At 45.4% G+C, this 72,089-nt stretch overlaps 1 long non-coding RNA gene across 5 annotated transcripts; it reads right to left on the reverse strand.

Moving 5' to 3' along the window:
- Positions 1–1,518: 1,518 nt before the first annotated feature.
- On the reverse strand, positions 1,519–43,374 carry LOC137332312 (uncharacterized). 5 transcript variants are annotated; one of them, XR_010965626.1, is made up of 5 exons: positions 42,988–43,374; positions 20,396–20,511; positions 14,295–14,951; positions 8,087–8,231; positions 1,519–2,082 (listed from the first exon to the last, which is right to left on the reverse strand). It is a non-coding gene; the product is annotated as an uncharacterized lncRNA (long non-coding RNA). The 5 variants fall into 5 exon arrangements; XR_010965629.1 differs by lacking the exon at positions 14,295–14,951 and adding an exon at positions 6,516–6,634 and having other exon boundaries at positions 42,988–43,367; XR_010965628.1 differs by lacking the exon at positions 14,295–14,951 and having other exon boundaries at positions 8,074–8,231; positions 42,988–43,363.
- Between the last annotated feature and the right edge of the window lie 28,715 nt (positions 43,375–72,089).

The raw sequence follows: 72,089 nt of genomic DNA on the forward strand, positions 1-72,089 counted from the left end.
GACTAGAGAGACCTATAGGCTCAGACTAGGTAAGGACAGCAGGTTTCCTTCTAAAAGACATTAGTGAATCTGCTGGGTTTTTATGACAAGGCAACAACTTCATGGTCACATTTACTGATGCCAGATTTCCAGATTTCTTAAACTGAATTCAAATTCTCAAACTCACGTTCTCTGGATTATTAGTCCAGGCCTCTGGATTACTAGTCCAGTAACATAACCACTACACTACTGTACCCACATCTTTGGACGACTGCACCTGCAAACACTATACAGTGTTTGATCCAAAACACTTCATATTAGAAGCATAACTAGCCTATAAATAGCATTAGGTCCTGTCCTGTTATGAATCTCTCAACATGCAATATACCTTGCATCATGGAAGATGGAAGGGCAGAAAAGTCAGAGGATAGGAATGAGAGATGACCATTTATCCTATTCTTTCCTTTTAATTACTCGTTGAATGCCCTCTCTCACCATTTTCATCTCCATCCCTGCCCTGACTGCAGGCTTGACTTTCTGTATTGCTTGTGTGCATCATTTATCAAGACGTGAAATCCCACTGTCATAGCTTGCTGTGCAGGCTGTAGATTTGTCACACTCATAATTCTTATCAGAGCTATCTTGCAGTGAATAGGACTGTAGCAGCAAAATTTCACTGTTTATCTAGAGCAAATTATTGCAGGCCAGGCAGCCATGAATCTTTTAACATTTTCTTTTGTCCCTCTGATTTTCTCTCCTCCTCTCCTGAAGTAGCTAGCCCCTGCTGGAGTATGATCTCATGGAGGCTGGTAGTCCTTCAGCATCTCCTCTTCCCCCCACCCCCCCAACCTCCCCACCCCACCCCATTCTTTACGCACAAGCCTGGGAAGTCAGAGTGAGCAGCCTTTTTGATGGCGGAATATGTCTCAGCTGAGGCCGAGCCTGTCCTCATCTGAGAACTCTGCGCTCCTCCAACTCTTGTGCACGCCCTACTCCCTCCGCCCCCACCATTGGTGGCCGTGCCTTCAGCTGCCTAGACCCTAAGCTCTGGAATTCCCTCCCCAAACCTCTCTGCCTCTCTACCTCTCTCTCCTCCTTTGAGACGCTCCTTAACACCTAACTCTTTGACCAAGCTTTTGGGCACCTGTCCTAATGTCCCCTTCTTTGGTTCGGTGTCAGTTTTTGTCTGATTGTGAATCTCCTTGGGACGTTTTACTACGTTAAAGGCGGTGTATAAATGCAAGTTGTTGTTTTTGTTCTTGACACTCATGCTTTGCAGCACAGACCACTAGATAGTGATCAGAAGTAGGAACCCTGGCTTGTTGTTTCTTCTCCCTTATCCTAAGTGTGCTGAGGCCAATCGCAGCACCCCTACTGAGATCAGCTCACTCGGCATGGAACATGGAACCTTGTTGCCTTGTGTGACTCAGTACTAACCGGGCACTGCAGTTACTCACTGAACCACTGGGGGAGCTCGAGCGCTATTTCATTAATACAACTCAACAGAGCAGGTTCATACAATAGCAAGTGACACAGCAATTTGTTTAGGCCTTTCAATTTTATTGCAAAGAACTTATGAATTTCATTCATAATTGCAAAGAACATTGTATTGACATGAACACTAGTGGAAGCAGATTCAAAAATAACTTTCAAAAGGGAATTGGGTAAATACACGTAGGGGAGAAAATTGCACGGCTATGGGATAACAGCTGGGGGTGGGGGAGAGGGATGGGACTAATTGGACAGCTCTTTCAAAGAGCCGACACAAGCATGATGGGCCGAATGGCCTCCTTCTGTGCTGTAAGGTTGTATGATTCTATGATTCTAAGGCAACGAATGCAGGGGAACTTCCTGTCCACTGTAGGAAATGATGCAATCTTAACTTCTAAATCACAGTGTTGAAGAAGTTGAATGGAAACCCATCTCTTCGTTTGTAAAAGGGACTGAGCTACGGACGATTGTTTGAACCAGCAGTTGTGCTCAGTTGCATCCAAACCAATGCCGGCTATAATGGGAAGCGACCTTTCAGCTTATCCAAGATTATAATAGGGGAGGATTTGTCCTTTGAAAAAGGTTGTTCCAATGATCAGATTCTTATTGTCTCTGGAAAAAAAAACAGCTTACATTAGGACAAACAAATTCAGCTGCTGTCTTCTTAAATTTGTATTTAACTGCCAAAGAGCGGCAGTAAAAAGGTGATTTGTATGCAAAGAATGGACGTTCTCTACACAAACTTAATGGGATCACATCCAACAGACTCAAGCCGTTTTATGTTCGTGCACTGGTTGAATAAAGCGTAAAGCAAATACTCAGGATGCTAATGCCTTGTAGCCTGTGAACAAGTTAATTACTTGATAATGAATGGAGCTGGACCATTCCATTGTGAAGCGTAATGCAGGCGGGTGCAGGAGATACTGTCCAAAGGCCCAGGGAAATATTTGTGGAGTTGCTTGCCGTAATCATCAAAACATCCCAAAGCACTTCACACCGTCTGTACTTTGTGTAGTGGTGCAGCGACTGTTGTTATATTGACAGACATGACAGCACCACTAACCACAGTGTGATGAATGAAAGGACTTGCCTTTATAGTAACTTATTACATCCTTGGAACATCTCAAAGCGCTTCCGAACCAAGGGCTTTCGAAGCATGATCACTGTTGTTTTAAAGGCAAACACGGCAGCCAATTGAACACGTCCAGGTACCACTAACCGAGAGTGAGATGAATGGCCAGTTAATTTGTATTTCTTTTGCTGATGTTGATTGAGAGAGGAAAGATGGCCAGGACACAAGTGTAATTACCTGTTCTTCTACTAATTGTGGTACCTACATCAGCAGCCAGACGGTACCTTACTGGCATTTCCAACAATACTGCACCAGAGTGTCAGTCTACTTTATATGCTCAAATGCTGATGTGGGTCTTGAACTGATAACCTTCTGACCTCTAGGGTTGAGTGCCATCAACTACATCAAACTGGCACTGCTTGTGACAGTAATCATGCGCTTTAATATAGTTACTCAGTCAAGAGACGAACAGCAATGGAAAATAATATATTCAGTCTGGAATGGATTCGCATTCATTAATTTACCCGAAGGAGCCAAGATTCTCATTTCTAGTGCATCAAGCAATGAATTGTGCTGTCTTCGAAGTGTGATTAACCAAAGTACTAGATTATAAGCAACCAGTAAAGAGGGGCAACTTGTCCAGAGTTCGCTACATCCCTGCTCTCAGAAGGACTTCTAAGCATACTCAGCACAGTTACAAATCAGGTCTCATTTGCATGAACTGCGTCAACACTCTGCACTAGTTATCCAGTAATTATTAGGCAGGGGTATGTTTTATCTAAAACTGCGTTAATCAGACATGACTGCAGAGGCGATGTTAGAATATTGTGTTGACACAACAAAAAAGCTATCCTATAATCACTGCCTCAGCAATGTATAGATCCAAAGCGATGTTTTTCCATATTAACATACAATGAGGCAAATTTACAGTATTGGTACCACTTTGCTGCAGGAAATATGCGCTTTACTGTTCTCTGATACCCTTAAGGGTTTTTTCTATAATGGGTTGGGTTTGAAAGGGTGGCCTAAGAGTCCGCTCCTCCCAAGTTACTTTTAGATTGTGCTGTTGGACTTACTCTGATCCAGTAGTCAAGATGACACATATAGTCACTGCAATTATGTCATGATATCATCAATTAGTGACATCATGCACTAAAGCATATAAAAGCTGATGGCATTGTGGCGTTGCACAATGGAGGCATGCCAAGGTGTCAGCCTCGGCTTACTGGTAGCACTCTCAGCCCACTCTCACCTCTGAGTCAGAAGGTTGTAGGTTCAAGTTCTACTCTAGAGACTTGAGCACATAATCGAGGCTGACACTTCAGGGCAGTACTCAGGGTGAGGTGCACTGTCGGAGGTGTCGTCTTTTGGATAAGACGTAAAACAAAGGCCCTGTCTGCCCTCTCAGGTGGACGTAAAAGATCCCATGACACTGAAGAAAAGCAGGGGAGTTCTCCCTGGTGTCCTGGCCAATGTTTTTTCCCTCAACCCACGTGACTAAAACAGATTATCTGGTCATTATCATATTGCTGTTTGTGGGACTTTGCTGTGAGCAAATTCGCTGCCATGTTTCCTACATGATGTGGAGATGCCGGTGATGGACTGGGGTGGACAAATGTAAGGAATCTTACAACACCAGGTTATAGTCCAACAATTTTATTTTAAAATCACAAGCTTTCGGAGATTATCTCCTTCGTCAGGTGAGTGAATAAGGTTCTCAAATCGCATATCTTATATTAGGCTGGGACACCATCACACCAATCAAAGGTGTCGTTGGTGTTCAGACAGGTTAGCCACGGAAAACAGTAGGTCCCAGTATGCTGAATACACATTGTGTCAAATTACACAGACAGAGAGAAAGAGACCCGAAAGGCAGAGAGAGAGCGAGAGAATATTAAAAACAGATAACTTTTTTTTCCCCCTTGCTGGTGGGGTTACGTGTAGCGTGACATGAACCCAAGATCCCGGTTGAGGCCGTCCTCATGGGTGCGGAACTTGGCTATCAATTTCTGGCCCGATATAAAAGCAGTTTCAATTCATCGCCACAGATTGCTCCCACCAGAAACAGACAGGTAAATACAGGTTCTTCGCCTTAGTGTTAAGCAACTCTCCAGGTGTAACCCGTGTTTGGAAGGATGAAACCTGTCATTGTATTGGTATGTGTAGATTGTGTGTCAATCTCACATGACCATTTTACTGAAATCCCAGTGACAACACTGAAATGGTATTTAAGATTAATTTAAAATTGGGTAAGTTCGCAAAACTTCAAATTCTCGGTCAACAGACAATTTGGGCAAACTGTATATAGTTGAATTAATATATGTCATAATGATGTGCTCTGCCTTGGATTACATGTTTGCGAAATGTTTCTCAGTTGCTCTGCCACACCTGGTCCTTAGTGCATTGTCTTCCATGAGTGAGACTAGCTTATTCAAGGCTTCTTCGAAATCCTAAGACTTACTTAATTCATGAAAGTTGTTGGTAGGCATTGAAAATACATGGACAGCTGTGATAAAACCTAGAATTCCGTTAGCTTTTTTTAACAGCCTTTTCAACCTGAGATGCCGTCTTTGATGTCCTGTGAACCTGTACTCCCAAATTCCTCTGTTCTTTCACAGCACCGAGCTTACATCCATACAGAGCCGAATTACTGCTTTCCTTTTTACCAAAATGCATCATTTCACACTTACTGACATTGAATTCCATCTGCTACTTTTTAACCCGTTCCATATGAATATATGAACAGGAGGAGGCCATTCAGCCCCTCGCGCCTGTTCCCCCATTCAATGAGATCATGGCTGATCTGCTCCTCAACTCCATGTATTCGCCTTGGCTCCATATCCCTTAACACTCCTTGGCTAGCAAAAATCTATCAATCTCAGATTTAAAATTATTAATTGAGCTAGCATCTACTGCTTTTTGTGGGAGAGGCTTCTGCACGTCATAGAATCACAGAATGGTTACAGCAAAGAAGGAGGCCATTTGGCCCAATGAGCCCATGCTGGCTCTTTGTAAGAGCAATCCAATTAGTCCCATTCCCCTGCTCTTTCCCCATAGCCCTGCAAATGTTTTCCCTTCAAGTATTTATCCAATTCCTTTTTGAAAGCCACGTGTGAATCTGTTTCCACCACCCTTTCAGGCAGCGCGTTCCGGATCATAACTACTCACTGCATAAAACAGAATTTCCTCATGTTGCCTTTGGTTCTTCTGCCAATCACCTTAAATGTGTGTCCTCTGGTTTTCAGCCCTTCCGCCAATGGGAACAGTTTCACATACCCTTTGTGTGAAGAAGTGTTTCCTAACTTCTTTCCTGAATAGCCTGGCTCTGATTTTAATGTTATGTCTCCCTGCCATAGACTCCCCAACCTTTTTGAGCTTCCTTTGGTCTTCTAAAGAATTATACCTCCAATTGGTATCACCTGCATATTCCAACATCACTCCTTCTTGGCCTATATCGTACAGTGAACAGAAGTGGCCTCAGAACAGAACTCTGTGGGACACTGCTACCCACATCCAACCACTCTGAAAAACTGCCCTTAACTCTTATTTTCTGTTTTCTCCATTCAAACAAATTTTAATCTGGGTTGCTATCCTCTCCCGAATTCTATATACCCCTTAAACTTTTCTAGTAATCTCCCATGTGGTACCCTTTCAAAGGCTTTCCTAAAGTCCATGTACATCCACTGCACTTCCTCCATCTACCATGTCTGTTACCCCCAAAAAGTACTATATGAGGTTAGTCAAGCACGATCGTCCCTTTTGAAATCCGTGCTGGCTACGTTCTAACTATTTTCTCTTTATCTCGATACGTGGCAATTCCATCCTTAATTAAAGACTCAAAAATTTCCCCCACCACAGATGCTTAAGCTAACTGACCTGTATTTACCCAGATTAGCTCTACCTCCCTTTTACAAAATGGGTACCACATTGGTCACTCTGCAGTCCTCCGGCTCACATCCACACTCGGTAGTACCTTTCAAAGCTGCGTGTTGCTGCAATTTTGTTGGTAATTCCTTCATTAATGAGAAAAAACACAGGCACTCTTCTGTTTTTCAAGATGGCTGGCAGTACCCAGGAAAGAGGTATGGTCACCTAGAGTCATAGAGTTAGAGTCATAGAGTCATAGAGTTATACAGCACGGATAGAGGCCCTTCGGCCCATCGTGTCCGCGCCGGCCATCAAGCCCTGTCTACTCTAATCCCATATTCCAGCATTTGGTCCGTAGCCTTGTATGCTATGGCATTTTAAGTGCTCATCCAAATGCTTCTTGAATGTTGTGAGGGTTCCTGCCTCCACAACCCTTTCAGGCAGTGAGTTCCAGACTCCAACCACCCTCTGGGTGAAAAAGTTCTTTCTCAAATCCCCTCTAAACCTCCCGCCTTTTACCTTGAATCTATGTCCCCTTGTTATAGAACCCTCAACGAAGGGAAAAAGCTCCTTAGTATCCATCCTATCTGTGCCCCTCATAATTTTGTACACCTCAATCATGTCCCCCCTCAGCCTCCTCTGCTCCAAGGAAAACAAACCCAATCTTCCCAGTCTCTCTTCATAGCTGAAGCGCTCCAGCCCTGGTAACATCCTGGTGAATCTCCTCTGCACCCTCTCCAAAGCGATCACATCCTTCCTGTAGTGTGGCGACCAGAACTGCACACAGTACTCCAGCTGTGGCCTAACCAGTGTTTTATACAGCTCCATCATAACCTCCTTGCTCTTATATTCTATGCCTCGGCTAATAAAGGCAAGTATCCCATATGCCTTCTTTACCACCTTATCTACCTGTTCCGCCGCCTTCAGGGATCTGTGAACTTGCACACCAAGATCCCTCTGACCCTCTGTCTTGCCTAGGGTCCTCCCATTCATTGTGTATTCCCTTGCCTTGTTAGTCCCTCCAAAGTGCATCACCTCGCACTTTTCCGGGTTAAATTCCATTTGCCACTGTTCCGCCCATCTGACCAACCCATCTATATCGTCCTGCAGACTGAGGCTATCCTCCTCGCTATTTACCACCCTACCAATTTTTGTATCATCAGCGAACTTACTGATCATACCTTTTACATTCATATCCAAGTCATTAATGTAGACCACAAACAGCAAGGGACCCAGCACCGATCCCTGTGGTACCCCACTGGCCACAGGCTTCCAGTCACAAAAACAACCTTCGACCATCACCCTCTGCCTTCTGCCTCTAAGCCAGTTTTGTATCCAAAGTGCCAAGGCACCCTGGATTCCATGGGCTCTCTTTGTTTTGGCTGTACGAATCCTATGCAACTGGACGCTACCAATTTGCCGACCTCACGGAGTAAGTTGGTTGGTCTGAGGAGCAGGCTGATTCACGCTGGGTCAGTGGAGGGTGCTCGTCTGTAGGCTGGGATGAAGGCTGTCTCTTGGAGCACAGTAGATGGAGGCTGCTTTATGTTACATACGGCTGAGCTCTACCTCACCTGGGACTGCCTTGTCCTCGACACATTGGCCCAGAGATTGCACGGAGTGGCGAACCAGCACTGCTCGCCGCTCCATAGATTTATACTCACCCCACTAACTTACCGCAGTCTTTACTTGCTCTAATACGAAGCGGAGAAGAGCCCTGCGTTAGCTCCAGCGAAGCTAGGACCCATGGGATAGGCCAGAGGACCACGGTCTCCCCTCGACCAATCAGATTGCAGCATTTTTGACAAGCTGCGAACAGTTTCTGCAAATTGAATGTAAAATCCAGGAAGTGAAAGGTACAACACTAAAATCATTTGTAAAATTATACAAATTGTTATAGATGGCAAAAAAAGACAGGGTAAGAAATAATTGAATGAAATAAAAAGAGACAGAAGGGAAAAGTAAAAAAAAATGTTCTTAATTTTTATAAAAGCTTTTTTGTGACCAAAAACTATTAAAATAAGGAGTAATAAGACTTCACATTTTTAAAAGTTAATGATTGCCAAACAACTAAAAATTAAGACTTACTGTGCTATTAAAACTTAATTTAGACCTGGTATTTTTAAGCGTACCTGTTTTGTGGTGATAATACTTACTTTCCTGCTGGGCAGATGAACAAGTTGACACCGGTCCAATGATTTATCTGATTGCAGCCGGCGATATACCTTTAACCCGATGCTGTCATATCGCCGGCCAGGAGGAGCAAGTTCCGGATTTCCGCGTTTCATTGCACATGTGCGAACCCCGGAACTTGCTCTTCCATTTTGCCACTAACAACGGTGAGCGCTGTTGTGCTCTCCGTTCATTTCCAAGCAATTTCTGCCCCATTGTTCAACGTGAAAAAACTGTTCCTTTTAGCGCACTGCCACATCTCAACCAAAAAGAAAATTAGCCCATTGCATATGTCTAGCATTGTAATTTTGGACAACTCACAATACTGCAAGTTATAAACCATCCTATTAAAATTGTTCCCTGCACTATGGGTAGAAGCTGAGCACAATTTGTATAGTGTAGTGGTTATGGTACTGGACTTATGCTAGTAGGTCGTGAGTTCAAATCCCAATCATGGTAAGTTGCGAAATTGAATTCAGTAAATCTGATAATTTGTGGGCTAGAACTAGGAGAGGAAATGACTGTAAAAGCTGTTGTCAAAACTCAACCAGTTCATAAATATTCTTCAGGGAAGTCCTGTTCTCCCATCACCCCTGTGGTCGCTGACCTACATTGGTTCCTGGTCCGGGAACACCTCGATTTTAAAATTCTCATCCTTGTTTTCAAATCCCTCCATGACCTCGCCCCTCCCTATCTCTGTAACCTCCTCCAGCCCTACAACCCTCCGAGATCTCTGCGCTCCTCCAATTCTTGCCTCTTGCGCATCCCCAATTTTAATCGCTCCACCATTGGCCCTAAGCTCTGAAATTCCCTCCCACCTCTCCACTTCTCTATCTCTCCCTCCTCCTTTAAGACCCACCTTAAAACCTACCTCTTTGACCGAGCTTTTGATCACCTGTCCTAATTTCTGCTTATGTGGCTCGGTGTCAAATTTTCTTTGATAACATTCCTGTGAAGCACCTTGGGACGTTTTACTACGTTAAAGGCGCTATATAAATGCAAGTTATTGTTGTTGTTGGAGGGAACCTGCCAACTCTGTTTGTTTTTGCATACATGTGACTCCAGTCAACGCTATTTGGTTGACTGTTAATGCCCTCAGAGCTACTAGGAATGATCAATAAATACTGGACTGCCTATAGTGACACCACTATTCCCGGCCAGAATGGAGATGATTGGTTAATTTCCCTTTCAATCACGCCTGCTGTAAGTCCCGCCCCGCTTCCAATTCATTGGCTGACACAGTGGCGTCAATAGAGACTCTGTAAATATTACCTTACCATCATCCCAAGATCAAAAAATTGCCTTACTATTGCAATATGGCACTTGATACATTGATGTTCTGAAAATTAAAGTACTCCACTCATCAAATGGAATTGATTGTTAATGGGAGACTAAGAGCCATAAAGGAAATTTGTTATGCAAATTACACAGGCTGTATGCACGGGCAGTTATTAAAATCAGTCAACCAGATTTAATCTGGTTAATAAAATAAGCCATTGATATTGTAACCCATTTGCACTTAATTTATATTTTGTTGTCTAAATTTCTCTCATCAAGAGATTCCTCAACAGATCTCAGACAATCAGCTGGTTTCCTAAGATCGATGGACACGGAAGCTGAAAAGCTTGTGACTAATGTCTGTCATAAAACCTGTAGATTAGCTTATTGACTATTGATGCTTTGTTGAGTCTATGCAAATGAGAGCAGCCATTTTGTACACATATTTTAACAACTTGCAGCCATGTTTCCTGTTGCCAGCACCCGTGGCGATACCAATAAAATTGGATGGAAAACCGGGAAACGATGTCATAGCAGTGACCTCTGCATGATTCATAATTTTCCATCTTGTGAAAAGAGTATCAATTTGCACTAATGTTCTTTAACTTGCAGTCACTACTAATTGAGGGCTATCAAATGGACAGCAGCAGGCGAGAAGTTATCCTTTCATCAGAACAGCTCTCATCTGAGATGTAACAACAACAACTTGCATTTATGTTGCGCCTTTAATATAGTAAAACATCCCAAGGCACTTCACAGGAACGTTATCAAACAAAATTTGACACCAAGCCACATAAGGAGATATTAGGACAGGTGACCAGGTCAAAGAGGTAGGTTTTAAGGAGCATCTTAAAGGAGGAGAGAGAGAGAGGTGGAGAGGTTTAGGGAGGGATTTCTAGAGCTAAGGGCCGAGGCACCTGAAGGCACGGCCGCCAATGGTGAGCGATTAAAATCGGGGATGTACAAGAGGCCAGAATTGGAGCAGCGCAGAGATCTTAGAGAGTTGTAGGGCTGGAGGAGGTTACAGAGACAACTAAGGCAACAAGTAACTGATTGGGAGGAGATGTGAGACGTGTCCAACACAAGGGAGTCGGAAAAGCAGAACAGCAATAGCTAATATTTAAAAAGTACCATTGTCGGCAAATGACAGGCAGGCAATGCTCTCCGCAAACTTCCCCCAAAATCTGCCGTTGGTGGGGATTTAAATACCCCTCCCCCACCCATCCCAGAAAGCTCATCTTTTTCTATAGTGGGGCCCTACAGGACATCCAAATGCTGGCTCGCTTGGGTTTGTAACTGATTTCGACCAGCAATAACACTAACTTTCTGTTTTCCATGCTCAGGCGAGGGGCAGATGCGAGGTTAAACGCGGAAATCGAAAATTTACTGTCTGAGATGCGCCCACTCCGCCGTTAGCTTCGCGGAAACGGCATCTCGCTGCCTTGACTCACCGTTCATATGCATTAAACGGCGTGAAGTTGCTGTATTTGCGCGGTAGATACGAACTGGCAACAGAAAGTTAGGTCTTGTCCATTCCAATCTGAGTATCCATTTAACGGCCTAGTGTAATCCTTTGCTGTTCCTTTTCTAATTCTCTATTGTATATTATATGCTTTTTATCTCTCACCATTTTGTCAATGCTACTATGGTCAGTACGTCTCCTCTTGTTGCTTTTATGCTCAAAATACATCGTCCCACGTGTTCTTCCTCCTTCCTGCACTCTCACTGTTTTTAAATCAAAACTCACCTCATCATCTCCTACTCCAACTCATGGCGTCAAAAATTTGAAGGATTTGATCGGGTAGATAGAGAGAAAGTATTTCCCCAGTTGGGGGAGTCCATAAGAAGGGGGCATAATCTTAAAATTAGAGCTAGGCTGTTCAGGGGTGATGTCAGGAAGCACTTCTTTACAGAAAGGGTAGTGGAAATCTGGAACTCTCTCTCCCACAAAAAGCTTTTGAGGCTGGGGGTCAATTGAAAATTTCAAAACTGAGATCGATACATTTTTGTTAGTTAAAGGTATTAAGAGTTATAGAACCAAGGCGGGTAGATGGAGTAGAGATACAGATCAGCAGTGATGTAATTGAATGGTGGAACAGGCTCGAGGGGCTCGATGGCCTGTGTTGCTTCCTATGTTCTCACCTCCCTCAACCTTGTAGAAGGAGCGTCCTGTGATGTGGTCCTTGACCTATGGGGTCAGTTTCCTCAGCGGTTCGGATTTCCGCTGAGCTTCCACCAAAGTTACGATGGCGGAGTGGGAGAGGCTCTGAGGAAATTCACCTCCCTAGTGTCTTGTGCTCTGGGCCTTGGCCTAGATATCTTAAATCAATTTTTTTTAAAAACACAGTCAATTAACAAAATGAGTGTGCGTTTGGTTGTTCTAATGCACTGACGTCTCACAGTGCAGTTCTTTCACAAGACATTTTTTTGTGGCTAATATCGTGATGTCCGCTGTGATAAATTATAAGAGGTCAGGCTAGGGAAAGCTGGGCGATTATTAGTCTTGGCGTCAGATCTCTTCAGGTGTGTCCTGCCAGCAATAGATCCATAGAATGGAATGTAAAAGGTGTGTCAGTTCCTGGCTGGGAACGGGAACATTTTATCAGATGACTCAGTATTACATGTACTGCTCGAAATCTCGACAGCAAAAGAATATTATCGCCTACTGTGGATATAGAACAGAGACTCAAGCGTATTGGATATAATTTGCTATTTGTCAATTTTGATTCAGAGCTAATCAGTGTTAGGAACTAGAACATATTTCCAATTTTGCCCAGTACTTCCAGGTCAGGTACAGCACAGGTTATATGAAGGCTGAGGATCTCTCTGTTTCTCCACACTGCAACCAACAACGTGCTGTAATATTAGCCCCAGGAGAGCACCTATTTCTACACTAATATGACATTTCTATTTTCCACACCAGCATTCCTCCTGCCCTCTTCATGAGACTGTCATTTTAGATGCTGAATTACGGGCAGTTTTTGAGCTGAGGGATCAGAACCCGATTGAGACCTGCCCAAAGCCATTCCACTCAGGACCCTTACAGCCTGTCGAGTGAGAAGACAATCGATCCGCCAACCTGTGCTAAAAAGGATGGCGTCCGAATTCAATAAGCCACTCAGTTTCCTTAATAAGCAGCCCTCCTGACGGGTGTTCCAGGTGGAATTCATGCAGAAACTTGAACGCAGGCTGGCAGGTCTTTACTGAGGAAGGAGCCGGGATTGCAGTTATTGGTGAGTGGTCACCAACACCAAAGCCATTACTGGAAGACGTGGTTCACAGTGGCGTACCGGCATGGCCACGTTGGACCAATCCTAGTATTAGTGGAAAAGGATGCCTTCTGGAGGTCCAAGCTATTCATTCCCAATCTCGGCCAACCTCTCGGTGGAGGGGAGGAAGGAAGGGAAGGAGGAAGAGGGGGACGGCAGGGTGGAAGGAAAAAAGGAGGCAAATGAGGAAGCAAGGGGAGGAAAAAAGAGAGGGAAGGGCGAAAGGAAGGGAAGGAATAAAGGGAGTGAAGGAGAAAGGAAGGAAATGAGAAAGGGAGGGAAGGAGAAAGAGGGAGGAGGGAAAGGGCAAGGAGAAAAGGAGGGAAGGAGAAAGGGTGGAAGGAAGGAAGGACTTAAATGACAGCTTTCACACCCTCAGCATGCCCCAAAGCACTTTACAGGGATATGGTCAGTTTTGAAGTGTAGTCACTGTTGTTTCGTAGGCCATCGCAACAGTTAATTTGCACACAAGATCCCATACATCAAATGAGACTTTTTATCAGTCCTGGGAATTGGGAGAAAAGCAAGTCCTTTAATAGGGACAAGCAAAGTGAAGAGTGGGGAGGAAAGAGAACAGTAGGTAAAAGTCAGGAGTCAGGAATGCTGACTTCTATCACAAACAGGGGCTAATGGATTAAACACTAAGCAGACAAGTGATGCGAAAATCTGGAAGAGCTGAAAACTGGTGGATGACATAGGAACATTATCTCAGTGAGATAACAAAAAGGTATTGGAATAAAAGGGAGTGAAAATAGCTGAGTAAGGTCATGAAAAGCACAGAAAAGAAGCACAATCCACCTACTGTAGACTTCATGCCTGTATCCGTTATTCTCATTTGTTACTCAATGTATAATTTGGCCACTTAATGATAAAGAGAGAATAGGAAGAAAAAGGGACAACTGGGCCTGTGCAATAAAACATTCAATTATCTTTTGTTTTCTGTGTAGAATTGTATTTTCAAATATTTGTTAAATACTTGAGAATTAATATTAAAGTTCACCCTGGTGTTCCAATCGCTTTATTACTGTAATCACAGGATCTCCGGGTAGATTCCATAAAGAAACCCTTTCATCTCATCCTTCTAGAACACCACCTCCCCCCTCCCACACCTCCCCCCACCCCCGTCCTCCCATCATATTATTGAAAGAAGAAAATGAAGAACTTACATTTATATAGCGCCTTTCACAACCTCAGGACATCCCAAAGCGCTTTACAGCCAACGAAGTACTTTTGAAGTGTAGACACTGTTGTAATGTAGGAAACGCAACAACCAATTTGCACACAGCAAGCTCCCACAAACAGCAAGGAGATAATGATCAGATAATCTGTTTCTGGTGATGTTGGTTAAGTGATAAATATTGGCCAGGACACAGGGGAGTACTCCCTTGCTCTTCTTCGAAATAGTCAAATAGGATCCTTTACGTTCACCTGAGAGGGCAGACGGGGCCTCGGTTTAACATCTCTTCTTAAAGATGGCCCCTCCGACAGTGCAGCACTCTCACAGTACAACACTGGATTATGCGCTCAAGTCTCTGGAGTGGGGCTTGAACGCACAACCTTCTGACTCAAAGGCAAGAGCTATTTCTTCAATCGGTCCAGTGTCCTGGCCTTAAGAACCCTTCCAAGTAGCCAGTTCCTGCTATTAGTCGCTCTGTGAAGCCTGATCTAAATGTATCCTTCACAACTGTGAACCTGTGCCTTTTTGTCCAGTTCTCCTGGTCTTTAGTGTTAATTTCCGCACCATAGTGCATGACTTCAAAACAAGCAAGCCAATCGTTGAAGGACACTGGAGTTTCCCGGATCCCTGTCAATTCTACTCAAGCCTGCGTGAGAGGATAGTTCTGTTAGTTAGTTCACTACACCAATATTTCTGTGCCAAATAATCTAGCAGGTTTAAACAGTCATAGTTTCAGCATTGGGAACTGGGCTGTGTAGTGCAGTCTTTACAACGCATTTCAGTTGCCTTACTTATTTCTAATGCAGTCCTTTCAGCTAGTTCGAAAGTTTTCTTTCTGTAATAAGTTGTAAAAGCTCCAAGTAAAGAAATAGTTTGAAAAGTCTCAGTCCAGTTCCCATAGCACAAAATTACCCTCATAATTCACCACTGGCACAGCAACTAAATAAAATAAAATGATCAAAATGTAATTCCTATTCTCAGCAGTGCAACTAGAAAGTTGCGGTATAATATCCTTCTATTAGTTACATTATTGATTATGTACACATGCTTATGTCAAAACATGCAGCGTGATTGATAACTTTCATTTGCTTACATCACAAAGACTGCTAAATAGCCCCGGGGTGAGCTGTGTTCACTAGGTAAGCAATAGTTTTCATAAAAGTTTACTTTGGAATCACTAATGGTGCATATGGCAACCAATAGATGCAGTGCAGTTGAAAAATCTGAGATTTAATTCTGCAATCGGGTGCTCTTACATAGGAACAGGAGTAGGCCATTCAGCCCCTCGAGCCTGTTCCACCATTCAATGAGGTCATGGCTGATTTGTATCAGCTCCATGATGAAAGAGTGGCAATGTTGGTTGAAGGACAAATATTGGCCAGGCCACCGGGGAGAATTCCCATGCTCTTCTTTGAAATAGCACTGTGGGATCTTTTACATCCAGCTAGGAGGGCAGAGGGGACCTCAGTCTTATCCAAAAGGCAACACCTTTGACAGTGCAGCATTCCCTCAGTACTGTACTGGAGTGTCAGCCTAGATTTTGTGCTCAAGGCTCTAGAGTGGGTCGACACCAGAGCCTGCTAGCTCGTAAGTTCCTGATCTGTGCTCCCTGTCAGTACATAGTCAGAGTCAAAGGCTTCAAGGCGATTTAGACAAGTTGAGTGAGTGGACAAATACATGGCAGATGCAGTATAACGTGGATAAATGTGTAGTTATCCACTTCGGAAGGAAAAACAGAAAGGCAGAGTATTATTTAAATGGTGATAGATTGGGAAATGTTGATGGACAAAGGGACCTGGGTGTCCTTGTACGCCAGTCACTGAAAGCAAACATGCAGGTGCAGCAAACAGTTAGGAAGGCAAATGGTATGTTGGCCTTCATTGAAAGAGGATTTGAGTACAGGAGCAAGGATGTCTTACTGCAGTTATACAGGGCCTTGGTGAGACCATACCTGGAGTATTGTGTGCAGTTTTGGTCTCCTTACTCCAGTTAAAAGTTTCTGGTTAATGGTGGCCCCCAGGATGTTGATGATGGGGGATTCGGTGATGGTAATGCAGTTGAATGTCAAGGGGAGGTGGTTAGACGATCTCTTGTTGGAGATGATCATTACCTGGCACTTGCCTGGCACAAATGTTACTTGCCACTTATCAGCCCAAGCCTGGATGTTGTCCCAGTCTTGCTGCATGCGGGCATGGACTGCTTCATTATCTGATGGGTTGCGAATGGAACGGAACATCATCAGCGAGCATCCCCATTTCTGACCTTATGATGGAGGAAGATCATTGATGAGGCAGCTGAAGATGGTTGGGCCTCGGACACTGCCCTGAGGAACTCCTGCAGCAATGTCCTGGGCTGAGATTATTGGCCTCCAACAACCACTACCATGTGCTAGGTATGACTCCAGCCAATGGAGAGTTTTCCCCCTGATTCCCATTGACTTCAATTTTACCAGGGCTCCTTGGTGCCACACTCAGTCAAATGCTGCCTTGATGTCAAGGGCAGTGACTCTCACCTCACCTCTGGAATTCAGCTCTTTCGTTCATGTTTGGACCAAGACTGTAATGAGGTTTGGGGCGAAATGGTCCTGGCGGAACCCAAACTAAGCATTGGTGAGCAGGTTATTGGTGAGTAAGTGCTGCTTGATAGCACTGTCGACGACACCTTCCATCACTTTGCTGATGATTGAGAGTAGACTGATGGGGCGGTAATTGGCCGGATTGGATTTGTCCTGCTTTTTGTGGACAGGACATACCTGGGCAATTTTCCACATTGTCGGGTGGATGCCAGTGTTGTAGCTGTACTGGAGCAGCTTGACTATAGGCATAGCTAGTTCTGGAGCACAAGTCTTCAGTACTACAGCCGGGATGTTGTCGGGCCCCATAGCTTTTGCTGTATCCAGCACACTCAGTCATTTCATGATATCACATGGAGTGAATCGAATTGCTTGAAGACTGGCTTCTGTGATGGTGGGGATCTTGGGTAGAGGCCGAGATGGATCATCCACTCGGCACCTCTAGCTGAAGATGGTTTCAAACGCTTCAAGCCTTGTCTTGTGGCACTCACATGCGAGGCTCTGCCATCATTGGGGATGGGGATGTTTACAGAGCCTCCTCCTCCCGTTAGTTGTTTAATTGTCCAGGCACTATTCTCAACTGGATGTGTCAGGACTGCAGAGCTTTGATCTGATCCATTGGTTATGTAATATCTCTGTCTATAGCATGCTGCTTCCAATGTTTAGCGTGCATGTCGTCCTGTGTTGTAGCTTCACCAGGTTGGCACCTCATTTTTAGATACATCTGGTGCTGCTCCTGGCATGCTCTTCTACACTCCTCGTTGAGCCAAGGTTGCTCCCCTGGCTTGTTGGTATTGGTAGAGTGAAGGATATGCCAGGCTATGAGGTTACAGATTGTTGTAGAATACAATTCTGCTGCTATTCATGGATATCCAGTTTTGAGCTGCTTGATCTGTTCTGAATCTATCCCATTTAGCATGGCGGTAGTGCCACACAACACGTTGGATGGTGTCCTCAGTGTGAAGACAGCACTTCATCTCCATAAGGACTGTGCAGTGGTCACTCCTACCAATACTGTCATAAACATATGCATCTATGACAGGTAGATTGGTGAGCACGAGGTCAAGTAGGTTTTTCCCTCATGTTGGTTCTTTCACCAACTGCCGCAGGCCCATTCTGGCAATTATATCCTTCATGACTTGGCCAACTCGGTCAGTAGTGGTGCTACCGAGCCACTCTTAGTGATGGACATTGAAGTCGCCCACCCAGAATATATTCTGTGCCCTTTGCTACCCAGGTAAGGACAGCAGGTTTCCTTCCCTCAAGGGCATTAGTGAACCAGATGGGGTTTTACGACAATCCAGTAGTTTCATGGTCACCATTGCTGATTCTAACTTTTTATTCCAGAATTTATTTAATTAACTGAATTTAAATTCCACAGCTAACGTGGCAGGATTTGAACTCATATCTCCTGATTATTAGTCCAGTAACATAACTACTATGCTACCACATATAGAATGTACAGCACAGAAGCAGGCCATTCAGCCCAACAGGTCCATGCTGGTGTTTATGTTCCATCGAGCCTCCTCTCACCCTTCTTTATCTGACCCATCAAGATATCCTTCTATTCCTTTCTCCCTCATGTTTTTATCTAGCTTCCCCTTAAATGCAACTATGCTATTCGCCTCAACTGCTCCTTGTGGTAGTGAGTTCCACATTTTATCCACTCTCTGAGTGAAGAAGTTTCTCTTGAATTCCTTATTGGATTTATTGGTGACTATCTTACATTTAAGGCCCCTAGTTTTTGTCTTATCATGGGTGGAAACATCTTCCCTATGTCTACCCTATCAAACTCTTTCATAATTTTGAAGACCTCTGTCAGGTCACCCCTCAGTCTTCTCTTTTCTAGAGAAAAGAGCCCCAGCCTGCTCAATCTTTCTTGATAGGTATAATCTCTCAGTTCTGGTATCATCGAATCATAGAATTATAGAAAGGTTACAGCATGGAAGGAGGCCATTCGGCCCTTTGAGTTCGTGCCGGCTCTATGCAAGAGCAATCCAGCTAGTTCAACTCCCCTGCCCTATCCCTGTAGCTCTGCATTTTTTTTCCTTTCAAGTATTTATCCAGTTCCCTTTTGAAGGCCATGATTGAATCTGCCTCCACCACCCCCTCTGGCAGTGCATTCCTACTCGCTGTGTAAAAAAGTTTTTCCTCATGTCACCTTTGGTTCTATTGCCAACCACCTTAAATCTATGTCCTCTGGTTCTTGACCCTTCCACCAATGGGAGCAGTTTCTCTCTCTCTACTCTGTCCAGACCCTTCATGATTTTGAATACCTCTATCAAATCTCCTCTCAACCATCTCCGTTCCAAGGAAAACAACCCCAGCTTCTCCAATCTATCCACGTAACTAAAGTCCCTCATCCCCGGAATCATTCTAGTAAATCTCTTCTGCACCCTTTCTAAGCCTTCACATCCTTCCTAAAATGCGGTTCCCAGAACTGGACACTATACTCCAGTTGTGGCCGAACCAGTGTTTTATAAAGGTTCATCATGACTTCCTTTTATAAAGGTTCATCATGACTTCCTTGTAAATCTTTTTTGCACCTTCTCCAGCACCTCTGAATCCTTTTTTATAATATGGAGACCAAAGGTGGTCTAACCAAGTTCAACTACGTTGCAGTCCGTTCCTTGTTATGGTAATACTGTTTTTGTTCCAGCATAACATCAATATTTAGAACAAAAGCAAAATGCTGCGGATGCTTGAAATCTGAAATAAAAACAGAAAATGCTGGAAATACTCAACAAGTCAGGCAGCATCAACCTTCTGTTTCTTTCTCCACAGAATCAACATTTAGAAGATAGTCACAAACTGAAACAGATGATGTTTATTTGCAGCTTGCTGTTACTGTAACAATTAGTTGTCTGAACAGCATGATACATATCTTGAAGGTAAATGAACAATGTTATTTAACAGGTAGGTATACCACAATATCATATTAATGAAAACCATTGCCATTGACAACAGAAAGAAGAATTTGATTTAATATTGCACCTTATCACAGTCTCAGGATGTCCCAAAGTGCTTCATACGTGATGAAGTATAGTCACTGTCATCGTGTATGCATCATATTACGTGCTATATGGCCATATGACATACTTAGCTGCTCCCTCAATTGGTGTAGTTCTCTTGTTGAGCATTGAATCTGCTCACATGTTCACCTTTTGTCAATGCCACTAAGCCAATTTCACAGTCTTAGCAACAACAACGTTCTGTTTCAGAATACCATCACCGAGTGTAATTCCACCTCTATATGCTAAAAAATACTCCTGGAACAAACCACAGCATTGCGCATCCTGTTCATACCGCAACGAGACAGGAAGTCAATTATTATGTATGTACTGCCCAGGGATACAGGCATCAGTGAATGTGCTTAGCACATTCGGAAATAACACCTGAGAAGTGTAATGTTGTTGGAAAAGTAAAGCCATCTGTTCTCAGGTTGACAATCTTAGTAAGAACATTGATAGATGTGCAACATTACCATTTTAATAGGACCATGGACCAAAAATACGTACCACAATTCTGCACCCTCAGTTCAAGGACTCCATTTTATCAGAAGAATTCTTTGTATGTTAACTAGTTGGGAATAGCAGATGCACCAAAGAACAATTGGACTTCATGGATCAAATAACTGCAAGATAGAATAGATTTTTTTCCTTTGTAAGAACATAAGGCATTCCAGCAGTTTTAACTAGCCATAACATTCAGTATTCTAGTAGACATTAAATCAAGGAATGGATCATCCAACACCATCGGGCATTTTCAGTAACATGCACAGAAAAAGAACATTATCATTCTTTAGCAAGCAGCAAGGTAGGCAAAGTTGTAGCAGACTGCCTGCTTGAAGTCAAAAGACATCAAAGATTTTTATTTGACAGGTGGATGATCCAGTTCAAAGATAATTATTCTACCTAATCTTTTACTAAATGTGTGGCTAGGGGGCTACTTTAAAGATCAATTCCTGACTTTTTTTCAGGATCCTGAAAAATGGCAAGAAGTTGCATGGAGCAGTTATTTGCTAAGGGGAATTGTGTGTACTACTCAATTGCCTGATGCTAAATGATATTAATGAAAGTATCAATCCAATTATCATGTCTCTTAATTGTCCGTGGTTACTCCCAGGTTACTTCTAATGTCCAATTTTAGTACCTAGTGGAACTCTTGTTGACCATACTTTTCTTCAAGTAGTGAAATGGGATTTTTAACATCTACCTGAACAGGCAGACCAGACTCGGCTTAACATCTCAGCCAAAGGATGTCATTCTTTATAATGCAGCACTAACAGATGAGACTATTTTGTATTCTCGGTATGTGGGCGGTGCTGGAATTTGACATTTATTGTCCATCTCTCGTTGCCTTGAGCTGGGGGTAGGGTGGGGAAATTCTTTTTTTATAGCGGTGTGGCTAGCTAGGTCACTTCAAAGAGAAATAAGAGTCAACCACATAGTATGGGTCTAAAAGTCCCATACAGGCCAGATATCAGTAAACCATTTGGGGAACCAAGTGGGATTTCTCCATCAAGGAACATTTTTCTGGTGCAGACCCAAAAATTCACGTTGTAGGATTTTCATTCCACTACACTACCATAACCTTTATCTTTCAAATCAGCTTAGACTATGTGCTCAAGTCCTAAAGTCTAACCCACAGATGAAAATGCTACCAATTGAGCCAAGTTGACACTCAGACCTTGATGGTCGTACTTGTGGAATTCAGAACTTCTGGTTCTAGTTTGTAAAATTCTTTTGATTATTTGGGGAGAAGGAGGGACATTGCTCCAATAGTTTTAGCTTAGCTCAGTGGTAGCACTCTTGCTACTAAGTCAGAAGGTTGGGGATTCAAGTTTTACTCCAGGGCACAAGAAAATTATCTAGGCTGACACTTGAATACTATGCTGAAGAAGTGCTGCAATGTGGGAGGGAATGTCTTTCAAGTGAGAATTTTGGGGACCCCATCTGCCTATTCAAGTGGACATTAAAGATCCATTGGTCTTTTTTTGAAGAAGAGCAGGGAGTTCTCCTGGTGTCCTGGCCCAACATTCCTTCCTCAACCAATGCATCCAAAGCTGATTAAGTAGTCATTTCACCTCATTAATATTTATGAGCCCTTGCTGTGCACAAATTGGCTGACACGGTTGCATCCATTGCAACAGCGACAATGCTGTCAAACATAATTCATTGGCTCTTGAGACATGCTGAGTCTTCCCTTCATTGAATAAGAGCAAGAAAAAGATGGCCACACCAGCCAAAAAATATGCCTACCACTAGTTCGACTGTCTGTGGGAATGTGTGAAATTTCAGCACACAAGTGACTATAATACTGCTAATTCCAAGCTATCTACTCTAATTTCACATCCCCATTCTTTAACCCTAACATTTAATCTTTTTCCTCCTCAAGACTTTGTATTGATTTACTTGGCGTAAGAACATAAGAACATAAGAAATAGGAGCAGGAGTAGGCCATCTGACCGCTCGAGCCTGCTCCGCCATTCAACAAGATTATGGCTGATCTTCTACCTCAACGCCATTTTCCTGCACCATCCCCATATCCCTTGATGCCTTTAATATCCAGAAATCTATCGATCTCTGCTTTGAATGTACTCAATGACTGAGCCTCCACAGCCCTTTGGGGTAGAGAATTTCAAAGATTCACCACCCTCTGAGGGAAGAAATTTCTCCTCATCTCAGTCCTAAATGGCCTACCCCTTATTCTGAGACTCTGACCCCTCGTTCTAGACTCCCCAGCCAGGGGAAACATCCTCCCTGCATCTACCCTATCCAGCCCTATAAGAATTTTGTATTTTTCAATGAGATCACATCTCATTCGTCTAAACTCTAGAGAATACAGGTCTAGTCTACTCAATCTCTCCTCATACGACAATCCCGCCATCCCAGGAATCAGTCTGGTGAACCTTTGTTGCACTCCCTCCAAGGCAAGTATATCCTTTCTTAGGTAAGGAGGTCAAAATTGTACACAATACTCCAGGTGCGGTCTCACCAAGGCCCTATATAATTGTAGTAAGACATCTTTATCCCTGTACTCAAATCCTCTTGTAATAAAGGCCAACATACCATTTGCCTTCCTAATTGCTTGCTGCACCTGCATGTTAGCTTTCAGTGAATCATATACAATGACACCCAGGTCCCTTTGAACATCAACATTTCCCAATCTCTCACCATTTTAAAAAATACTCTGCATTTCTGTTCTTCCTACCAAAGTGGATAACTTCACATTTTTCCACATTATATTCCATTTGCCATGTTCTTGCCCACTCACTTAGCCTGTCTATATCCCCCTGAAGCCTCTTCGCATCCTCCTCATAACTCACATTCCCACCTCAGCAAACTTGGAAATATTACATTTGGTCCCCTCATCCAAATCATTGATTTGGATTGTGAGTAGTTGAGGCCCATGTACCGATCCCTGCGGTACCCCACTAGTCACAGTCTGCCAACCTGAAAAAGACCCGTTTATCCATTAATGCCATTTATGATAATAACCCTTCAACTGAAAAAAAATCTTCTAGTACTAGCCCCCTTGTTGCCGTTCACCAACCACTGGAAATAATCTTTCATTATTTACCGTCTAAAACCCTTTTATAATGTTAATCACTTCTGTTAGATTTCCCTTGACATTCACTGCTCCAGTGAATGCAGTGCTAATTGTTCAAGCTTCCCATCATAACAATATCCTGTCATCCCCTGGAATTATCCTATTGAACCTAACTTGCACCCTTTCCATTGCTCTAATATCCTTTCTCACATTGACTCCATGGCTTCTTGTTTGAGCCACAGTCAAAGTGATTTTACACAACCTGACTCTGGTTGTGTAAAATCACATGTTCATGGAAAATGGTTCTCTTGAAAATATTAAGAAGCCTGTCTGTTTTTTTTCCCCTTCTGCACTCCAATAGCTCCGAAGCAGGTTAAAAAAACACTTGCATTTCTATAGCGCCTTTCACGACTTCAGGATGTCCCAAAGTGCTTTACAGTCAATGAAGCACTTTCGAAGTCTAGTCACTGTTGTAATGTAAGAAATGCAGCAGCTAATTTGTGCACAGCAAGCTCCCAAAAACAGCAATGAAATAAATGACCAGATAATCTATTTTAGTCAGGAGTTGCTATTTTTAGAGATGTTTCTTCTAACAGTAATGATAAAGTAGCTGCTGATGTGACGTTATGTAACCCTGAGTGTAGGTCACTCCAGACATCTTGAGGTTCAGCTGACTATGGGAAATTTCCCATTGATTCGCCACCACAGCTAAGCAATGTTTTCAGAACTGCAATGTCACATGCTCTTCAAACTGTTGCAAACACCTGATACAATTACATTCTTTTTTTATAAAAGGGTTCCTTAAGATTGGTGATCGAGCAACTTATTTGGCTGGCGAAGCCAAGAATATGTATAATTGGGTATAAAAAATAACTGCAGTTTGCAATTTGTTCAGAAAGCACTGAGATAAAGGTAAAGTAAGTACAGGGAACAGGGGTAATGTTCAATGCAGAATAGATGGTCATGAATCAACTGGAGGAGATGTTTTCAGATTCTGTTGAGTATTTACTAATTCTATAGACTTGAGCTCTGTCAAGAGTAATGCACAGTAGATAAGCTGCAAGAAAATCCTCTTGGATGAGCTAAGTCCCAATCAGTTCCCTCCAAATTATTCGACTTGATAGAAGCAAGGCACCACTAGGGAACCATTATCAATGGAAATATTTCTTTAAAATGAAACCTTAATTCAAAAAAACTAAAACTGAGGAGCAGGGCTACAGGTAAGACGATTCGTACCCAGAGAGTTACCTGGTCCTACAAAATTCTTTAAGCATATTTTATAGACTGTTCCGTGCATTTTTTAGAATGATAGTCAATTGAAGCAATGGCAGGGAATCATAGAATCATTGAATGACACAACACAAAAGGAGGCCATTTGGCCCAGCATGCATGTGCAGGCTCTTTGAAAGAGCTGTCCAATTAGCCCCATTCCCTTGCCCTTTCCTCACAGCCCTGCAAATTTTTCCCCTTCAAATATTTATCCAATTCCCTTTTTGAAAGTTATTATTGAATCTGCTTCCACCACCCTTTTCAGGCAGTTCTAGATCATAACAACTCGCTGCGTAAAAAAAATTCTTATCTCACCTCTAGTTCTTTTGCCAATTACCTTAAATCTGTGTCCTGTGGTTACCGACCCTTCTGCCACTGGAAACAGTTCCTCCTTATTTGCTCTATCAAAACCCTTCATGATTTTGAATGTGCCTATCGAATCTCTCCTTAACCTTCTCTGCTCCAAGGAGAAGAACCCCAGTTTCTCCAGTCTCTCCACGTAACCCTGGTACCATTCCAGTAAACCTCCTCTGCACCCTCTCCAAGGCCTTGATATCCATTCTAAAGTGTGGTGCCCAGAATCGGCCACAATACACCAGCTGGGCCTAACTAGTGTTTTATAAAGGTTTAGCATAAAGTCCTTGCTTTTGTAATGGAGTTCTTACCTCAAGTTTTTTTTTATTTCGTTCATGGGATGTGGGCATCGCTGGCAAGGCCAGCATTTATTGCCCATCCCTAATTGCCCTTGAGAAGGTGGTGATGTCCCGCCTTCTTGAACTGCTGCAGTCCGTGTGGTGAAGGTTCTCCCACAGTGCTGTTAGGTACGGAGTTCCAGGATTTTGACCCAGCAACGGTGAAGGAACGGCGATATATTTCCAAGTCGGGATGGTGAGTGACTTGGAGGGGAATGTGCAGATGGTGGTTTTCCCATATGCCTGCTGCCCTTGTCCTTCTAGGTGGTAGAGGCCGCGGGTTTGGGAGATGCTGTTGAAGAAGTCTTGGCGAGTTGCTGCAGTGCATCCTGTGGATGGTACACACTGCAGCTACAGTGCGCCGATAGTGTTGGGAGTGAATATTTAAGGTGGTGGATGGGGTGCCAATCAATCAGGCTGCTGTGTCCTGGATAGTATCGAGCTTCTTGAGTGTTGTTGGAGCTGCACTCATTCAGGCAAGTGGAGAGTATTCCATCACACTCCTGACTTATGCCTTGTAGATGGTGGAAAGGCTTTGGGGAGTCAGGAGGTGAGTCACTCACCACAGAATACCCAGCCTCTCACCTGCTTTTGTAGCCACAGTATTTATCTGGCTGGTCCAGTTAAGTTTCTGGTCAATGGTGACCACCAGGATGTTGATTGTGGGGGATTCGGCAATGGTAATGTCAAGGGGAAGTGGTTAGACTCTCTCTTGTTGGAGATGGTCATTGCCTGGCACTTGTCTGGCATGAATGTTACTTGTCACTTATCAGCCCAAACCTGGATGTTGTCCAGGTCTTGCTGGAAGCGGGCATGGACTGTTTCATTATCTGGGGGGTTGCGAATGGAACTGAAAACTCTACAATCATCAGCGGAATGGAGGGAAGGTCATTGATCAAGCAGCTGAAGATGGTTGGGCTTAGGGCACTGCCCTGAGGAACTCCTGTAGCGATGTCCTGGGGCTGAGATGATTGGCCTCCAACAATTGCTACCATCTTCCTTTGTGCTAGGTATGACCTCAGCCACTGGAGAGTTTTCTCCCTGATTCCCATTGACTTCAATATTACTAGGGCTCCTTGATGACACATTCAGTCAAATGCTGTCTTGATGTCAAGGGCAGTCACTCTCACCTCAATTCTGGAATTCAGCTCTTTTATCCACGTTTGGACCAAGGCTGTAATGAGGTCTGGAGCCGAGTGATCCTGGCAGATCCCAAACTGAGCATCGGTGAGCAGGTTATTGGTGAGTAAGTTCCGCTTGATAGCACACTGTCAACGACAGCTTCCATCACTTTGCTGATGTGGCTTCTCTTTATCTGTTCACCTAGACACCGACTTTCGGCAAGCTATTAAACCACAATCGCGAGTGCGCGCACACATATACAAACACACACACACACACACACACACACACACATAAACACACTCACACACTCACCCTTTGCCCAGAGATACTAAGGCCAATTTTAGTACCCAACTGCCACCCTGGCTAATATCAACTAGCTCAGCACAGTCAGTGATTGAACATAGTGGCTTCCTGATCAATAAATTTCATTACCACAACAGGTGGTGCATTTAGTAGCTGTGTTACTGGGGGAAGCACATTATAGAATTCCATATAAGGAGGAGGAGATGAGAAACCTCACTGAAGGAAGCTAAAACACAACTAACTAAACAGTTCAGCCTTTTCAACTCCATCATCCAATTTTTGGACTGCAAGGGGGCAGTTTGACATTTATAACCTCCCGGGTGTTAATGGTTAGACATGAAAACCTCTGTGGTTCTTGCTTAATATTGATTACATTCCAACTTTTCCCCACTTATGTGACCAATTTACTTTGTGCAACACAATGGGGATTTGGGAAGATGTATTGAAACTTAGTACACAGGTAACCTTTTCCAAGTCTGGCCCTGCCTTTGATATTGCTCACCATTCCCACCTCATTGACCTGGAGGTTAAACGTTGACACCAACTTGACCTGGATGGAAATCCTCCTTACATCAGATGGTGTATGATAAGCCTGTGCGTCCAACGGACTGACTGCTTTCATTTTATCATAAAACTGTATTTGACTATGTGAACAATAGTCCAGAAAGTTCTGGATTAATTCGTCTTTTTTAGTTTGCCAGTTAAATTACCTCAGTGTTTGTTCTTCGAATTTCCTCTCTTCAGAACATGTTGGGCCTGACAGTCAGCCCACAAAGACATAAAACTTGGATACTCCCGCGCTGGGGAATGGTTCCACAGGCGCTGGCAGCACATTGGCCAGGAATTTCCTGGCAGCTGCTCCTGCTCCTCCGTCGGAACTTCACCCGGGTTTCTGACACACTTCCGGCAAAGTTACAGAATTGGAGTGAGAGCAGCTCTGAGGAAATTCTCAGCCATCGAGTCACTGAATCCAATGACAACAGATGAATAAACACGACATTGTGAGTGAACTCATAGTTTAAGGAACCTAGGTATAATGGTATGGAAGAGCTGTTTGTAAAGTCATAGGAACAGGAGTAGGCGATTCAGCCCCTTAAGAAGCCTGTTCCGCCAATCAATTAGATCATGGCTGATCTGTACCTCATCCCCATTTACCTGCCTTTTCTCCATATCCCTTGATACCCTTACCCAATAAAAATCTATCGATCTCAGCCTTGAAAATTTAAATTGACCCCCAACATCCACAGCCTTTTGGGAGAAAGGGTTCCAGATTTCCACTACCCTTTGTGTGAAGAAGTGCTTCCTGACATCACCCCTGAATGGCCTAGCTCTAATTTGAAGGTTACGCCCCCCTTGTTCTGAACTCCCCCCACCAGAGGAAATAGTTTCTCTCTGTCTACCCTATCAAATCCTTTAATCATCTTAAACACCCTAATTAAATCACCCCTTAATCTTCTATACTAAGGAATACAAGTCTGGTCTATGCAAACTGTCCTCATAATTTAACCCTTTTAACCCCAGTATCATTCTGGCGAATCTGCACAGCACCCCCTCCAAGGCCAATATATCCGTCCAGAGGTGCGATGCCCAGACCTGAACACGGTACTCCAGATGGGGTCTATCCAAAACTTTATACGACTGAAGCATAATTTCCACCCCTTTATATTCCAGCCCCCTTGAGATAAAGGCTAACATTCCATTAGCCGTTTTAATTATTTTTCGTACCTGTCCACTTCTTTATAGTGATTTCAGTGCATGGGCCCCTAAATCTCTCTGCTCCTCCTCAGTTCCTAGCTTCTCACCATTTAGAAAATACTCTGATCTTTCTTTCTTGGGTCCAAAGTGGGCGGCCTCACGGTTTCATATTCCTGATGCTTCCCAAATGATACGACCTTTGTTTTCTTTGTGTTAATCCAAATTTTCTACTCTCCATGTACACCTGATCAGTTAGTCCCCGCAAACCCGTTCTAGATGTTGCACTTAAGGTCAATGTCTTCAGCAAATCTGAGATAGTTTAAAATCTTGCCACATATTACTCCAATATCATCTTTTAATGCAAGATTCATTACTGCTCCCAGTACTAGGTTAAATAAATCAGGCGACAGCGTGCCCCCTTGCCTCGCCTCGACTGCTGACCTAAACCATTCCGTTAGTTTCCAATCCGCTCTAACACCGCTCAGGGGTTTGTTACAGATGTTTTCTATCAGTCTGACAAGTGTCTCAGGAATACCATGCATCCTCACAAGACATGCCATATCCCTTTTCATCATCCACTGTCAAAGGCCTGCTTAAAATCTACAAAGTTGTTTTAACAATGGCTGTCGTGTACTATAAATTTCTCTGAAATCTGTCTTATCACAAACAGTTAATCCAATGTACTTTGTCGTAGTCTAAAACCAGCTTGTTCCTCATGCAGTGTCACTTCTACCTATCTTTTCATCCTCCTATCTGTCTTTCTCTGTTAAACTGCCCTCTCAGGTGGATCCCATGGCACCATTTCAAAGAAGGGCAGGGGAGTTCACCTCAACTGACGTTCACTAAAACATATTATCTGGCGATTATCTCATTGCTGTTTGTGGGATCTTGCTGAGCACAAATTGGTTGCCACGTTTCCTACATTACAACAGTGACTACACTTCAGAACTACTTCATTGGCTGTAAAGTCCTTTGGGACGTCCTGAGGTTGTGAAGGTTCCTCACCTGCCTGCAAAAACTCTGCAGTTATGTTATCGAAATCCAGACTCCAGTTCTTTCTCAAACCATCAATAGAAATCTTTACAACGTCTTCCAAGAAATCCAGCATCAACCCCCCTCTCCATTTGTACAGGCCGATTTCTCCATACCTGGTTCATCCACCATGCTCCAAACGTTGTACCGACCTTCGGAACATTTTTTCCACCTCTTCCTCCTCACCTGTTCATCCTCAATTAACTGACCATTTTGGTCTTTCACATGTTCACACTGAGTTAAAATAGTGTACAAGGGAATTACATACAAACACATTAAGCATCCGTATGTTAATTTCAGAGGGAGCAATTTTATCGGCTTTTATTGGCGTTTATCAGAAACACAAGAAAAAGGGTGAGCACAGAACAAAAATAACTTGCATTTATATAGCGCCATTAATGTAGCAAAATGTTCCAAGTCGCTTAACAGGAGTGTTATCATACAAAATTTGACACCGAGCTATATAAGGAGATATTAGGACAGGTGACAAGTCAAAGAGGTAGGTTTTAAGGAGCATCTTAAAAGAGGAGAGACGGAGGTAAAAAGGCGGAGAGGTTTAGGGAGGGAGTTTAAGAACTTAGGGTCTAGGCAGCTGAAGGCAAGACCAACAATGGTGGAGCAATGAAAATCAGGGGTGTGCAAGAGGCCAGAATTGGAGGAGCGCAGAGATCTCAGAGGGTTGTAGGGCTGGAGGAGGTTACAGAGTTAGGGAGGGGCGAGGACACGGGGGGATTTGAAAACAAGGATAAGAATTTTAAACTCGGACGGGGAGCCAAAATCTTGTCTAGAGGTAACAAAGGAATGGATGAGGGTTTCAGCAGCAGATGCATTGATGTAGGGGCCGATGTTACGGAGGTGGAGGTAGGCGGAAAAATGCAATGTAGTAAATTTTTTTTTGATTCGTTCATGGGATGTGGGCGTCGCTGGCGAGGCCGTCATTTATTGCCCATCCCTAATTGCCCTTGAGAAGGTGGTGAGCTGCCTTCTTGAACCGCTGCAGTCCGTGTGGTGAAGGTTCTCCCACAGTGCTGTTAGGAAGGGAGTTCCAGGATTTTGACCCAGCGACGATGAAGAAACGGCGATATATTTCCAAGTCAGGATGGTGTGTGACTTGGAGGGGGACGTGCAGGTGGTGGTGTTCCCATGTGCCTGCTGCTCTTGTCTTTCCAGGTGGTAGAGGTCGCAGGTTTGGGAGGTGCTATCGAAGAAGCCTTGGCGAGTTGCTGCAGTGCATCCTGTGGATGGTACACACTGCAGCCACAGTGCGCCGGTGGTGAAGGGAGTGAATGTTTAGGGTGGTGGATGGGGTACCAATCAAGTGGGCTGCTTTGCCTTGGATGGTGTCGAGCTTCTTGAGTGTTGTTGGAGCTGCACTCATCCAGGCAAGTGGAGAGCATTCCATCACACTCCTGACTTGTGCCTTGTAGATGGTGGAAAGGCTTTGGCAGTCAGGAGGTGAGTCACTCGCTGCAGAATACCCAGCCTCTGACCTGCTGTTGTAGCCACAGTATTTATCTGGCTGGTCCAGTTAAGTTTCTTGTCAATGGTGACCCCCAGTTTGTTGATGATGGGGGATTCGGCAATGGTAATGCCGTTGAATGTCAAGGGGCGGTGGTTAGACTCTCTCTTGTTGGAGATGGTCATTACTGGAGATGGTCCAGGTCTTACTGCATGCGGGCTCGGACTGCTTCATTATTTAAGGGGTTGCGAATGGAACTGAACACTGTGCAATCATCAGCGAACATCCCCATTTCTGACATTATGATGGAGGGAAGGTCATTGATGAAGCAGCTGGAGATGGTTGGGCCTAGGACACTGCCCTGAGGAACTCCTGCAGCAATGTCCTGGGGCTGAGATGATTGGCCTCCAACAACCACTGCCATCTTCCTTTGTGTTGGGTATGACTGCAGCCACTGGAGAGTTTTCCCCCTGATTCCCATTGACTTCAGTTTTACTAGGGCTCCTTGGTGCCACACTCAGTCAAATACTGCCTTGATGTCAAGGGCAGTCACTCTCACCTCACCTCTGGAATTCAGCTCTTTTGTCCATGTTTGGACCAAGGCTGTAATGAGGTCTGGAGCCGAGTGGTCCTGGCGGAACCCAAACTGAGCAACGGCGAGCAGGTTATTGGTGAGTAAGTGCCACTTGATAGCACTGTCAACGACACCTTCCATCACTTTGCTGATGATTGAGAGTCGACTGATGGGGCGGTAATTGGCTGGATTGGATTTGTCCTGCTTTTTGTGGACAGGACATACCTGGGTAATTTTCCACTTTATCGGGTAGACGCCAGTGTTGTAGCTGCACTGGAACAGCTTGGCTAGAGGCACAGCTAGTTCTGGAGCACAAGTCTTGGGATGTTGTTGGGGCCCATAGCCTTTGCTCTATCCAGTGCACTCAGCCGTTTATTGATATCAGGTGGAGTGAATCGAATTGGCTGAAGACTGGCTTCTGTGATGGTGGGGATATTGGGAGGAGGCCGAGATGGATCATCCACTCAGCACTTCTGGCTGAAGATGGTTGCAAACGCTTCGGCCTTGTCTTTTGCACTCACGTGCTGGACTCCGCCATCATTGAGGATGGGGATGTTTGCAGAGCCTCCTCCTCCCGTTAGTTGTTTAATTGTCCACCACCATTCATGACTGGATGTGGCAGGACTGCAGAGCTTTGATCTGATCTGTTGGTTGTGGAATTGCTTCGCTCTGTCCATAGCATGTTGCTCCCGCTGTTTAGCATGCATATAGTCCTGAGTTGTACCTTCACCAGGTTGGCACCTCATTTTTAGGTATGCCTGGTGCTGCTCCTGGCATGTTCTTCTACTCTCGTCATTGAACCAGGGTTGATTCCCTGGTTTGTTGGTAATGGTAGAGTGAGGAATATGCCTCAATCTGCCAGGTCCATGAGGTTACAGATTGTGCTGGAATACAATTTTGCTGCTGCTAATGGCCCACAGTGCCTCATGGATGCCCAGTTTTGAGCTGCGAGATCTGTTCTGAATCTATCCCATTCAGCACGGTGGTAGTGCTACACAACACGTTGGATGGTGTCCTCAGTGCGAAGGCAGGATTTCGTCTCCACGAGGACAGTGCCGGGCGTCACTCCTACCAATACTGTCATGGACGGTTGCATTTGCGACAGGTGGATTGGTGAGGACGAGGTCAAGTCAGTTTTTCCCTCATGTTGGTTCGCTCACCACCTGCCGCAGGCCCAGTCTCGAGCTATGTCCTTCATGGACTCGGCCAGCTCGGTCAGTAGTGGTGCTACCAAGTCACTCTTGGTGATGGACATTGAAGTCCCCCACCCAGAGTAAATTCTGTACCCTTGCTGCCCTCAGTGCTTCTCAACATGGAGGAGGACTGATTCATCAGCTGAGGGAGGACGGTAGGTGATAATCAGCAGGAGGTTTCCTTGCCCATGTTTGACCTGATGCCATGGGATTTCACGGGGTCCAGAGTCAATGTTGAGGACTCTCAGGGTCACTCCCTCCTGACTGTATATCACTGTACCACCACCTCTGGTCAGTCTGTCGGACAGGACTATACCCAGGGATGGTGATGGAAGAGTCTGGGATGTTAGCTGAAAGGTATGATTCTGTGAGTATGGCTATGTCAGGCTGTTGCCTGACTAGTCTGTGGGACAGCTCTCCCAATTTTGGCACAAGTCTCCCCAATGTTAGTGAGGAGGACTTTGCAGGGCCAACTGGGATTGGTTTGCATGTTGTCGTGTCCGGTGCCTAGTGGTCCGTCCGGTTTTATTCTTATGACTTTTTTTAGCGAGATTTTACAACTGAGTGGCTTGCTAGGCCATTTCAGAATCAACCACATTGCTGTGGGTCTGGAGTCAGACCAGGTAAGGACGGCCGGTTTCTTTCCCTAAAGGACATTAGTGAACCAGATGGGTTTTTACGACAATCCGGTAGTTTCACGGCCACCATTACTGGTACTAGTATTTTAACTCCAGATTTTATTTAATTAATTGAATTTAAATTTCCCAGCTGCCATGGCAGGTATTTGAACTCATAACTCTGGATTATTAGTCCGGGCCTATGGATTACTAGTCAAGTAACATAACCACTATACTACCGTACCCGATAGATTCAATGAAAGACAGGGATGCAGAAGGACTGTAAAATAAGGAAGGATTAACTCAACATTGAACGTTGTTGCATTCATGGTCTGATGATAGGCAATTCATCACACAAGACCAGCACAGCAGCAGTTCAGATAAGTTTGCATGTTAGATTTGACTGACTGGTGTATTTGGTATCAAGCAATTATATGATAACAAGCAGATAGTGATTTAAAAGACTTATGATAATCAGATTCTGCTACACTGATTGCCCACAAAATCCAGCGGAAAGCTTTAATTATGCACGACGATCTGGAGATTGGAAGAACAGTCCGAAATGTTAAAAGTGCAGACATCCTTTGGCGTCCCTCACTTTCCACTGGACCAGTCATTTCTTGCCCCTGAATTGACAAGCTAAGTCACCGAGCTCTTCAAATATTTCCTTTGTTTTTCTTCCTAACAGCTGCCATGAAGGAAGCATAATTTAAACAAAAAAAAAGCATTTGGCACCAGGAAAAAAGGGATTTTCTTCAAGGCAGAGTCAGCTCCCTGTTAGAGGGCAGGTTTATTTATTGCTCAGAAGCAATTCATGTGACATGGTGTCACCCTGGGTCGCAGAGGGTCACAAACAGGGCTGAGCCACTTGACCTTTGTTCGCAAGTGCGACTTACAACATCAAGGCTAAACAATGCGAAAAAGTGTCATCTGTGTTGGCGGCATTTGCAATCTTGTTAAAATGTTATTGATTTTTGCACCATTGTTTAACGTGTGCAGTTCACCTGGATGAAAGCGAGATAGAGAAGATGGGTCATTGCAGAAGAGGACTTAAAGAGACAAGAGAAAACACACAGCCTTGGGAAGAATTAATAAAACATCGTTACATCCTTATCAATGTATCGCACCACCAAGGTGCCTTGAATTTCGAGGCAGATGTCAGGTTAGTTATTTTAAGGCCCTTAAGGGAGCGGGCAGGAAATTGGACATGAAGCTGAGTTCGGATCGGTCAAGGCCCTGTGGGTGGCGGAGCGGGCCCAGGGGCTGAGTGGCCGGGTCCTGCTCCTACTTCTTGTGTTCTTTAGATTTGAGGTTAGGATCAGATCAGCCATGATCTTATTGAATGGCGGAGCAGGCTCGAGGGGCCGATTGGCCTACTCCTGCTTCTATTTCTTATGTTCTTATGTTATAGATTAGTCCGCTTTTCAGTCAGATTCTGGAACACAGCATCGATGAGCTGGCCCCTAATGTTTATGCTGTTGAATCCAGTTTCTATAGACCAGGTCGACAAGTCTATCAACAGTCCTCAGTAACCAGGTGTAAACATTGAGCATCGGGCTCCTGAAATCCAACTTTAAAGGAGACCAACAGCATAGGAATTGCTAAACGAGAAAAGACCAAAGTCCATCTGATTTGCCTTTTCCATCCTGGTAGTCGCATGATACAACGATAATGGAGTTGCTGACTAATCATAGCAATCAATCTCTATCAATTAGTCTACAACAGACCCAGACATGACACGAGGAAAACCCCAGTGGTGGAGAACTTTGGGAACCATAGGTTCAAAGTCACCTGTTCCTTCCAAGCGTGCTACGTGTACCATATTTCATGTCTCAAATTACTCAAACTGTATCCCAAAGTATTATTTTCTGAAGGAAATCTATCTATTTTGCATTTGAATGAATCAATACTAACTGCTTCCACCATCTCTCCAGGGAGCCTGTTCCATAGACTGACCACTCGCTCACTGAAATATTGTTTCTGCAGATTAGTTTTGAATTTACCTCCCCTTCAAGCGCAGACCGCGTCCTCTGGTTGAGTTGTTCAGGGCAATTGGCAATTGGCGTTTATTTGCAGCTACAGTGCATTCTATTTGTTTTACATGTCAAGCTACCTCAAAATGCAGCTGGATGACAAGTTAAGTGAACAGGAGTACAAGAGGAATGAATTCAATGGGCTGAATGGCTTTTTTGTACCCTTGCATTTTTCTTATATTTTTATTTGTCTTTATTTCCTCACACATTCACAAACACATGGACTCAGATATAAGGGACATGGAATATAAGTTTGCAGCTGGCATAAAATAGGAAATGTGTTTGATTTTGAAGGGGTCTGCAGGTGAAGCTTTTGGTCTCCTGTCCTGATGTCTTCTTCTTTGGCTCAGTATCAGTGTTTTGTCTGATAACGCTCCTGTGAAGCGCCTTGGGATGTTTTACTACAACAACAACAACTTGCATTCGTAGAGCACTTTTAACGTAGTAAATCGAGGTGTTTCACAGGAGCGTTATCAAACAAAATTTGACACCGATCCATATAAGGAGATATTAGGACAGGTGAACAAAGGCTTGGTCAAAGAGGTACGTTTTAAGGAGGGTCTTAAAGGAGGAGAGAGAGGTAGAGAGGCGGAGAGGTTTAGGGATGGAATTCCAGAGATTAGGGCCTAGGCAGCTGAAGGCACGGCTGCCAATGGTGGAGGGATTAAAATCGGGGCTGCGCAAGAGGCAAGAATTGGAGAAGCGCAGATATCTCAGAGGGTTGTAGGGCTGGAGGAGGGAACAGAGATAGGGAGGGGCGAGGCCATGGAGGGATTTGAAAACAAGGATGAGAATTTTAAAATCGGACCGCGAGCCGATGTAGGTCAGTGAGCACAGTGGGTGATGGGTGAACGGGACTTGGTGCGAGTTAGGATACGGGCAGCAGAGTTTTCGTTGAGCTCAAGTTTATGGAGGGTGGAAGATGGGAGGCTGGCCAGAAGAGCATTGGAATAGTCAAGTCTAGAGGTAACAAAGGCATGGATGAGAGTTTCAGCAGCAGATAAGTTGAGGCAAGAGTGGAGACGGACAATGTTGTAGGCAGTCTTGATGATGGAGCGGATAAGTGGTCGGAAGTTCATCTCAGGGTCAAATAGGATGCCAGGGTTGCGAACGTCTGGTTTAGTCTCAGATAATAGCCAGGGAGAGGGATAGAGTTGGGGGCTAGGGAACGGAGTTTGTGGCGGGGACCAAAGACAATGGCTTCGATCTTCTCAATATTTAGTTGGAGGAAATTTTTGCTCATCCAGCAATGGATGCTGGACAAGCAGTGTGACAGAGACAGTGGATAAGTAGAGAGAAGTGATGGTGAGGTAGGACTAGGAAGATATGTGGAAGCTGACGTTGCGTTTTCAGATGATATCGCTGAGGGGCAGCATGTAGATGAGAAATGGGAGTGGGCCAAGGATAGATCCATGGGGGACTCCAGAGGTAACTGTGTGGGAGCGGGAAGAGAAGCCATTGCAGGTGATTCTCTGGCTACGACTGGATAGATAAGAATGGAACCAGGTAAATGCGGTCCCAACGAGCTGGACGACGGAGGAGAGGCGTTGGAGGAGGATGGTGTGGTCAACCGCGTCAAAGGCTGCAGACAGGTCAAGAAGGATGAGGAGGGACTGTTTACCTCGGTCACAGTCACATAGAATGTCATTTGTGACTTTGATAAGGCTGTTTCAGTACTGTGGCAGGGGCAGAAACCCGATTAGAGGGATTCAAACATGGAGTTGAGGGAAAGACGGGCACAGATTTGGGAGGCGACAACACGTTCAAGAACTGGAAAGGAAAGGGAGGTTGGCGATGGGGCGGTAGTTTGCAAGGACGGAGGGGTCAAGGGTGGGTTTTTTGAGGAGGGGGGTGATGATGGAAAATTTGAAGGGGAGGGGGACAGTACCTGAGGAGAGGGAACCATTAACAATATCAGCTGACATGGGAGCCAGGAAGGGAAGTTGGGTGGTCAGTGGTTTGATGGGAATAGGGTCGAGGGAGCAGGAGGTGGGTCTCATGGTCAAGATGAGCTCGGAGAGGGCATGAGCGGAGATAGGAGAGAAACTAGAGAAAGTTGTGAGTTCAGGGCTGGGGAAGGTGGAACCGTAGGGGAAATTTGGCTTGAGGGACTTGGGGAAGGGAGGAAAGCGGCAGAGGCAGCTAAGCAGATGATCTCAATCTTAGCGACAAAGTAGTCTATGAGCTCCTCGTATTTATTGTCGGAGGTGAGGGTGGAGGATTCAGGGGAGAAGGGTTTTAGAAGTTGGTTAAGGCGCTATGTAAATGCAAGTTATTGTTGTTGTAATGGCATAGCACAGTTAAAGGGTTAATACATTTATCTAAACTTGACACGTACAGTCCATTACATGTCTCAGCAGTACATCAAGTATGCTATTCACAACACAATTATCATTGGACCAGCATGTACAAAATGTTAGTGAAAGGCAGATTCCATTGACCCTTACATAATATCTCTTTTGCTGGGTTATAAGAAAGAAAGAACAAACTTTTTTTTATTTGTTCATGGGATGTGGGCGTCGCTGGCAAGGCCGGCATTTATTGCCTATCCCTAATTGCCCTTGAGAAGGTGGTGCTGAGCTGCCTTCTTGAACATAAGAACATAAAAACATAAGAAATAGGGGTTGAACATAAGAACATAAAAACATAAGAAACTGGGGTTGACAATTGTAAAATTGTTTACAATTGTCAACCCCAGTCCATCACCGGCATCTCCACATCATGACTACCATCGACACCACAAACTGCCGGCTCACAGTGGAAAGGATATCCAAGAAGATCGCGCATTTAGACACAGACATCAAGTTTTTACAGAGCTGCAAGAAAGCAGACAAGATCCCGAAAGGACTCCAGATCACGAACCCACTCAAGTCCACATACAACTCGGATTACGCTGAGAGACTCTGCCGCCGTACCTCTCGCACACTCCGCAACCATCTCATACACCAACTCTACAGCAGACGCCACAACCTCGAAACCAAGATAGAGTCCATACTCTCAACCTGTACTCAAGACACAGCAGACCAGCTACGTTATACCGCCAAACAGACGAGGCAACGGAACTACGCTGCCTACATGAAAACCAAGAGCAGGAAGCTTGAGAAACTCGGCATCACCACCAGCAACGACCAAGCTTCCCCTGGTACCACGGTTGCAACCACAGGGAAGTCTATTGTCAATTTATCCGACCACACCCTTCAACCAGACGAAATCGAAGTTCTCAGCCGAGGGCTCAATTTCTGCCCCACTACCAAAATGGACCCCACTAGTCTCGCGGCGGACACAGAGGAATTCATCAGGAGAATGAGGCTCCGGGAATTCTACCACAAACCCCAAGATTTCAGCAGCGAACCCAATGAGACAATCGACGATCCGGAACAGCAGACAGAGGGATCCGCGGTACAGCAACCGAAGAGGAAAGAGTCAAACTGGACTCCTCCGGAGGGTCGCTGCCCTCAGCTGGACATGTATGCTCAAGCTGTCAGGAAATGCGTCAATGCCAGATTCATCAGCCGCACTCAGAAGACAGTCCAGAATGTCACCCGAGCACAACGCAACGCCATCAACGCTCTCAAGACCAACCGCAACATCGTCATCAAACCAGCGGACAAAGGAGGAGCCATAGTCATACAGAACAGAACAGACTATTGCAAAGAAGCATACCGACAACTGGACAACCAGGAACACTACAGACGGTTACCCGCAGATCCGACCAAAGAACACACCCACCAGCTCAACAAACTGATCAAGACCTTCGATCCAGACCTTCAAAGCATCCTACGCATTCTCATCCCACGTAATCCCCGCGTGGGAGACTTCTACTGCCTCCCAAAGATACACAAAGCCAACACACTCGGACGTCCCATCGTATCAGGCAACGGAACCCTGTGTGAGAACCTCTCTGGATACATCGAGGGCATCCTGAAACCCATCGTACAGGGAACCCCCAGCTTCTGTCGTGACACTACAGACTTCCTACAAAAACTCAGTACCCACGGACCAGTTGAACCAGGAACACTTCTCACCACGATGGACGTCTCGGCACTATACACCAGTATCCCCCACGATGACGGCATCGCTGCGACAGCATCAATACTCAACACCAACAACAGCCAATCTCCGGAAGCCATCCTACAACTCATCCGCTTCATCCTGGATCACAATGTCTTCACCTTCGATAACCAGTTCTTTACCCAAACACACGGAACAGCCATGGGGACCAAATTCGCACCCCAATACGCCAACATTTTCATGCACAAGTTCGAGCAGGACTTCTTCACTGCACAAGACCTCCAACCAACACTATACACCAGATACATCGACGACATTTTCTTTCTATGGACCCACGGCAAGGAATCACTAAAGAGACTACACGATAACATCAACAAGTTCCATCCCACCATCAAGCTCACCATGGACTACTCCTCAGAATCAGTTTCTTTCTTGGACACACGAATCTCCATCAAAGACGGGCACCTCAGCACCTCACTCTACCGCAAGCCCACGGACAACCTCACGATGCTCCACTTTTCCAGCTTCCACCCTAACCACGTCAAAGAGGCCATCCCCTATGGACAGGCCCTGCGAATACACAGGGTTTGCTCAGACGAGGAGGAACGCGATGGACACCTACAGACGCTGAAAGACGCCCTAGTAAGAACGGGATATGACGCTCGACTCATCGATCGACAGTTCCGATGGGCCACAGCAAAAAATCGCATAGACCTCCTCAGGAGACTAACACGGGACGCAACCAACAGAGTACCCTTTGTCGTCCAGTACTTCCCCGGAGCGGAGAAACTACGCCATGTTCTCCGCAGCCTTCAACATGTCATCAATGAGGACAAACACCTCGCTATGGCCATCCCCACACCTCCACTACTCGCCTTTAAACAGCCACCCAACCTCAAACAGACCATCGTTTGCAGCAAACTACCTAGCTTTCAAGAGAACAGCGTCCACGACGCCACACAACCCTGCCACGGTAACCTCTGCAAGACATGCCAGATCATCGACACAGATACCACCATCACACGAGATGACACCACCCACCAGGTGCATGGTTCATACTCCTGTGACTCGGCCAACGTTGTCTACCTCATACGTTGCAGGAAAGGATGCCCCAGAGCATGGTACATTGGCGAGACCATGCAGACGCTGCGACAACGGATGAACGGACACCGCGCAACAATCGCCAAACAGGAGGGTTCCCTCCCAGTCGGGGAACACTTCAGCAGTCATGGACATTCATCCACCGACCTTCGGGTAAGCGTACTCCAAGGCGGCCTTCGAGACACACGACAACGCAAAATCGTCGAGCAGAAATTGATAGCCAAGTTCCGCACCCATGAGGACGGCCTCAACCGGGATCTTGGGTTCATGTCACGCTACACGTTACCCCACCAGCGAACAAATGTTATCTGTTTTTAATATAATGGGTCATTTGCTGGCTCTCTCTGCCTTCCGGATGTTTCTGCCTCTCTCTGTGTTTTTTTTTTCTCTGTTTTTTTTCCCTGTTTGTTTTTTTGTTGAATGTGTATTCGGGGGTTCTGCAGGTGACACCTCTCTGTCTGAACACGGTGATTGCCTTGGCAACGGGCAGTTGCAGGGGCAGTCTGTAAACACCATGTATTGTTCAATATGTATAAATGCGTAGGCTTCAAGGAGCTCTTGAAACATTTGCCTGAGGAAGGAGAAAATCTCCGAAAGCTTGTGAATTTAAAATAAAATTGCTGGACTATAACTTGGTGTTGTAAAATTGTTTACAATAAGAAATAGGAGCAGGAGGAGGCCAATCGGCCCCTCGAGCCTGCTCCGCCATTCAATAAGATCATGGCTGATCTGATCCTAACCTCAAATCTAAATTCAGGTCCAATTTCCTGCCCGCTCCCCGTAACCCCTAATTCCCTTTACTTCTAGGAAACTGTCTATTTCTGTTTTAAATTTATTTAATGATCTAGCTTCCACAGCTTCCTGGGGCAGCAAAGTCCACAGACCTACTACCCTCTGAGTGAAGAAGTTTCTCCTCATCTCAGTTTTGAAAGAGCAGCCCTTTATTCTAAGATTATGCCCCCTCGTTCTAGTTTCACCCATCCTTGGGAACATCCTTACCGCATCCACCCGAGCAAGCCCCTTCACAATCTTATATGTTTCAATAAGATCGCCTCTCATTCTTCTGAACTCCAATGCGTAGAGTCCCAATCTACTCAACCTCTCTTCATATGTCCGCCCCCTCATCCCCAGGATTAACTGAGTGAACCTTCTTTGTATTGCCTCGAGAGCAAGTATGTCTTTTCTTAAGTATGGACACCAAAACTGTATGCAGTATTCCAGGTGCGGTCTCACCAATACCTCAAAGAACTGCAGCAATACCTCCCTGTTTTTATATTCTATCCCCCTAGCAATAAAAGCCAACATTCCATTGGCCTTCTTGATCACCTGCTGCACCTGCATACTAACTTTTTGATTTTCTTGCACTAGGACCCCCAGATCCCTTTGTACTGCACTACTTTCCAGTTTCTCGCCTTTAAGATAATAACTTGCTCTCTGATTTTTCCTGCCAAAGTGCATAACCTCACATTTTCCAATATTGTATTGCATCTGCCAAATCTCCGCCCACTCACCCAGCCTGTCTATATCCCCCTGTAGGTTTTTTATGTCCTCCTCACTCTCCACTTTCCCTCCCATCTTTGTATCATTTGCAAACTTTGATATGTTACACTCGGTCCCCTCCTCCAAATCGTTAATATAGATTGTCAAGAGTTGGGGACCCACACCGACCCCTACGGAACACCATTGGCTACTGGTTGCTAGTCCGAGAATGAACCATTTATCTCAACTCTCTGCTTCCTGTTAGATAACCAATCCTCCACCCATGCCAGAATATTACCCCCAATCCAGTGATTCTTTATCTTGAGCAATAATCTTTTATGTGGCACCTTGTCGAATGCCTTCTGGAAGTCTAAATACACTACGTCCACTGGTTCCCCTTTATCCACCCTGTACGTTATGTCCTCAAAGAACTCAAGCAAATTTGTCAGACATGACTTCCCCTTCGTAAAGCCATGCTGACTTTGTCCTATTAAATTATGTTTATCCAAATGTTCCGCTACTGTCTCCTTAATAATAGACTCCAAAATTTTACCCACCACAGATGTTAGGCTGTGGTGGGTAAAATTTTGAACTGCTTGCATTTATCTAGTGCTTTTCCTCAGGATGTCCCAAAGCATTTTACAACCAATGAAGTACTTCTGAAGTGTAGCCACTGTTGTAATGTAAGAAACACGGCTGCCAACTTGGAACACAGCAAGGTTCCACAAACAGCAATGTGATAATGACCAGATAATCTGTTTTAGTGATCTTGATAAGGGATTAATATCGGCCAGGTAAATAGGAGTGTAAATAGTCATACCCGCTTTCTTAAATCTTAACTGTTGCCCCCGAACTCTACAGTTATGCGATACACTCATTAATAAAACAACAATGAGTAGCAGAAAATCATTGTAAATAGACACGTGCCACTGAGGAATCGACAAGGGAATAGCTAGTTCACAACAATGTGCTCACCTGTCTTAGGAGAAATCAGGATTGTTGATGTCTTTTTTTACATTGCAGCAGTTCATTGCAGTCCTATAATGAAGACCATTATGCCAATCACCTTTCAACATTTGAATGTTGGAGGAAGGGACAAAGTGCTGGTTAAGGTAAAAAGGCAGAGAAGCCAGTGCTTAAATCAGCCGAAGCTGTTCTTTTCTCGTAAGGAACTTGGACTTTAATCTACTGTAGTTAGTAGTAAATAATTCAGTCTTCCGTGGTGTGTGATCCATTAGAATCTACGTAGCTCCAGCTCTCCAGAGGTCCAGTGCGTTAAAGGCATGATTCTAGATCTCCTCTCAGCTGGGACGAGAGCCGTGGATATACGAATGGCCACTAGCAGCCATGGAGAGGGATAATCATCCAGGACTCTTTAACCATCTGGTGAATCCTGCTAGAAATTGCGAGTGTGTGGATGGTGTGTGAGGACTGGGTGGGCTTGGCTGTGATGCCCTCCACAGTCAAATAGCCTGCTAACCATGCCTCTCTAATCTCACAATTGATAATGATTGGCAATCCGGAGGAGGCGGCATCTTCAGGTTTGGAGAGGAGGCCCTGGCCTCGATCGCGGTGTTTTTTTTTTGTCGAGTTAGCTAATCTCAGCTGGAGCAGTTTTGGGGATGGCGGGAACACAGGATCAGGAGGAGGCCGTTCAGCCCCTCAAGCCTGTTCCGCCATCCATTTAGATCATGGCTGATCTCCATCTCAACTCCATTTACCTGCCTTGGCTCCATATCCCTTGATTCCCTTGTCTAACAAAAATCTATCGATCTGAGTTTTGAAATTTTCAATTGACCCCCAGCATCCACAGCCTTTTTGGGGGGAGAGAGAGTTCCAGATTTCCACGACCCTTTTGTGTGAAGAAGTGCTTCCTGGCATTACTCCTGAACGGCTTAGCTCTAATTTTAAGGTTATGCCCTCTTGTTCAGGACACCCCCACCAGAGGAAATAGTTTCTCTCTATCTACCCTATCGAATCCTTTCATCATTTAGACCACCCCTTAATCACGTATACTCAAGGGAATACAAGCCTGGTCTATGCAGCCTGACCTCATAATTTAACCCTTTTAGCCCCAGTATCGTTCTGTTGAATCTGCGCTGAACCCACTCCAAGGCCAGTATATCCTTCCTGAGCCCTACATTAGGTCACGGCTTAATCTTCTACACTCAAGAGAATACAAATCTAGTACACTACAAGTCGAGTGTACAAGTACCCCCAGGAATAGAGAGGGGAGAAATAACATCCAGGGTTCCTGCTGCCGATCACAAGGCAGTGACCCCACCTGGAAAGTGTGAACATGAAGGTGGGTGAAGAAAGGATCGGGCTCAGCAGCGATGATCGAATAGCCTGCCCATACTTAAGCTGGGGGGGGGGGGCGGGGGGATGGTGGATTTTAACTCCCACCCGGGAGTCTCCGTCGGAGGCCCCGGCTGACATCAACAGCCAGGCTCATGCCGGCCACCCGCCTGCTTGGAACGGGGCTAAAGAGGCAGCTGGCCGCTGCCAGCGAGTGACGGTCAGGAGGCCCAGAGGTCCTCAGGTAAGCAGAGGCCCGGACTTTCCTCGTGTGGTCCGGAGAAGCACTCCGGCACCTCCTGGCCCCGACACGGATAAGTTTAAAAGAAAAAAACCTGCATTTATGTAACACCTTTCACAACCTCAGGACGTCCCAAAGCACTTTACCAATGAGGTACTTTTGAAACGTAGTCACTGTTGTAATGTAGGAAACGCAGCAGCCAACTTGTGCAAAGCAACGTCCCACAAACAGCAATGTGATAACGACCAGATCATCTGCTTTTTGAGGGATAAATATTGACCAGGATACCTCCCTTACTCTTCTTTGAAATAGTCCCATGGGATCTTTTATGTGCGCCTGAGAGGCAGAAAAGGCCTCAGTTTAATCTGAAATACAGTACAGCACTCCCTCAGTACTGGCACTGGATTATGGGCTCAAGTCTCTTGAGTGGGGATTGAGCCCACAACCTTCTAAACTCAGGAGGTGAGAGTGCTACCCACTGCGCCAAGGCTGACACACCATTTACCTCTCAGGGTCGTTTCCCTGACAGATTATACTGAGCAGGATGCCCACCATTAAAATGCCATTGGGGACCCCACGTGCTTCATGGGACCCCGATTGGCATATGTTAATGAGGCTCCCGTCGGAGTCAGATGGGCACCTCAGCCGCTGGCAGAAACAGCCGGGTTAAACGAAGAGGCACGTAGGTCCGCTCGATTTTAACTCACACTCCGCCCGGTTATGTATTTCTGAGGGAGTGCTGTATTACTGAGGGGGTGCTGTATTACTGAGGGAGTGCTGTATTACTGAGGGGGTGCTGTATTACTGAGGGAGTGCTGTATTGCCAAGGGAGTGCTGTATTACTGAGGGAGTGCTGTATTACTGAGGGAGTGCTGTATTGCCAAGGGAGTGCTGTATTACTGAGGGAGTGCTGTATTACTGAGGGAGTGCTGTATTGCCAAGGGAGTGCTGTATTACTGAGGGAGTGCTGTATTACTGAGGGAGTGCTGTATTACTGAGGGAGTGCTGTATTGCCAAGGGAGTGCTGTATTACTGAGGGAGTGCTGTATTACTGAGGGAGTGCTGTATTGCCAAGGGAGTGCTGTATTACTGAGGGAGTGCTGTATTGCCAAGGGAGTGCTGTATTACTGAGGGAGTGCTGTATTACTGAGGGAGTGCTGTATTTCTGAGGGAGTGCTGTATTACTGAGGGAGTGCTGTATTTCTGAGGGAGTGCTGTATTACTGAGGGAGTGCTGTATTTCTGAGGGAGTGCTGTATTACTGAGGGAGTGCTGTATTACTGAGGGAGTGCTGTATTACTGAGGGAGTGCTGTATTTCTGAGGGAGTGCTGTATTTCTGAGGGAGTGCTGTATTACTGAGGGAGTGCTGTATTACTGAGGGAGTGCTGTATTTCTGAGGGAGTGCTCTATTACCAAGGGAGTGCTGTATTACTGAGGGAGTGCTGTATTACTGAGGGAGTGCTCTATTGCCAAGGGAGTGCTGTATTACTGAGGGAGTGCTGTATTACTGAGGGAGTGCTCTATTGCCAAGGGAGTGCTGTATTACCGAGGGAGTGCTGTATTACTGAGGGAGTGCTGTATTTCTGAGGGAGTGCTGTATTACTGAGGGAGTGCTCTATCACCAAGGGAGTGCTGTATTACTGAGGGAGTGCTGTATTACTGAGGGTGCTGTTTTTCAGATGAGACCTTAAACTGATGCTCCATCCTGGTTGGACTTTAAGGATCCAAAATTCAAAAATGAGCAGGGCATCTTCTGGTGATCTGGCCAGCAATCCTTCTCCACCAACACCACCAAAAAATGGACTATCTGGTCTTTCATCTCCTTTGCTGTTTGTGGGGTCTTGCTGTGCGCACATTGGCTGCTGCGTTTGCTCCTATGAAAGAAATGGCTGCACTTCAAAAGTAACCCATTGATTGGGAAGCACTTTAGAACTTCCTAAGAACGTGACAGGGGGCTACGTAAATGCAAATCCTTTTACTTCTTAAATAAAAAAATCTTGCAGCGATTCCTATGGCAATTGGGATGACTTTGCCAAGAATCTTCTTTACTCAGAGAGTGGTGTGAATGTTTGAACTCGGTACCACATGGAGTGGTTGAGGCGAATAGCAAAGATACATTTAAGGGGAAGCAAAATGAGTACATGAGGGAGAAAGGGAATGGAAGGATATGTTAATAGGAGGGGATGAAGTAAATAGAGTGGGAGGAGGCTCGTGTGGAGCATAAACACCAGCATAGGCCGGGTGAGTCGAATGGCCTGTTTGTGTGCTGTAAATCCTACGTAATTTTATGTAAGAGTTCGCACAATAATCGCCCGATTAGGCTCCATCTCCGTTTCTTATTAATGTACCTTTTAATGCAATTCATGATACATTATATTGTAATAGAAATGTCACAAGGAATCAGCGAAGTGTTTTACAGGAAAGCTCCGGATAAGTTGTGTGTGATGCTCAGTGTTGTTATCTATTTTTTAGTTCCCATCTTCTACCAGCAAAAACAAGTTTTCAAAGTAAATGTTTACCAAGGGTCTGATAGCTGTCGTTGAGTGAGATGATTAATGGTTTACTTATCGCTAGATGTCGGATGTCCAGAAAGTGATTGTTGCTGGGTGAGGCTGGAAATGTCAATAGAGAAGAGTTGTTTTTACAGAAATAGGTTTCTGTTATTGATTGGGCAAAAGACTTGGGGTTGCTTTTCTGTACTAAAGGACACCCTGTATTTTACTGGGACTGAACACTGGGGCTCCAAACCCTATACAATGGAACGGGAAGGTTTCAATTTACCCCCATAATTCAATACTAGACAAATCCACTGATTTTCACCACTCGCCCTGAGGAATAACTTGCACTTAATAAGGCCATTAAAAAGGCAAACCGAGCAATGGGGTTCATTTCGAGAGGGATAGAATTGAAAGCTGGGAAGTTATGTTAAACTTGCATGGAACCTTGGTTAGACCACACTTGGAGCACTGTGCACAGTTCTGGTCTCCATATTATAGAAAGGATATAGAGGCATTGGAGCAGGTGCAAAAAAAAATTTACTGAGATGATACCAGAACTGAGAGGTTATAACTATCAGGAAGGATCGAACAGGCTGGGGCTCTTTTCTCTAGAAAAGAGAAGACTGTGGGGTGACCTGATAGAGGTCTTTAAGATTATGAAAGGGTTTTTTAGGGTAGACATTGAGAAAATGTTTCCACTTGTGAGGGAGACCAGAACTAGGGGCCATAAATATAAAATAGTCACTAATAAATCCAGAGAATTCAGAGTGGTTAAAATGTAGAACGTGCTATCACAAGGAGTAGCTGAGGCAAATAGCATAGATGGATTTAAGGGGAATCTAGATAAGCACGAGGTAAAGAGAATAGAAGGGTATGCTGATAGGGTTAGTTGAAGTAGGGTGGGAGGAGGCTCGTGTGGAGCATAAACACCAGCATGGACCTGTTGAGCCAAATGGCCTGTTACTGTGCTGTAAATTCTATGTAATTATATGTAAAGGATCTCATTGCATCCTCAGCACTTTGCAACCGATGAATGACATTGGAAGTGCAGCCACTGTTGTTATGTAGGTAAATGCAGCAGCACAGCAAGCTCCCACAAACAGCAATGAAATAAATGACCAGTTCTTCAGCTATTGGAGTGGGTTGAGGGATAAATGTTGGCTGGGACACCAGGGGAGAATTCCCCTGCTCTTCTTCAAATAGTGGCCGTGTGGACCTTTTACATCCAGCTGAGAGGGCAGTGAGGGCCTCGGTTTAACACCTCATCCAAAAGACAGCATCTACCGACAGTGCAGTGCTCTCTCAGTACTGCACTGGAGCACCTACATAGATTTTGTACACAAGTCTCTGGAATAGGATTTGAACCCACCACTATCTAACTCCAAGGCAAGAGTGCTACCCACTGAGCCACAGCTGACACTGCCAAAATGGTGGTACTGGATTCCCTAATTTTTTACAATGGAAATTGTGGGTCTCCAACAGATCTTCCTTGGACAAAATGAACAGGGATTCATAGAGGCCATTGGTCTTCATCAAACTCCTGCAGGATCAATTAGCAAATACAAAAATATCTCAAGAGACTATCTGCACACGGATAAGTGCGGTATCAGAAATAAGTTATGTTTGAGCTAATGTATAGGCCAATGACATTACACATTTCCAGTCAATACAAAGTGATTTTGGCTTTGCATTAACATAAAATCTTGCGATGTAACTGGACGGGCATGAAGTTCCTCCAAATTGAATGTCGGCAGGAACCTTGAGGAGGCCTTGTCCTCATAGCACACTTGAGGACTACCTGGGAACTGAACCTTCATTCCTAAATCCATCTGACGCTAGCACAGAGTCAGATGTCCCATTGGCTCTTTGCTAACATTAAAATCTAAGTGGCATTTAGATGGAGGTAAGTGATGCAAGGCCTGCAGGCCTCCCCATTATACCAAATGAAGGGATTCGCAAAATTTCACATGTTCCCCCCACCCCAAAGATTTATTGGAGTTATTAAAGAAACCCTGGTGTGACTGTTTTAAAAATCCAGGATCTTTCAAAATGGCTGCGGTCAGACTCATGGCCTAAAAAGCCTGCAGCATTTCTCTAACAACTTGGCAGGCTTCGTGTTTCAGACAGGTTTCCTTGCACAATGCAGGTGCATTCAAGCCCTGAGGCAAGCCATCAACATTGCCGGCCTACACATCAAAATTCGAGCAGGAAGTGATTGCAGGACAAAAGGTGAACCATCAAGGTACATTCGGAACAATGGTAAAGCAGTTATGGAACAGATCGATACAGGAACCGGCCATTATGTAAATGGGCCAGAGATGGGGTCCTTTGTCTTACGTTTTCGTGCTTAAATCAAACAATGAAGCAAGCTGATGAGGTACGAAAAAAACCTGTTACCAAGAGGGTATAACTGGTGGCTTCCCAGTACCTCTCTCCTCTTCTCTCTTCGCCTGGTGGCCGTGGTCCTGCTGCTTGCTAGCAACCAAGAAGGAAGGCCATCCAAAAAAACCTCGCAACCACATGTCGACGGCAGCAGCAGGGAACAGGGGCCAGGCCTTTTCATCTGTTTCACCGGTGAGCATTAATTTTCTGGCCGCCACAAGACAACCTATCTAGGTATAAGGGTGGGGGTTAAAGGGATATTGCTAAAATTGTGATTTTAGAATTTTCCCTCGATGTGTCCGTTTCTTCCACCCCGATAAGTGTAAGACTGTATTGTATCTATAGCGATTTCTTTATCTTCTGTATAATACTTTTTACCTTGTAGTTTTTTTTAGTTTTCTTATTAATAAACATTGGTTTTCCTTGTACCAATCCACTGGTCTGTTAGTCTGTCTTTGTTACCACTCGATAAGTCCTCAGCTCAGAATCAGGAAGGGGTAAGCGATTCGCAACCGCACAGCGGGCAGGGCAGCTCAGGAAAACATAACTGGCTGACCTATAATAAGCCTGAGAAACAGTAATAAAAACCCCTTACACAAAGGTACTCTAAACAAGTACCTTTGGTATAATGACAGCCTAAGTGAGACAGGCGTCAGCAGGATATGACCTCTCAGTAACCCCAGTTAACGTGCATGCTGTTAATTTACAACAAAAAGGTGAACGCTGAGGTGTGCCAGGATTACAGTTGCTTGGCAACGGGCGTTGTTCGAGGGTACAAGGTACACCTGCAAAAAAACACGAGGCAGGGTTCCATTCCAGCACAATACAGTTCTTCTCAGGGAAACATTCAATTGAAAATTTCAAAACCGAGATTGATAGGTCTTTGTTAGGCAAGGGTATTAAGGGTTACAGAACCAAGGCGGGCAGATGAAGTTAAGGTGCAGATCAGCCATGATCTAACTGAATGGCGGAACAGGCTCGAGGGACTCAATGGCCTACTCCTGTTGCTATGAGCCATTTTTAAAAATCCTTACAAAATAATTCACTGGCATTCTGCTCTGGCTACCATCCCTGCCAACGATCAGGGTTTGACTCTGCAGCCTAGAAATCGGATCGCGCTGTGCCCGTTTTACAGGCATGAAATGGGCGCCTAAGGGTTCCAATATGGCAGGCAGCGTGCACTCATTCTGTGCCAGAAGTACGCCGTCCGCCATATTGGTAAAGGATCCTCCATAGGTGTCTGAAACAGGCGTTAGGTCTTTTGCTTATGCAAATAGTTGGGGGGGGGGAGGCGGGAATAATGCCTGTTTGAGGCTCCCTTTTGCAAAATTAGTTTGCGCGTGACTGCAGCATTCGCCGTGCATGCCAAGGTCAGTATTCTCAGCCGCTTGGCAGTCAAACCAGCCTTCCTTAAAGGAAAGGTAAGTTTTAATTTTTTTGTAGTGCTCCTCCTCAGGTGCGATCCAATATCACGGCCTGGCAGTTGTCATTGTGCAACAGTCAGTTTCCGCACAGCCAGGTCCCACGAGGCTGTTTCCAGGGCTCAGTACTAGGTCCCTTGCTTTTTGTGGTATATATTGATGACTTGGACTTGAATGTAGGGGGCATGATTAAGAAGTTTGCAGATGATACAAAAATTGGCCGTGTGGTTGATGGTGAGGAGGAAAGCTGTCGACTGCAGGAAGATATCAATGGACTGGTCAGGTGGGCAGAAAAGTGGCAAATGGAATTCAATCCAGAGAAGTGTGAGGTAATGCATTTGGGGATGGCAAACAAGGCAAGATCAACACCATGCCTCCGATATGTCTTCCTTTTTCCTCAACCAAGGATTCCCCTCCACTGTAGTTGACAGGGCCCTCGACCGTGTCCGTCCCATTTCCCGCACTTCTGCCCTCACCCCTTCCCTTCCTTGCCAGAAGCATGAGAGGGTCCCCCTTGTCCTCACTTTCCACACCGCCAGCCTCCACATTCAACGTATTATCGTCCGCCATCTCCAGCACGATCCCACCACCAAACATATCTTCCCCTCCCCTTTCGGCATTCCAAAGGGACTGCTCCCTCCACCCCCCCCCCCCCCAGTCCATTCGTCCATCACCCCCAACACCCGCTCTCCTCCCCACGGCACCTTCCTGTGCGAACGCAGGAGATTCGACACCTGTCTCTTCACCTCCTCCCTTCCCACCGTCCAGGGCCCCAAACACTCTTTCCAGGTGAAACAGCAGTTTACTTGTACTTCTTTCAATTTAATACATTGTATTCGCTGCGAACAATGCGGTCTCCTCTACATTAGGGAGACCAAGTGTAGACTGCGTGATCACTTTGCTGGACACCTCCGCTCTGTCCGCAAGGGGGACCCTGCCCTGCCGGTCACCTGCCATTAATGGGAGTATACTGAGAGGTGTCGAGGAAAAAGGGACCTTGCAGTGCATGTCCACAGATCCCTGAAGGTAGCAGGACATGTAGATAACGTAGTTAAAAAGGCATACGGGATACTTTCCTTTATTAGCCGAGGCACAAAATATAAGAGCAGGGAGGTTATGCTGGAACTGTATAAAACATTGGTTGGGCCACAGCTTAAGTACTGCATACAGTTCTGGTCACCACATTACAGGAAAGATGTAATTGCACTAGAGAGGGTGCAGAGGAGATTTACGAGGATGTTGCCAGGGCTGGAGAATTTTAGCTATGAGGAAAGATTGGATAGGCTGGGGCTGTTTTCTTTGGGACAAAGGAGGCTGAGGGGAGATTTAATTGAGGTATATAAAATTATGACGGGACTAGATAGAGTGGAGAGGGAGGACCTATTTATCTTAGCAGAGGGGTCAGTGACCGGGGGCATAGATTTAAAGTAATTGGTAGAAGGATTAGAGGGGAGCTGAGGAGAAATTTTTCCACCCAGAGGGTGGTGGGGGTCTGGAACTCATTGCCTGAAAGTGTGGTAGAGGCAGAAACCCTCAACTCATTTAAAAAGTACTTGGATGTGCACTTGAGGTGCCGTAACCTACAGGGCTACGGACCAAGTGCTGGAAAGTGGGATTAAACTGGATAGCTCTTTATCAGCCGCTACGGACACGATGGGCCGAATGGCCTCCTTCTGTGCCGTAACTTTCAATGATTCTATGAAACAGCAATGAGTTAATGACTTGATAACCTATTTGAGTGACGCTGGTTGAGGGATAAATATCGGCCAGGACACCGGGGAGAACACTTTGCAATCATACCGTGGGATCTTTTACGTCCATCTGAGAGGGAAGGCGGGGCCTTGATTTAACTTCTCATCCACCCCATTTAGGAGTATTTTTGTGAGGGCTAGTGAATGGGATACTTTCCATTTCAGGCAGCCCGTGTTAAGCATCCTTCGCCCACTAGACATCCTGTGGCCTCTGAAATGGAGTGTCAATTGGTGCCAACTTCTGAGCAGTTCACTGAGGTGGACTCATTTGTAATTGGGTTGAGCCCGCTCACATTTACTTCACGTAACCCTTACAGCCAACAGAGGAAACCGGGCTGGATTTAAACCCGCGTCTCAGAAGTACAAGGTAATTTTGGATTCATTATCACTTCAGAGCAACTGAGGTTTCTCGTCTCCCTGCCGAGAGACAAAGAGCTATTTTAAATCCCTCTGTGTTGGCAGTGTAAACCGTGAGCAGGAAGCAACACTCAGAGTATGTACAGGAGCCCACGGAAAAGGCCTTGTCACCAGCCTACTGACTGGTTGTTACATAAACACCAGCCGTCCCAGTTCGACGGGAATGATCAGAATTTTGAAGTCACTCTTTTCTTGACTGGGTTTGCAGATGAAAATCAGCAGCACACCCTTTCCCCTCCTCTCGTACCGTTCCCTGCTCCGATCCACACCAGCTGTTAGGGTAACGGGACAACAACAACAACTTGCATTTATAAAGCGTCTTTAACGTGGTAAAACATCCCAAGGCTCTTTGCAGGAGCGTTATCAGACAAAATTTGACACCAAGCCCACATAAGGAGATATTAGGGCAGGTGCCCAAAAGCTTGGCCAAAGAGGTAGGTTTTAAGGAGCATCTTAAGGGGAGGAGAGGTAAAGTGGCAGAAAGGACTAGGGAGGGAATTCCGGAGCTTAGGGCCCAGGCAGCTGAACGCATGGCCGCCAATGGTGGAGCGATGAAAATCGGTGTTGTGCAAGAAGCCAGAATTGAAGGAGCGCAGAGATCTTGGAGGTTTGTAGAGTTGGAGGAGGTTACAGAGCTAGGGAGGGGTGAGTCCATGGTGGGATTTGAAAACAGTGATGAGAAATTTAAATTTGAGGCTTTGGTGGACCGGATCCAATGTAAGTCAGCGAGCACAAGGGTGATGGATGCATGGGACTCCAATATGAACTATCCTGCGATAGTTTTACGAGGTCAGGAATCCTTGCCAGTAGCAGAATTGTATCGTAGAAGCAGCAGCGGGCTGAAGCTGGTAGAGGCGGTAATGAGCCAGGGTTTGCTCAAGTCTGGCGCATTGACATTTCCTGCTGTGTGTTTCTACAGTTTGATGCACAGAATGGTACGCCTTTGTTTATTAATAACCGCATGGGGTATGGTAGTGTATTGGCTGTCGTCATTGATTAGATACCAAGAGGTTATGAGTTCAAATCCCATCATAGCAAGAAATAAAATTGAATTCATTAAATGTGGTAATTTGTGGGCTAGAACCAGAAAGAAAATGACTAACAGCACCTTTCATGACCTTAGGATGCCCTAAAGTGATTTACAGCCAATTAAGTACTTTTGAAGTGTGGTCACTGTTTTAATGTAGGGAAATCTGGAAGCCAATATGTGCTCAGCAAGGTTCTACAAACAACAATGAGGTAATGGCCAGATAATCTGTCTTAGTGATGTTTGTTAAAGAAAGTACTTGCATTTTTATAGCGCCTTTCACGACCTCAGGACGTCCCAAAGCTCTTTACAGCCAATGAGGTATAAATATTGGCCAGGACACCAGTAGAACTCCCCTGCTCTTCTTTGAATAGTGCCTTGGGATCTTTTACACCCACCTGTGAGGGCAGATGGGCCTTAGTTCAACGACTTATCTGAAAGACGGCACCTCCGACAGAGTAGCACTCCCTGGGTGCAGCATTGAAGTGTCAGCCTGGATTATGGGTATATGTCTCTGGAACTCACAACCCTCTGACTCAGAGGCAAGAGTGCCACCAACTGAGCCACGGCTTGTCAGAAAACCCAGCTGGTTTACTAATGCCCTACTGGGAAAGGAACCTCTACCTGATCTGGCCTAGAGGTGACGGCAATTGATACGAGCTCAATTGCTAATTTTAAATCTGAGATAGATAGATTTTTACCAACCAAAGGTATTAAGGGATATGGGCCAAAGGCAGGTATATGGAATTAGATCACAGATCAGCCATGATCTTATCAAATGGCGGAGCAGGCTCGAGGGGCTGAATGGCCTACTCCTGTTCCTATGTTCCTGTGACTCCAGTCCCACACTATGTGATCTTACAAGCCACTCAGGTCCAGCCTCAGGGCAACCAGGAATGAGGGATATTTGTATCACCCACATCTGAAGTACAAATTTATCAAAGAAATTTGAATGTCTGAACACTACAATAGTCAAAAGCAAAATACTGAGAATATTGGAAATCGGAAATATAAACAGAAAATGCTGGAGAAGCTCAGCAAGTAAGGCAGCATCTGTGGAGAAAGAAACAGAGTTAACATTTCAGATCGAAACCCTTTCGTCAGGACTGGAAGATGTTAAAAGAGTTAAAGTTTCTGAGTAAGTACAGAGCCAGGGAAAGGGGGGGTTTGGGGGAGAAGGGAGGGGAGGGAGGAAAGAGCAAAAGGGAAGGTCTGTGATAGGGTGGAGGGCAGGAGTGATTAAATGACAAAAGGGATGATGGTGCAAGGCAAGGAAGGTGGTAATGGGGCAGGTTAAGAAACAAAAGATTGGTCAGGAGTGGCTGTAAATGGCAGCAGTGGAACCATTACCAGCACTAGCTGACCGAAAAAATGGGAGCAGTGGTTATGATCTGAAGTTATTGAAATCAATGTTGAGTCCGAAAAGTTGTAAAGTGCATTAACGAAAGATGAGGTGCTGTTCCCCGAGCTTCCGTTGAGCTTCATTGGAACAGTGTAAGAAGCCGAGAGGTCAGAGCGGGAGTGGGACGGGAATTAAAATGGCAGGTGACCGGCAGGTCAGGGTCACGCTTGTGGACAGAGCGGAGGTGTTCAGCAAAGCGATCACCCAGTCTACGTTTGGTCTCCCCAATGTAGAGGAGATCGCATTGTGTGCAGTGAATACCAAATTGAAAGAAGTCCAAGTAAACCGCTGTTTCACCTCGAAGGAGTGTTTGGGGCCCTGGACAATGGGAAGGGAGGAGGTGAAAGGGCAGGTGTTGCATCTCCTGTGCTCGCACGGGAAGGTTCCGTGGGGAGGAAACCGGGTGTTGGGGGTGATGGAAGAGTGGACCAGGGTGTCGCGAAGGGAGAGGCCCCTTCGGAATGCTGAAAGGGGAGGGGAAGATGTGTTTGGTGGTGGGATCGCACTGGAGGTAGCAGAAATGGCAGAGGATGATATGTTGAATGAGTGGGCTGGAGGTGTGGAAGGTGAGGACAAGGGGGACCCTCTCACGGTTCGGGGAAGGAAGGGAAGGGGTGAGGGCAGAAGTGCGGGAAATTGGACGGACATGTTCGAGGGCCCCGTCAACTGCAGTGGAGGGGAATCCTCGGTTGAGGAGAAAGAAAGACATGTCGGAGGCATGGTGTTGATCTTACTTTAAAAGTAGAGCCGAATTAAAATGTTAGGGTATGTTAAGTTTTATTTAAGTGCAGCGTGTCCCTGTAATCACCCATCCCTATCTCTGTAACCTCCTCCAGCCCTACAACCCTTCGAGATCTCTGCGCTCCTCCAATTCTGGTCTCTTGCACATCCCCGATTTTCATCACCCCACCATTGGCGGGCGTGCCTTCAGCTGCCTAGGCCCTAAGCTCTGGAATTCCCCCCCTAAACCTCTCCGCCTCTCTACCTCTCTCTCCTCCTTTAAGTCGCTCCTTCAAACCTACGTCTTTGACCAAGCTTGTGGTCACCTACCATCTCCTTTTGTGGCTCGGTGTCAAATGCTCCTGTAAAGTCCCTTGGGATGTTTTTACCATGGTAAAGGCACTATATAAATGCAAGTCATTGTTGTCCATAGGATAAAAAAAAACTCTACATTTGTCCACTTACAGCAAAATTGTAAAAATGCGATGACAGTTTCAGCAAAACTAGTAAACAGCAAAAAATCTTTCCTCCCAGTGACGGTATGCAGGAATAATTGAAGAAATTCACACCAATAAATATAGTCCTCTGGAGATTTTGATAACACCATCGGTGTGCAGAGCATTGCAAAAACCTGTAACTGACTGGTGTGATGAGAAAATTATGGTATTTGTGTAAAAATAAATCAGAATAGGCAGAAAGGGTCAGTGAAAAGGCAAAGCACAGGATAAAGGAAGGAATAAGGAGCTATAAATTGGGCCGTGTAGCGTCCGTTTTTTTTAGGCGCTACGCAGCCTCCTTCGTTTCCAAAATGCACGCGCACACTTCTGGCGTGATGTGCGCCAGACGCCATCTTGGTAAAGGCATTTGCGCACGCGCAGGTAACGAACGCCGGTACCATGTAAAGTAAGGAGAATATGCTTTGGATCAGTGTGCAACGCTGATTTAAAGGGATAGATACCATTTTGGCACTGAACGCTCCAGCTAACACATTGGGCTCGATTTTCCTGGGAAATTGCAGGTGCGATGGGGCTCCGAAAATCGGGGAAATCCCCCCGTTCGGGTTCGGAGCCCGGCTCCAACCCGCAGGCTTCCGGGTTCCCCACTGGCGCATATGGGTACGCGCGCGCCTCCCGAATGCAAAAGTCCCACTGGCAATTAAAGTCGGCGAGATGATAATTTACACAGTTGTTGAGCTATTTTAAGTACTTGAAGTTCTTAAATTTCTCCACATTTTGGCAGGTGTGCGATTTTGAAGCATCCTCAGCGTGTTTCCCGTGCTGTGGGAAACACTCCACGTTGCAACAGACGTGTTTCAGCCAGTGGGACATTCAAGTGCTTATTTGACAGATGGGGAGAAAAGGTCACTTATTGCAGCAGGGCACGCAGTTATTTCAGACAAAGTTTTGGCTGCAAGGTTTTTGTGTTTTCGCTGAAAATTCTTACTTGCCACTCAAAATTCTGCTGTTCAAACATTTTTAACTATTTTGCGGACCCCCTCAAACTCACGCTGTCAGGATGGTGGAGGCGGGGGGCGCCATGGCTGCATTCACCACTACATCCGAGGACGAGCAACATCACCAGCCTCGCCAGGCATGGCGTCCACCTCCGCCACGTGGAGTTCCACAACACAGTGCAGCGCCACAGGCACCTGCACAAGGGCACTGAGGGCAACAACAGAGAGGGGCACCACTCGAGGAGGTGCCTTCGACATCTGCCACTCACATTGAGGAGGAGGAGGGGGAGGAGGAGGAGGAGGAGGAGGAACTGAGTCCACCTGAGCATTGCCTGGAGAAGAGTGGTCCCACCGACGCGGACTCTCCGCAGCTGCCCTTGCCACCAGTGTCTGCTCGTGCTCACATGTGTGTGGTAACTCACCAGGTGCCAACCCAACTAGCTGTGGACTAGGACCCACCGAAGTGTGAGTATCTGCGCTGGTGGATGGCTCGCTAAGATGTGACAGTGCCCTCTGCCGTCACAGCGGTCGCTGAAGGCCCTGTAAGAGAACAGAAGGCAATATTAAGCATGATCACAGATGCGTCATGTTCCGATGAGCATACCGAGGTGCTGAAGATGGCAAGGCATGTTAACATCAATTCATATTGTGTCTGCTGAATGTTAAAGTGATGTCACCAGACGTTTGTCGGGTTCCAGTCTCGGTGTCTCCGACGGGCAGGCACTCGAGGGTTCGGCTGAGCTCCAGCGCCTCCTGCTCCGTGTCTGTGAGGACGACGATTTGTTGCGGCCCCCTTCCTGTCCTCGCCCTCTCATGTGCATTCTGAGCTCTCTTCTCCTACAAGGGGAGAAAGTACAGACGCGTCAGTGAGTGATGGTGACGTGGCCAATCGATGAATGCATTGGTTTGGGTGCGGCTGACCGTGAAAGAGATGCATCAGAGAGTGAGTATGAGACAGAGCCATGACATTGTATGAGGGTTGGGTTGAGTGATAGTTTTAGGGTGAGTAATGGGGAGGTGAAGAAGTGCTGAGGAAGCGCAGGTAAGTTGATGATGAGCCTTAAGTGGGTGTGGGGAGTGATGTGATAGAGTAGTGTTGGCAGTGCAGAGTGAGTTGGGGGGTGGGGGCGGTGATGTGGAAGACGGAATGTAGGCGAATCATTAAGTGTACTGACTTTGGATGACCTAGTTAGGTCATTGAAGCGCTTCCTGCACTGGATCCAGGTGTGGGAGATGTTGCTGCTGCTCAAGCCAGGCCTTCTTGGTCATCCATGTGCCCAATCACCCCCCCACCCCACGCTGCCATCCCACCTTCACTCAACGGGGCCATTGTCTTAACCACAAACAGCTGAACATGCCTTAGTCAGCCTGGAGGACCCACCACCAGCGCTATTTAAAGGGACCATGCAGGATTTACAGGTTAGTTGCTGGATTATTGCTTCTGGCTGCTGATGCATTTGTATCTGTTTTTGGAGGTCACCTATACTTGAATACTAGCCTAAAATTTAGAGCCAGGACTTGCAGGAGTGAAGTTAGGAAATACTTCTACGCGCAAAGGGTGGTAGAAGTTTAGAACGCTCTTCTACAAATGATAGTTGATGCTAGCTCAATTATTAATTTTAAATCTGAGACTGATAGATTTTTGTTAACCAAGGGTATTAAAGGATGTGGGACTAAGGTGGGTGTATGGAGTTAGGTCACAAATCAGATATGATCTCATTGAATGGCAGAACAGGCTCGAGGGGCTAAATGCCACTGCCACTTGCAGCCTCCTGTTACGCACCACCTTCTCTTGCAAGGAAATGGGACCTGTGTCGGTGAGTGTCCTGCAGGATGTCTGGGTGATGGGGGGGGTGTAGTGCGTGGAGCAGTGGATGCGGCTAGTGGTGCAGTTGGTAGGAGATGCCACTTGACAGTTGACCTCACTCAACTTGATCAACGCGTGTCAAAGCATTGAACTTCTTCCTGCACTGCATCCATGTTTGTGGTGCTATGCGCCTGGCATTGACTTCGTCTGCTACTACCTCCCATTGCCCCTTGAGCATATGTCTGGAGGGACTCTTGCCCCCCTGCAGATATTGGATGCCCCTCCTTCTGTCCACCTCTTGCACCAAGGCCCGTAGTGCGTCAGCAGAGAACCTTGGTGCATGCTCTCTCGCAAGCCTGGTACAAACTCAGATCGGCAGATTGGAGGATGTGGGATTTAGTAGTGTGCAACCTTTATTCAATGTTTTAACATAACTCATCAGCTTGTTAACATATGAACGGGGCCTGCATCTGTGATGTCTGATCTCCATTCAGACTCCGTGCGGACTCGTATCTTATATTTTGCACATAAGAGATGCGGGCTGCCTTTAAGAGGTGCGAGGCACTCAGGCGCTATCGGGCCCCCCTGCTGGTGAGAAGTCATTCAACAGCCCAGCCAAACCTGGCTGCTCACGCTGGAATCAGGTAAGTGAGCAGGCAGCACGAATCTCACGTGCTGCCTGCATCGGAACAACCGGGTTAACCGCACACCGCGACCCCCGCACCCGAATTCGGGAGTTATCGAATTTAACCCCCCACCCCAGATGTGTGCATACCAATTGTCCTGCGTTTTATTGGGCTCGCAGGGACAAATTAAACTTCCCACGGTGCACTGAGGTCACCTCATGCGCCACTGCGGTTCAGCTATAACGGTCCAAATCCATCCTCGACACCGACCCTAACCACGAGCTCTTGCCTGATGCTTCCCTCAGGGATTGAACTCTGCTGCTAGTGTTTTGAGTTCAGGAATTACCAACCCTAACCTGCAGCAGAATTGGATCCCTGAGCAAAGCAGCAGCATTAGGTAAGAGTCAGCAGCTGCACTTAGGGGCAAATTGGGCAAGAAAGGGTGTCACTCTGAACTGAGGGGGGAGAGGGAAGGAGAAGAGTGCCTCTGTCAACTGAGGGGGAAGGATAAGAGTTTGAGTATTATCACACTGTAGAAGCATATATTTGTATGTTTAGGTGCAATGTTATATATGTTTAATATCGATGATGTGGAGATGCCGGTGATGGACTGGGGTTGACAATTGTAAACAATTTTACAACACCAAGTTATAGTCCAGCAATTTTATTTTAAATTCACAAGCTTTCGGAGGCTTCCTCCTTCGTCAGGTGAATGATGTGAAAAACTCAGTACCCACGGACCAGTTGAACCAGGAACACTTCTCACCACGATGGACGTCTCGGCACTCTACACCAGTATCCCCCACGATGACGGCATCGCTGCGACAGCATCAATACTCAACACCAACAACAGCCAATACCCGGACGCCATCCTACAACTCATCCGCTTCATCCTGGATCACAATGTCTTCACCTTCGATAACCAGTTCTTTACCCAAACACACGGAACAGCCATGGGGACCAAATTCGCACCCCAATACGCCAACATTTTCATGCACAAGTTCGAGCAGGACTTCTTCACTGCACAAGACCTCCAACCAACACTATACACCAGATACATCGACGACATTTTCTTTCTATGGACCCACGGCAAGGAGTCACTAAAGAGACTACACGATAACATCAACAAGTTCCATCCCACCATCAAGCTCACCATGGACTACTCCTCAGAATCAGTTTCTTTCTTGGACACACGAATCTCCATCAAAGACGGGCACCTCAGCACCTCACTCTACCGCAAGCCCACGGACAACCTCACGATGCTCCACTTTTCCAGCTCCCACCCTAACCACGTCAAAGAGGCCATCCCCTATGGACAGGCCCTGCGAATACACAGGGTCTGCTCAGACGAGGAGGAACGCGATGGACACCTACAGACGCTGAAATACGCCCTAGTAAGAACGGGATATGACGCTCGACTCATCGATCGACAGTTCCGACGGGCCACAGCAAAAAATCGCATAGACCTCCTCAGGAGACTAACACGGGACGCAACCAACAGAGTACCCTTTGTCGTCCAGTACTTCCCCGGAGCGGAGAAACTACGCCATGTTCTCCGCAGCCTTCAACATGTCATCAATGAGGACAAACACCTCGCTATGGCCATCCCCACACCTCCACTACTCGCCTTTAAACAGCCACCCAACCTCAAACAGACCATCGTTCGCAGCAAATTACCTAGCTTTCAAGAGAACAGCGTCCACGACACCACACAACCCTGCCACGGTAACCTCTGCAAGACATGCCAGATCATCGACACAGATACCACCATCACACGAGAGGACACCACCCACCAGGTGCATGGTTCATACTCCTGTGACTCGGCCAACGTTGTCTACCTCATACGTTGCAGGAAAGGATGCCCCAGAGCATGGTACATTGGCGAGACCATGCAGACACTGCGACAACGGATGAACGGACACCGCGCAACAATCGCCAAACAGGAGGGTTCCCTCCCAGTCGGGGAACACTTCAGCAGTCATGGACATTCATCCACCGACCTTCGGTTAAGTGTACTCCAAGGCGGCCTTCGAGACACACGACAATGCAAAATCGTCGAGCAGAAATTGATAGCCAAGTTCTGCACCCATGAGGACGGCCTCAACCGGGATCTTGGGTTCATGTCACGCTACACGTTACCCCACCAGCGAACAAATGTTATCTGTTTTTAATATAACGGGTCAGTTGCTGTCTTTTCTATGTTTCTACCTCTCTATCTCTGTTTTTTTTTTGTTTGTTGTATTTTTTTGGTGATTTGTATATTCTGTGAGACCTGGCAGGTAACACCTGTCTGTCTGCACACTGATTGCCTTGGCAACGGGCAGTTGAAAAAACTGTCTGTACTCACCAAGCATTGTTCTGTGAATTATAAATGCGATTTCATCTCGAGGATTTCATTTTCACATCGTTCACCTGACGAAGGAGGAAGCCTCCGAAAGCTTGTGAATTTAAAATAAAATTGCTGGACTATAACTTGGTGTTGTAAAATTGTTTACAAATGTTTAATATCCATAAAGACCAACAGAGGGAGTGCTGAATCACTAAAGATAAAGAGGGTGGAATCCAGTTTGGATTGGTGTGTAGTTGAAGGGTTTTCATGGCCTACCTGGTTAGGGAGCGCCATCACCACACAGACTGCAGCGGTTCAAGAAGAAGGCCCACCGCCACCTTTTCAGGTCAACTATGGATGGGCAATAAATACCAGCCTTGCCAGTGCTGCCCACATCCTGAGAATGAATGGCTTTTAAATTGTGCTCATCAAGGTGAAGAAGATTGGTGCTAGGGAACAAGATTTTTGCACGCTGCCAACATCAAGTGCACCCAGTAAAGTACTCTCCAAATGGTGGGCCCCACCCTTTAGCTCAGAAGATTACTCTTTCATGGCAACATTAACAACTTGCATTTATATAGCTCCTTTAACATAGTATAACATCCCAAAGCGTTATCTAATAAAATTTGACACCGAGCCACGTAAAGAGATATTAGGACAGGTGAGCAAAAGCTTGGTCAAAGAGATAGGTCTTAAAGGAGGAGAGAGAGGTGGAGAGGCGTAGAGGTTTAGGGAGGGAATTCCAGAGTTTAGAGCCGAGGCAGCTGAAGGCACAGCTGCCAATGGTGGAGTGATAAAAATCGGCGATGTGCAAGAGGGCAGGATTGGAGGAGTGCAGAGGTCTCGGAGGGTTGTAGGGCTGGAGGAGGTTACAGAGAAGGGGAGGGGCCGATTTGCATTTCACATGGCTACCATCTTTATCATCTCTTTCAGCGAGATTGTTTAAAACTATAGTTGTGCAAAAATCAATTAAAAATATAATATGAATTTACATCATTTATTGTGGGACAGAAATAATTCATTCCAGTAATCGTCAACACTCATCTCCATCCTTTGCTCTCAGCTTCTTCCTTTGGTGATCCAGTCCTTACATTTCTTGCTCTAATCTGGAGGGTTTTTTTTTCACCTCCAGTCCATGGTTTATCAATCCCTCACTCTATCTCAATCTTTCGCTTAATGTCGCTCCCTCTAAATCTCTCACACACTCCTTTTTAACCACATGCACATGCCTTGAAATATAGTCGCTCACCTTCACTGCTTTCCCCCCTCCTTTTGCTGCTGGCACCCCGCATGAACAGGTGATTGCAAAATCTGATTCCATCTACACGTCAGTTGCTTTAGAAATACTGATACAAACTCCCCAGTCAGTGCTCAAATACAGGCAGTTTCGTAACGTGGACCAGTGCCCACTAGAAACTGGATTGAAACATTTTAGGAAGGATGTCAAGGCCTTAGAGAGGGTGCAGAGGAGATTTACTAGAATGGTTCCAGGGATGTGGGACTTCAGTTATGTGGATAGACTGGAGAAGCTGGGATTGTTCTCCTTAGAGCAGAAAAGGTAATGAGGAGATTTAATAGAGGTGTTCAAAATCATGAAGGGTTTTGATAGAGTAAATAAGGAGAAACTGTTTCCAGTGGCAGAAGGGTCGTTGACCAGAGGACACAGATTTAAGGTAATTGGCAAAAGAGCCAGAGGTGAGATAAGGAGACAATTTTTTACACAGTGACTTATTATGATCTGGAATGTACTGCCTGAAAAAGTGGAAGCTTTCAAAAGAGAATTCAATAAATACTTGAAGGAGAGTAAATTGCACAGCTACGGGGAAAGAGCAAATAAGTGAGACTAATTGGATAGTTTTTCAAAGAGCCGGCACAGGCATGGAGGGCTGAATGGCCTCTTTCTGTGCTGTAAGTTTTTATGATTCCATGAGACTGTCCAAGTTCTAATCATTTCACAAGAGGTCCCGATGGCGGGCAGAGTGAAAACTTTCATCTCATCGGTCCAAGCTGGATTTGAAGTTAGACCTCTGCAGTGGATGAACAAAATGACAAGTTTCTTGTACGGTCTTATATTTTTAAAAAATCGTATATCTACGTGTAGGTCCTGTCTACTTTTCCTCCTAGTATCGACACATATATAATACAACCCGGCCGTTGTAAAGCAGTCGCACTGTAATTACACTCTTCTCTCAGTGGAGGCGCTGCAGTGCCACTATTGACAGGAGGATTTAATACAAGTCTCATCAGGCTGCCGCCATTATAAATGGAGTCACAGCAAATTATAATGGAAATGTTAAGATGTGTGACTGGGAACTGGGTTACGTTCCGAAAGCCTTTGTCCACCAACACTGCTTCACCTGAAAGCTACACTCAGTCCTGGTTCCCATGTGCAACACCACAGGCAATCAACTGTAGTATATAAATATGTACATATACAGAGGGCATTATTTCTAAGTAAAAACTCTTTTTTTCTAATTATTGATGCTATTATAATCCTGGTTTATTGCTGCTTCTGGCCCACTAGCAGCTTTTAAAAAGTTTTTTTTTAAAATAGGTCTTACCTGGGTATGGACCCTTGCGGCCGCCATCTTATGCTAGTGGGTTGGAAGCCTTGGGGGCCATAGTTGGACCCAAGGTTAAAATGGCGTACACGTCCCGATGACTTGACATCCTTCCTAAAATGTGCTGCCCAGAATTGGACACAATACTCCAGCTGAGGCCTAACCACTGATTTATAAAAAGGTTTAGCATAACTTCCTTGCTTTTGTACTCTTATTTATAAAGCCATGGATCTTGTAATCTTTCTTTTTTAACAGCTTTACCAACTTGTCCTGCCACCCTTCAAAGATTTGTGTATGTGAATCCCCAGGCCTCTCTGCTCCTGTACACCTCTTAAAATTGTACCATTTAGTTTATATTGCCTCTCCTCATTCTTCCTCCTAAAATGCATCTCATTGCTGTTTGTAAAACTTTCTGGTACAGAATAACTGTTGAATTTGCCTACAGATCACATCAAAAGTAATCCATTTGCTTTGATGGACATTGATTTTTCCTCATCCTTCTGTGAGGAGCCTTGGGAGATCTGTCTATGTTAAAGGCGCTATAGAAATCCAAGTTGTGGTTATTGAGCTGTTATGTAAGTGTATAGCCAACTTGAAGCAGTTCTGTAACATAAATACAGCATGAAGTGAGAATGTAATGGACTGTTATGGTTTATCACATGATCCATGTCTGTGTTTGGTATAGTCTTCCAGTCATGATACATATCGAAACTGGTGGTTTGTCAGTAGAGAATGACTCTATTGTAAGTAATAAATCATAACTAAGTATTGACAGACTGATCCATATTTTAATTGTTGACACATTTTTCCCTGTCATATCCTGCTGACTATTTACCATCAGCTTATAAATCATGTACACAGTCAGTCATCTGTGGGCTTTCCATGCATGTGTCACCAAAGTATGTACTGAAAAAAAAGCCCGCTTCATTCTTCTTAAAGGGCCAGTGTCATTGTTTACTTTCAAAGGGCTTGCAATCTGTACATTTGCAAATACCATTTGACCAGAGACTAATCTGTCAGGAGTGGTGCAAAACTAGCATAATTTTCTCTCTACCTCCTGTCCTGAAGGCACATTGTATCTTAACCATTAACCTGCCTTTGCTCCATATCCCTTGATCCACAGCCTTTTGGGGGAGAGTGTTCTACATTAATACTATCCTTTTGTGTTAAAAAGTGCTTCCTGATGTTCCTTCTGAATGCCCTAGTTCTAATTTAAAGATTGTGCCCCCTTGTTCTTGATTCTCCCACCAAAGAAAATAGTCTCTCTGAATTTACCCTATTGGATCCTTTTAATATTTTCAGCACACCAATCAGATCACCCCTCAATCTCCTACACTCAAAGAAATACAAGCCAAGTTTATACAACCTCTCCTCATAATTTAACTTTCTGAGCCCTGATATAATTCTGGTGAATCTGCGCTGTACCCCCTCCAAGACCAATATATCCTTCCTGAGGTACCGCAGTGCTCCAGGTAGGGTCTGACCAGGGCTGTACAGATGTAACGTAAAGTTAATCCCTTTGTATTCCAACCCCCTTGAAATAAAGACCAACCTAAGCACCTCCTCAAAAAATTCAACTAGATTAGTCAGACATGACTTATCCTTAACAAAGCCATGCTGGCTCCCTCTGATCAGTTCAAATGCTCAGTCGCTCTATCACTAATTCTGGTAGCTTCCACACAACTGACATGAAAGTATCTCTTACTGTGAGTCCAACATGTTTTAGACTTGAACTTTTTCAACACTGCACTTTGATCTGGGTGATAAGATTGTGGCATGATTTTTGGACATTCTTTTCATTTCCCACAGTTTTCTTTATCCTCGTCTTCTCCTGGGGGTGGTGACTTTTGCTGTGGTACGGTTACAAGATTCCTGGCTTTCCTGTGGTCGCTCACCCAAGTTGCCAGTCTTTAATGATGAACGGCCCATAATTAGGGTTAGAAAATCATGGGGGCAGTGTGCGCACAAATTTCCAATATCTGCTCCCAATAGACAAGGCTCCACCACCCCCCCATCCTCACCACTCCTGTTTTTAAAAAATCACTTTGTATAAAAGAAAACGCCGTACCAAATACCGCACGTTCCCTCCATTTTGTTACCAGTTTTAAAACAAACAACAAAGAGTGGATCAAGAAATATAAAGAGATAAAACTTTGACCCATTGTGACAACACACTGAAGTGTGTCATTGCTAGCCTGCTCAAAGCTGGCAAGTCAACAACAACAACAACAACAACAACAACAACAACAGCTCACATTTATATAGCACCTTTAACATGGTAAAACGTCCCAAGCTGCTTCACAGCAGTGATTATCAAACAAAATTTGACACCGAGCCACATAAGGAGATGTTAGAACAAGTGACCAAAAGTTTGGTCAAGGAGGTAGGTTTTAAGGAACGTCTTAAAGGAGGAGAGAGAGAGAGATAGAGAGGCGGAGAGGTTTAGGGAGGGAATTCCAGAGCTTAGGGCCTAGGCAGCTGAAGGCACGGCCTCCAATGGTGGAGTGATGAAAAGCGGGGATGCGCAAGATGCCAGAATTGGAGGAGCGCAGAGATCTTGGAGGGTTACAGGGCTGGAGGAGGTTCCAGAGATAGGGAGGGGCGAGGCCGTGGAGGGATTCGAAAACAAGGATGAGGATTTTAATATCGAGACGTTCCCGGACCGGGAGCCAATTTAGGTCAGTGAGCACAGGGGTGATGGATGAACGGGACTTGGTGCGAGTTAGGATATGGGCAGCAGAGTTTTGGAACAACACAGTATTTGGAAAAAATTGTTTTAAAAAACGTATTTAAGTGCAGCCCATTGTTTCTGTAACACAAATCATCAACAGAGGAATTCCACTGCTGGTGTTTACTATGATTGAAAACAATGTGCTCCCATGAGAGATGCAAAGACCGGGCGATATGGAAACGTACAGCCTCTCACACTCTGATTTATTGTTGCTGAATGAATAATGGCCTATGTATAGGATCATAGCGGTGAAATAGTGGTCGATTACTGCCCTGGGCCATTGTGTTCGAATAAAAGCCCCTCCTGCAGGTTGTAATACTGTTGAATGTTATTTTTTTGTTTGTCATCTAATCTTTGTCTTCTCGAGGCAGCTTTTCCTTGGCTGAAACACAGCTGCAGGAGATTGATTTTCTTGGTAGGTGCAAAGGTTCTCCTTCCTGCTGCAAAGTCTGTTTCAACATCAAGCAACAGACGATCCAATTTAAAAATAAGACAGTCCGGAGCAAATCTTTTTACACAAAGCATAAAAGGCTTCTTATTTTTTTAAAAAAGCTTGCATTTGGATAACACCTTATCATGTCTCTCAGAACATCTAAAAATGCTTCACACAATGAACTATCTTAAAGAGCAGCTACGGTTTGGTAGACGACCTAGGGTTGCCAACTCTGGTTGGATGTATTCCTGGAGTTTTTACCACAAGACCTTTCACTCCCAATCAAACACTCCGCTTTCCCCCATCGCAATGTTTTGATAACTGATAAACAAAAGTGTTCAAAGAAAATGGAAAAAACACGCATTTTATTTTGAATATCCCTTAGATTTTTCTCCTCGGTCACTTGCAGCAGTGGCCTGGTAATTAATCTTTAATTTCTGGAAACTCCAGGACAATCCTGGAGGGTTGGCAACTCTCAGGCAAGCGTGGCAGCCATTTTGCTCACAATGAAATCCCATTAATGAAATAAGTAACTTGATGCTCTGTTTTTTGGTTGTCTTTGGTCCCCGCCGCAAACTCCATTCCCTAGCCACCGACTCCATCCATCTCCCTGGCCACTGTCTGAGAATGAACCAGACTGTTCACAACCTTGGCGTCCTATTTGACCCTGAGATGAGCTTCTGGCCCCATATCCTCTTCATCACCAAGACCACCTACCTCCATAACATTGCCCGTCGCTGCCCCTGCCTCAGCTTATCTGCTGCTGAAACCCTCATCCATGCCTTTATTACCTCCAGACTGGATTGTTCCAATGCTCTCCTGGCTGGCCTCCCAACTCCATAAACTTGAGCTCATCCAAAACTCTGCTGCCCGTATCCTAATTTGCACCAAGTCCCGTTCTCCCTTCATCCCTATGCTCGCTGATCTACATTGGCTCCAGGTCCGGGAACGCCTCAGTTTTAAAATTCACTTTCTTGTTTTCAAATCCCTCCATGGCCTCGCCCCTCTCTATCTCCGTAATCTCCTCCAGCCCTACAGCCGTCCAAGATCTCTACGCTCCTCCAATTCTGGCCTCTTGCCCATCCCCGATTTTAATCACGCCACCATTGGCGGCCGTGCCTTCACCTGCCTGGGACCTAAGTTCTGGAATTCCCTCCCTAAACCTCTCTGCCTCTCTCTCCTCCTTTGAGACGCTCCTTAAAACCTATCTCTTTGATCACGCTTTGGTCACCTGTTCTATTATCTCCTTATGTGGCTCAGTGTCAAATTTTGTTTGATAATTGCTCCTGTGAAGCGCCTTGGAATGTTTTACTACATTACGGGTGCTACATAAATGCGAGTTGTTGTTGTTTTTTGTTGTTGTTGGTTGAGGATGCACTGTTGGCCAGGTCACTGGGAAAACTCTTTACTCTTATACAAATAGCACCATGGGATCTTTTATGTCCGCCTGATCCAAGCAGACGGGACCTCGGTTTAAAGGCTTACCTAACAGATAAAGTGCAAAAAAAAAGATTTTACATGGATGATAGCAGAACTGAGAGGACACCACTATCAGGAAAGACTGAACAGGCTGGGGCTCTTTTCTCTAGAAGTGAGAAGACTGAGGTGAGAGGTGACCTGACAGAGTTGTTAGGATAGACATAGAGAAGATGTTTCCACTTGCTGGGGGGGGGAGTCCAAAACTAGAGGCCATAAATATAAGATAGTCACCAAGAAATCCAAAATAAGGAATTCAGGAGAAACTTCTTTACCCAGAGAGTGGTTAGAATGTGGAACTCGCTACCACAAGGAGTAGTTGAGGCGAATAGCATTGATTCATTTAAGGGGAAGCTAGATAAATGCATGAAGGAGAAAGGAATTGAAGGAATAGGCTTATAGAGTCAGATGAAGTAGAGTGGGAGGAGGCTCGTGTGGAGCATAAGTACCGGCATAGACCTGTTGGGCTGAATGGCCTGTTCCTGTGCTATAAAATTCTGTGTAATTCTATGTAGGCGCAGGACCCAGCCTAAATTTGGAAATGAGGTGGGAGGGGGCATCGGTGGCTCAGTTTCCTCTGTGGAGGGGCACCCAGAGAAATCTGATTTTGGGGGGCAGGCAGGGTTTACATTGTTGGTTGGTGCTGTTTCCAAAGACGTAAGCAAAACTCATCCCGTGTAAGCAGACAGCAGAACTTCAGATGGCTGCATCAGCATCTAATCCACCTTAAGCCTCAGCTTCAAAATAAATGAAACATAAATTACGCCTGAGAGTTCCTGATAAAGCTGACCGGATCCTAACACTAAATCAAGAACAATTACAAAACAGCTTGCATGGATATAGTGCCTTTAATGGAGGAAAATATCCCAAGGCACTTCATCAAGACCTAACCAGACAAAAAATAGAAGCCAAGCCAAAGAAAAGGAGGCGTAACCTGAAGCTTGGTCAAAATGAGTTGGGTTTTAAGGACGGTCTTAAAGGAAAAGAGGGAGTTGGAGAGGGGGAGGTGTTTAGGGAGAGAATTCCAGAGAACCTGGGCCTACGTGGCTGAAGGCATGGCCGTCAATGGTGGAGCGAAGTGGGGGGGGGAATGCACGAGAGACCAGGGTTGGAGGTACGCAGAGTTCCAGTGGGTGGTGGGGTCGAGGCAGGTGAGTTGTAAGGCTGGAGAAGGTTACAGAGATAGGGAAGGACGAGGCCATGAATCTAATTTAAATACTAGGACGAGAATTTTAAATTGGGGCGTCAATGTAGGTCAGGGAGAACAGGAGCGATGGGTGAGCGGGATTCAGTGCAGGATAGGATACGAGCAGCAGAATTTTGGATGAGCTGAAGATTACAGAGCACAGGGGATGGGACACAGGTCAGGAGAGTATTATAATAGCCCAATTTTGGAGGTGTAAAAGACATGGATAACAGGAATGAAGGTGAGGGTGTGCTGGTAAGTTTTCACACAACAGGACTGTCATATTTCCATAACAAAGCAGCGGCCCTTGTGTTGTGTACTGTGCACAAATACACAGGCACATGCACACTACAAGTGTCATGTTCTCCATTACATTGTGTGGACCTCAGTGATGAGATTTGTATCTAGGGAGCCTGGCGATGATTTTTATTCCTCGAGTGCTTAAAATTCTCCTCGGCAGGCTGAAATTAGTTGCGGTTTGGTTAAGTGTGCAAATTGACTATTTTATTAAGTTGCCCTTTTAAAAAAAAAATGATCAGCCACATGGTTCAATAATATGTGGCCGTGTGCGTTTGCTGGCTGATCACCCAGTGATACCACTACTTTAATTCATAACGCAGGCTGATCCCGCATAGAAACCATCAACTTTGGTGGCGGTGGACACCTCTAGCTTCTGGTGGGGTTTACGGTCACGGGTCTGCCACCGACGCCAGTTTGCTGGTAGCAGACTGGTGACACAGATGGGGTTTCAGTAGTACCTCACCTCTTCTAACCCTGCTTACTTCAAATCATAATTCTAATCCTTAAACTGCATTAAGATTCACAAAGATTCCTGACATACTATGAGTGATAATGTGTTACTAATGCCCTTTAGGGAAGGAAGCCTGCTGCCCTTGCTCGGTCCATCCTATATGTGATTCCCGTCGGATTTTTACGATAATCCAACAGCTTCCTGATCACTTTTACTGATACCGGCTCTTTATTTACTTTCCAGGTTTTTTTTAAAAACTGAATTCAATTCTCAAACTGCCATGGTAGGATTTAAACTCGTTCTCAGGAGAGTTAGTCTAAATCTCTGGTATACTAATCCAGCAACGTAACTACTACACTACGGTACACTTTAAAAAAAAAATAAAACCTCTGTAAAGGACAAACAGTCAAAAGCCGAGTGAGATGTACCGTGGGAACTTGTGTATCCTGATAGCTCAGTTATTGTGTGCGAACAGTTGCAATCGTGCATTCACCACTGGTTTACTCTCTGTTCTCATCATTGTTCAGGTATGCTGCATCCTTCCCTGCATTCACAGGGTCGTGTGTA

This window comes from Heptranchias perlo, chromosome 14 (assembly GCF_035084215.1).
Source record: "Heptranchias perlo isolate sHepPer1 chromosome 14, sHepPer1.hap1, whole genome shotgun sequence".
NCBI classification, from domain to species: Eukaryota; Metazoa; Chordata; class Chondrichthyes; order Hexanchiformes; family Hexanchidae; genus Heptranchias; species Heptranchias perlo.